At 44.1% G+C, this 62111-nt stretch overlaps 1 protein-coding gene across 1 annotated transcript; it reads right to left on the bottom strand.

The window, feature by feature from the left end:
- Window positions 1–1380: 1380 nt before the first annotated feature.
- JAK1 (Janus kinase 1) lies at window positions 1381–54852 on the bottom strand. Its single transcript, XM_088522421.1, has 25 exons — window positions 54735–54852; window positions 28862–28935; window positions 28095–28293; window positions 26241–26364; window positions 21722–21875; window positions 19942–20105; window positions 18842–19184; window positions 16706–16891; window positions 15760–15917; window positions 14944–15067; window positions 13267–13453; window positions 11188–11294; window positions 9911–10057; window positions 9545–9632; window positions 8857–8984; window positions 8176–8311; window positions 7743–7894; window positions 6429–6579; window positions 5597–5691; window positions 4980–5172; window positions 4331–4455; window positions 3386–3558; window positions 2809–2926; window positions 2304–2414; window positions 1381–1737 (listed from the first exon to the last, which is right to left on the bottom strand). Exons 2-25 carry the CDS (start codon window positions 28865–28867, stop codon window positions 1636–1638), a joined length of 3471 nt encoding a protein of 1156 aa, XP_088378547.1. The 5' UTR covers window positions 28868–28935; window positions 54735–54852; the 3' UTR covers window positions 1381–1635.
- Window positions 54853–62111: the final 7259 nt, after the last annotated feature.

The following is a 62111-nucleotide window of genomic DNA, read 5'->3' as shown; positions in this document are numbered from 1 at the left end:
CAGTTTTGTTGGACCTGTCTGTAGGTAACTTCCTCAAAGCGTTGCCCTTTTCAATAAAAATGAATTGCTGGTGTCTTTACAGTGGCTGTCTGAAATGGAACCATCTCAGGTAATAATTTCAGGTACGAAAGCTGGTTTTAAAGACATCATCTTCTGTTAACCAGTGCTAGAAAGTTACATTTCTAAAAAGAAAAACCTTCCTCTGTTTGATTTACAATTAAAACAGTTAGGCACATGGAGGAAAAAAAAAAAAAAAAAAAAAAAACTTTATTAGCTTTGTAGCCTTGTATAAAGAGTAACAAAGTGCGTAGAGCTTTAAATCAGAATCATAGCTGACATACAGAAAGACAGGTAATACTGTAAAAATAAATCTTACGTGGTTGCAGCTCATAATTACAGGGTTTATATATAATATATATAATATATGTATATCTTTAAAGACATCTTTCAGTTATTGCCAGAATTATTTCCTCAAAGCATTTTCGAAATTCAGGTTTGGTGGGGCTCGTGCCCGGGTGTCGGACGGGGTCGGCGGGGGGTTTCCAGTTTGGGCGCGGGCGGCTCCGCGGAGCGCCCGGGCCGTGCCGGAGCGCCGGCGGGACGAGGCCGCGTCCGCTCCTGACGGCAGCGCGTGGTCCCGGGCTGGCCCCGCTCTCCTTAGGCGAACGTTTACCCTCCTCGGGCGAATGCTTCACTGCGTGTTTTGAGTCCGTAAGTCAAATTGAAGTACGATGCTATTGTTGTGATTTAAAGTATAACTGTCCAGCATGAATGAACAGTCCTAACCTCGCTTCTGTCCCCAGGGCTTTGCAGAAAAACTGCTGAATCAGCTGTTGGCCAGAGAGCGCCGGGAGCAGCGCGGGCGGCATCGGGGCCCTCCTGGCTCCTCTCCCGGCAGCGTTAGCAGGTGGGTGGTGGAGGCAGGAGGGCTGAGCTGGTTAAAAGCCGGTGATCCCGGCCCGGCTGCTCTCCAGGGACTGCGCTAACACTAACACATCCTGACTGATGCTTTGCGGGAGGAACGTGACACACAGATTACGTTCTTAATGTGTGAACGCACTCGGACCTGCTGCCTTTCTGTGCCTTAATGGGTGTTTTTTTTTTGACTTTTTACTAAAATTTAAGTGCACGTGACAGCTGCTTGTCAGCCAGAATTTAAAACAACAACAACAAAAAAGCTTTTACAAGATCCCCTTAAAAACTGGTAAATTGTTATAGTAAGTTCTCTTGCGTCCGCTGGTTTTGGTATTCTAGGACTATATGTGAACAACAGATTTGCTTGTTGTAAAGGGTACATAAAGATTATTTATATGCACTGAAAACTACAGCATTTTTGAGACCATTCTTTCAGTTCGTATTCAGCCAGGATCCTTCAAATTCTAACTACCTTCATCAGAGAAAGATAAAACTCTCTTGCAATAACTGGAGCAAAAGAAGTTACCATTTAATTAATTTGATCCAACTGTTGACCAAATTAAAATATAAAAGGAAAACTGTTGGAAAAAGAATCCTTTAAGCACATTAGCACAGTCAGAATACAAATTACAGTAGTTAAAAAATAAACGGTCCAGGGCATTTATATTTTGACACACATTTGAAGTACTGACAGTATTAAAAAAAAAAAAAAAAAAGGAATTACATTTTATTCATAATTGTTTCAAATCCTTGTATGAGCTTGTGGAAAGTTGTCCGTTCATCGTGTTTGAATATCCAGCACTTCCGCATGAGCTGGTCAACCTAACAAAAAACAAGAAGAATTTTTTAACAGGGTTTTCATTTGTTCCTCCAATCAAAATCAAGGAGCAGATTCTCCGTGCCGGGAGCAGCGGAACGCCAGGGAAGCCGGGAGAACCGGGCCCGGGACCGTGCGGGGAGCGGGCAGGTACCTGCTGCCCCGTTGGGTTGGGTGCGTCAGGGGTGGCGCTGGCTGCTGCTGCTGGGAGCCGCAGAACAGGCCGGGGCTGCGGCCCCGCCGCGATTCCAGGGCACCTCTTTGGTCACAGCCAGGGGGGCCTCGTTTATCAACACCCCGTGGTGACCCGGCGGCTGGCGGGGCTGCTCCTTTCCCCCGTTTTGCCCTCGTGGGGCTCCGCAGAGGCCGCCCCACGTGTGCCGTCCCGCAGCCCGCGTGCAGCGCTGCCTGCGTGAAGCAGCCGGGCTGCAACCGCGCAGGCTGCCCCCGGCTCTCGCTGCCCATCCGGCCTCGGAGACAGGAGAAGGAGCCCGTTCCGGAGGGGTCGGGGCATGGACCCTATACCCGAGGGGTCAGGGCACATCCGTTACGGAGGGGTCGGGGCCGTTACCTCCTCGGGGCAGCTGGGCGGACGTGGCAACCGCTTCTCTTCCTGTAACACCCGAACGAGCCGCGCTACCGTCATCTGCCCCTGGGTGGGACCCGTCATTTTCAGGAACTCCTGTGTGAACAGCACGAGTCAGCGGTGCCTTCGCCTGCCCCGTAAACCCGTCCCCCTAAACTTGATGCTAAGGTGGTATTTGAATCTCTAAGTGAACAGTAGATATTTACAGAATTACATGCATCATACAAGCATGTGAGAAAACAGAATGGAAGCTGTAAAACTAGTTTCCTCACCAGGGCATGTAGTCACCACAACTTACCCTTGTGCAGGTGCTCGAGTGCAATACAACCATGAGGATTGTTTAGGTAACACAGAAAGTGATTCCATCTCTTTCTCCCTGTTGCAGATATCCCTGAACCAGGTCGCTACAGCCATTTGAACTGCAACATCTCCCCCCCAAAGATGAATAGCTAAAGCAGCTTTCCCAGCAGTTCCTTCAGCGAGCACTTACAGCCATGGGGCTGGACTCGGAGTCGCAGTAGGTGAGGAGCTCGTAGAGCGTCACGCCGAAGGACCACACGTCGGAGGCGATGTAGAACTTGCTCTGCAGCAGGCACTCCGGCGCGTACCTGCGGGCACCGCGCGGCTCCGTTAGTTGTTTTTCCACGTGCTCAGACCTACTCTCATGCACATCCCGCCTGCAGCATTGACATTAAGCTACAGAACGACATCTATGTTCGTGTAGCTGAACATATAAATTAACATCTTCCCCCGAGGGCCTGGGATGCTGCGTAAGGAGTGACCTAGCTACAACTGTTACAGAGCAAATTGCTCTGAAACTAACAGAGCCAAAATAACCAAAAAACAAAATAAAGGGAAAATGGACCATTAAGCTCAGGACAAAGTAAATGGTGTCCTTGCAGCTTAGCCTAGTCAGCCACATGCCTCTTCCTTGTGCTGATGGTGTATGTTTGTTTATTTTAATCATTATCAAACAAGGAAGGCTTCCCGGCTGCCAAAGTCCATGGGAGCAGCCAAGTTATTCTATTGCACAGGCTGGTCAATGACAGTAAGTTTTATGCTCTTACCAAAACACAGGGCTGTCGAGGTCGTCTTTGACGGTGTAATACTCCTTGTCGGTCTCGATGGCTTTGGTGAGCCCGAAGTCCCCAATCTTCACTCTGTTCTCGCTCTCAACGAGGACGTTTCTGGCTGCCAGGTCCCGGTGAACGTACTGCCGGGAGCCCAGGTAATCCATGCCCTAGGAGGGAAGAACACCTTTTACGCTGGTTTCTCCAACAGTGAAGTTGCTGTTTTTTCTCCCAACTTCCCTTTCAAACGCTTCCTTGCTCATGGAGCAACTTCTATCCAGATCTCCTCAGCAGCATCTCCTGGCACTTTTGAGGGTCCTTTTCTTACCCCTCCTCCCTCCAACGTCTGCCTTTGGGTTTCTCATCCTGTCAAGGCTGCTCTTGTTTCCGGATTGTTTTTTCCAGCTCTCAGCAGCCCCACTGCTCTCTTCAGTCCTGCTCTGCATGGCAACAGCTCCCTCATCCACAGCTAAAATGAGGTGTCTTGCAGGTGTTTTTTCCCTTACAACTGCCCTGTCCACCGCAACCACTGACCTCGAGCCTCCTGCAGGAAGCCTGTTGCTTCGCATGGTCTTACTCCCTGCATTGGTTCTTCACACTCTTCCTCCTGTTAAGGTCTGCACGTGGCTCTTCCTTGCCAACATTCCCTAAAAAAATGCTCTCCTCCCTCTCCTACTTTCAATTCTGCCATTGGAGCCACTTCTACTTCTTAAAGAGATCTTTTATGCAAAGGCAGCTCGTGGCTAGGCCACAGCAGCTGAAGCAGCCGGCAGGCTGCCTCAGGATCCGGATCCCTGGAGGCAAAGTGAGGAGAAGGGGTTTGCTCAGGCCCCAAGTTCCCCTCCCCCCCACACCTCCCATTTTGCCTATTAAACATTGTATTAAACTAATTAATCATAAGAGTTTAAAAAAAAAGAAAAAAGGCACTGCCGCCAGGCTCACCTTGCAGATCTGCACTGCGTATCTGAGCAGCTGTTTGAGGTTGATTTTGTTCTTGTTCCGTGGGAGATACTCCTTTAGGCTCCCAGAAGGAAGAAATTCCATGATGAGTTTAATCCCACTTCCTCCTAAAAACATAACAGATGAGTCCATTTGCAGGCAGGTCACCTTTCTCGTGTCAGCACCACCAATAATTTTTCATGCCCCTGCTCGGCTGTTTCTTTACAGCAGCCACTGCCCACAAGTCACCAACTCCCACGAGCCGTCGCTGCTGAGAGCCCTACAAATCCAGAGCAGGGCCATTCCACACAGCACCAGTAATACTCATAAATAAAGACTTTTAAGAATCACTATTAGAAATGAGAAATAAAAGGCAAAAAGACTCTTTTCTATGAAGACTATATGCCTTTAATAGTGCCCTGTGGGACTATGGGGTTGTAACTGGGCTGCAGTGGTAACTTGCTACTGGGACACAGAATCCAGTCTGCCCTTAGTAATAAATTGTCCCCTCCCTCATGGGAAAAGAAAAAAATCTAACTCACTCTTTAAGATAGGAAGCAAGGCTGTTTGCTTTTTTTTAAAAATGCTTATTTAAAAAAAAAATAATAAAATCTTAAGGCATGTATTTTTAGTATTCTGCATAAGGATTTACCATCTTCTGTGCAAATTCCCTTATACTTGACAATGTTTTCGTGATAAAGATTCCTCAAGATTTCGATTTCCTTCTTCAGGTCAGCAATGTGATTCCCGCCACTCTCTGGCTTTAGAGATTTAACTGCCACTTGCTCCCCTGTGTTGTCGCCCTCGGGGTCGTATCTGCAGAGTTCAACCTTGCCGAAGTGCCCCTAAGTGTAAGAGAAGGCAGGGGAGCATTACTGATGGCAACGCTCGCTCACCCGAGCGCCACGAGGCCCCACGTGGGGCCCTGCTGCCCCACGGCTCCTGCCGGGACGCAGGGAACGCGCACACTTGTACTGAAAATACAGAGATCAGAAACGCCACTTTTAGTAGCATCTTTGCAGGTTGGAGCATGGCACCCTGGCCTCCATGGACACTGCCCAGCTTTCCGTACAGGATACGCCTCCTTTCCACAGTGGGACTGAGCACCACGTGCACCTGGGCCATGTTTAGCTCCGAATAGACACGTCCTCCTCCCTTCCCATGCTGCCTGCTCTCACGCTCAGCCCTCGTTGGACACAAGGTTGAGCTGGCCCAGAAACGCTCCTTTCTGCTTCTCAGCGTAGAGCCCCGAGCTCACATGTCACCTACCTCCCCCAGGTCACGGATCCGCTTCAAGAATCGCTTTTCAAAGAGGGTGGGATCGACTTCTGTAACAGGCTTCTTCTCAGAGACAATATCAGGATCTGGAAGGGGAAAAAGAGCCACAGGTTGGACAGATCCCTGCAAGGACATCTTGGTCTTCACACTTTGCAACATCATCTCCAGCCCCGCCACTGCTAGTGTGTGTCCATCCTTCCTGTCACTAACTTTTCTTACTTAACTCCTGCCTACTTCTTAACAGAGAATTCCTTCTCTTTGCACATGACAGCCTTTCCCTTGCTGCTCTTCCTTTCTCACTTTATGGGCTCCTTGCTGGAGCTTCTTCCAGGGTCACCCAGCTCAGCTGTGCAAGGTGCTGGTTACACTTGGCCACTTGACACGTCCCATCCAGGTCTGTAGGAGTCATTCAGCTTTTATGATCATCCAGGCACGGGAAGTCAAGTGTTAACCCTATTAGACACCAATCTTTTAGTTGCTCTTTAGTGATGTTAATATGAGGTGAACCAGGAATCCGTTATCTAGGTTAATGCTGGCAGTCAACAGAGGCCTACGGAACTCTCAAGATCAAACTGTCTTCAAGCCAAGCTTGAAGCTGCTGTGTGACATATGGAATATCAAACGAAACCGCAGGACACAAAAGTGGCACATTCAGTCCAAATCAAACACTCCTTTATCTACAGGAAAGGCCGTTTCCATCAGCTATGGACACAGCCCTCCCTGCACACCCCATACAGAGCCCGGGTGCTGCCACCCCCCTGCAAGGCTCTGCTAGACCGCCCGGAGCCGCCGCTGCTCCGTGCCCAGCCGGATCCCGCCTTACTCTGCTCCTCCAGCTTGTTGATGTCCCTCATGATGGCTCTGAAGAAGGGCCGCTGGTTGGGGTCGTAGTTCATGCACTGCTTCATCAGGTCCGCCAGCTCCTTGCACGACGGGGTTGCCAACATGTAATGGCCCTCGTAGAACCGCTCTTTCTGCAAGGTGGAAATGGAAACTCCTGCACCTGTGTTGGCTTTTAGGTGCATAAACCCATGCTCCGCATCAGCAGAGGGGACCATAAAAAAACCATGAGCTTTTGCTTGACTTCAGCAAAGTTAAAAAAAAAAAAAAAAAAAAAAAAAAAACTCCTCCTGCAGCAGCAATGCTACATCGTGGACCAGCAGCTCTGACTTCTGCTGAGCCTGCTGGCCTTCAGAGCAACCCCTTAGACCACCTGATGCTTCTGGAAGAAGTGCTCCATATTCCACCCCTCAGCAGTGGCTTTTCTGCCAGACACCAGTGTCACCATCTCCCACACAGCTAGGGACACACGGGCAGCTGGACATGCTTGTGGAGGAGGAGGACAGGAGCGGCTGCTCGGGGACAGCTCTGGGGGGGGACGGGGCAGCCTCGTGCTCATTCCAGCGCTCTGCCCGGGCAGCAGGAGCCTCCTCCTCCCCGCGCGGAGCAGGCCGAGGGCTGCCCTGCGCGCTGCGAATGGCTCTTGCTGAGTGAAAATGAGAAGGGAGATGTCAACAGCATGAGTGGTCAGTGCTGCTTAGTGGTTCACAGCTGCAGTCATTCAGAAGCCAACCTGAATCTATCAAACTGAATCCAGCTGCACAAGCAATGACTAACCGCCTTGATAGTACGATTTGGGTCTGGGCAGTGTAGCAGAATGACACCTAAAAGAACCAGAAAATGAAAAGTAGCTTTTCTGTCTAGCACTGGCTGGGTTAATGGGTGCTCCAGCACCACAAAAATCCATGTCCTCTTCTCCCCTCCATGCCTGTGGCTAGTTCTGCTTGCCTTGCCAGAGGTGGCGGTGGGACAGGGGAAGCTGATGTGACTTCAAAATGCTTCAGGCTGGACACAGGGTTAAGAGAGAGCGGGTGTGACAGCAGCAGCGTGACATCTTTTTAGTGTAATAACAGTTAACAAGGCCAATGGGGCAGCAATAATTAGCAATCTCTATTGCAAGGACAAGAATTGCCACTGCCACCTGAGGTAATTAAAATGGCATCAGCCACTTATCCAGCTCAGCTGAGCTGACTTTTTATAAGGACTTGAAAGCAGCCTGACTTGAGCATGGAAAGTGAAGCATCAAGGAGACAGCATCTGAGATTTGAAGGTAAGATTTGTGTAACATGCTTTTTACCTCTGCTAATGTCTTGTCTTTCAGTGGTGTTTCTCCATTATAGCAGATTTCCCACAGTGTTGTGCCAAAACTCCACTTATCTGCTGCAATGCTTAAATTTTTGGAGTCTTCAACACATTCAGGTGCAATCCAGGGGATTCGCTCCACACATTCTTAGATAAAGCACAGCCAAAGGATTTCAGAGTTGATATCAACAGCTAAATATCCAGAAACTAAGATTTTTTTCTCTGCTATCTCACTAAATAGCTTTTTAAGATAAATTAATACAAGCACCCAATATCTGCAAGACTCGTTCACTTCTGTGTAACCTTCGTATCTCTAAAGATGTTTACTTTAATTTAGAGCTGGTTCTAAAATAACATTCTAAAATTGTATCTTTTCTCTTCTTCTACCTGACTCTGTTGAAGAGAAAAATCTGATTCCCATCCCATACCTTGTCTGGTCAGCACAGTTATTGGAATTCCTGGGTCACTCAGCTTTATGAACGGACCATATTCGGTGTCAATTCCTTCTCTTGCCAGCAGCATGTTTTTAGTACATACGTTTCCATGTACCAAATCCTTATCCTCCTGCAATAAGGGAGAAAAAGAATGTGATGAGTGCAATAATCCAGCAATGCTCTATCATCTCTAGCATGGGGGAGAAGGCTGTCAATGTAAGCTATTCACAGCTGAAACCCAAAAATGTAGCTTGGAAACAAATATCCTAGAGAGAAACAGCAGCAGAAGCAGCAGGGAGACAGACTGTTTGGGTATTAGCATATTTACTCAGGGACCTTGATGCATTTGGAGAAAAAAAGAGAACAAAATTATTCCTTCTTCACAAAGAATGTAACTGCAGAAGTGGTAGCTGGGAATTTTCCAGGTGCAGCCCATGAACTGGTGGTAAATGCAACACAGAGGCTGTATGTGCTGGTGCTGCCAGAAAGAGACCTAATCATTTTCTCTAAGAGCCTTTCTCTCTACTAAAAGCCACATAACAAATCCAAAAAAATCCTTATATTGCATAGTGCTACTGCCTGAGCAAGGAAATTCCTTTAATCACAAATGCAATGAAATCCATGATGTCCTAGACTGCATGGTAGAGGCAATGCTTTTCACAAGAGGTCTCTTACCAGGTAGCTCAGGGCGCTCGCAAGTTGCTTGGCGACTTTGAATTTCCAAGGAGTTGTCAGAACTTCACTTCTCCGATGCATAAATAGATCCAGAGGCCCAAATTCCACAAACTCTTCAACCATGATATCTATAAAGTCAGATGCTTTTATCAGTATTGCAACAACCACAGTGTCTGCAGTAATTTGAGACACTTGTTATCATCTTCCATTTTTCCCAGGGCAGCTGGATATTGTGTGCCTTTATTTCACCACCATTAAAATTTATTTCACTGCTCATTAATGGTCCCAATTAAAAGGTGAGAAGAGGCTTCACACAGCAAATGAACACTAAATGGGGAACAGAGCCTTCCAAAGGCCGGAAGGCAGAGCCTCCCCAGGGAAGTAACTTCTCTTGGCAGGTGGGTTTGTATTGTATCAATATAAAGCCAATATTTATATTGACTGCACTGCTATCACTTGGGCTGTCTGACTTCAAGGAACCAGCTTGTAAGGCCCTTGCTGAGCACTGGGAGGGAAATCTTGTTAGTGGCAGGGACTTTGCAGCTGCCTTGCTGCTCTGGTTCCTTTCCCTGCATTAAGAACACATGTGGGAGACCCAGCTGCTAATCACCCCTCCCTCAGCACCTTGCTGCCCTGTCCTTCCCAAGCCTGCTCCAAGAGCCCTCTCCAAGGTGCTCCCCGGACTCACTTTCCACGTCGCGGACGCAGACCCCGTGCAGGAGGACGATGTGCTTGTGAGAAACCTGCCTCATCATGCTGGCTGTTTCGAAGAAGGCCTGTTGGAAAGGGAAAGGCACCAGCCATGAAACTGCTGCTGAGCGCGGCAGCCGAGCACTTCACAGACCGCCAAGGAACAGAAACATTTGCAAAAGGTCACGGTGTTTTCTGGTAACGTGCAGGATAACAGGGTAGGGATGTGCTACACCTCCACACCTTCAGCAATTTCCCTTTTCCCTGCTGCACATTTAGACTTTGCCCAGTGTGGTGAGGGGAGATCATTTGCAGCATAATAGACCAAAAAACCCAAGGAACAAAACCAATAAACAGAACTTACCAAGGAAATGTCTCTGTGGCTGGGGTCCAGGACTTTGAGAAGGACTTTAATCTCTTTTTCATTTTGATACCCTTCACTCTCATCATCTTTGTAGTTGAGAATGCCTGAGTAAATCTGTGTTCTTGTCCCTCTTCCAAGGTGTTCACCCTAAAAGGTAATACACCATAAATTTTCAAACCAAAACACGACACAAACAAGCGTAGATTTACATGAATAGGTGAATCTGCTGTAATCTTTCTCAGAATTAGCCACCTAAAGCTATCACAAGGTTAGAAAGCAAACAATACTTGTTATTCTTTCCTTCAATATTCTGAATATATTCACCCCCAGGAAACCCCGTGATATTAATGCAATATTACATCTCCATTAGCACCAAACAGGTTCAGAGTGACTTACTATCACTAGACTAAGTGTCAGATAATATGCAAATAAAAACCTGGCCTCTTATTCACAATAATCAGCTATTGATGCAATATTTAATGACTTCCCCAAAGTTACATGGAGTCATATTTCAGTGGAACAATTTGTTCTCAATTTCTTCCTAAATAGTAGGGGATTCTTCTTTGAAATAACTTAGCAGGAAAAGTCTGTGTGCTGATTGTAAATATACCAAGCAAACCCACTCCATATAATCCTCCCAAGTCAGTGGCACAATTTCAGCTAACTGCATGGCTTAGGAGCCAAAAACTTCCAGACATGTTAAATTGGATTCATGCATTGAAGTCATTCCGTGCTTTCTGAAGTTTATTCTGGTCCCTAATTGTATATGACTGTCAGAAAATTTGGAAACTTGCATGTTAAATCAGTTTACAAATCAAGATTTTGACTTTCAAGACCCTTCAGAGCTTTAGAATATTTTAGTCTTATTTTTTTCTGTAGGATCTTAATTTAAAACTCATCTATTTCTGTAAAATATCAGGTCTCAAAAGATATAGGTGCAGTCAGTAATCAAACTGAGCAGGAAAAGCAGCTAAGACTTTTTTCATTGTTTTAAGAATGATCTTAGATGCAGCTGTTTCCAAGTATACTAGAAAATTGCTGGATTTACAATTTACTGTGTGACAAAGGACATTAGTTCTAAGTTTCTCTCCCTTTTCCCAAGCAAGAGCATATAAACATTTGTGTTCCTTTACTAGAAGGTTTTAATATAAGTTGAGGTTCAAAGGAAGTTTTGCTAAAAAGAAATGGGAGTGAAAGAATCCTCCAACCAGGCAGAATGTGGTGGTTTTATATTACCTTAGCAGGCACAGTGCACACACAGTGCAGCAGCTACCTACCTGTATGATTTCTTCCTTGAGGATTCGATGGAAACTTAGCTGCCCTAAATGATAAGTGGGCTGCCATTCCTGAGCCTTCTTGGTTGCCACCAGCAAGTTGGAGACCTCTGCAAGGCAAGGAGAAGAAATATTCTTTAAGACTCTTTAGAGATGGCTGCCTAGTTCATCTCTCTCAGCCAGTAACAAGACTGTATACACAAGGTAAACTCCCAAATGGATGAGCTCGAAGGAGAAAGGAAACTCTGAATTAACTCAACTTTGGTTCTATCATTCAACAGAATTCATGGAACTACAGCTGTGTTTTACATTATTTTTACAAGCTTAGTGTCAGCCATACCAGGGAGTATAGTGCAGAAGCAACTGTTGAGTGTTTACTGCACTGAGAAATAGCTGGGTCCCCGTTACCTAACTACTACAGACAGCAGTGTCTCCTTCCCAGTGTGCAGGTGGGTAAGAGACAGCAGGAGCCTTGTTTCTTCTCTCCATCCTCTCAAAAATGTCCTGTGCTCTGGGAAACACTAACAGTCTCTGTTTTGAGAGCGTAAAACCTGCACTGGAGAGAATAAACAAAGGCAAAGACACAAAAGCCCAGCACCACCTCCCCGCTGCTCCCAATCAGGGGAATGGCATGATTATATCCAAAAGGCTTGGATAGGAATTTTGTTTTCCTGTGTTCGATAGCAGAAGTTATTTATCATTATATGATGGTTCTGGATGTCTGTATAGATCTCACCCTCCCATTACTGGGAGCAGAACATGTATGTCAAGACAAAAGTATCACCTAGCACTCTTAAAACATTCAGCAGTGGGCCATAGATTGGAAAAAATATTTTTCTTAAGCACATTATTGCTTTGTGAATAGCTAATTAAATTGAAATTCAAAAAAAATAAGGAATTAAGGATTTTAATTAAAATTAAGGAATAAGACAAGGAATAGACAGAACTGGAAATTTTAAGGATAATGCACTGAAGTCCAGGGACATGACTGCCTTAAAAAAAGAAACAGAACTACTGCCAAGGAAAATCAGAGGTGGGTGGACAACAACTCATTGACCTGTTTTGTTTATTTTATTCCAAATACATCTACTAAAATGTAATCAAAATGCCTAAATGTTTAATGTCTCCGTGCCCCAGACATCTAGCACTGTTCTTAAGAAGTGTGGATAAACTCAAGTGCTTGGCTACAGAACATGCTCCTCTAAAACCTTCAAAACAAGAAGGTAATTTATGTAGCTCAGTTATTCCCCTTATTCTGACAGGAAATCACTATCTGATCAGCACAACCACACCACTGTGTATTTCCTCTTTCTTAATACAAAATTAAGCTGAGAGAAACTTGTAGTTTATAGCAAACAATTCTAGTAAGTGTTGGCACAGAGAGTTTAACAAAAGCGTGATTGTCCCAGGCCATCCAACATCTGGCCTCACAGACAGTTCTACTGGCATGAAGTGTGTTCTGCTTAATAGCAGCAGCTGGCCAATTCTTCTCCTCTGCTTCAGAAAAATTAATGAAGTAATCAACAAATCATAATGAGAGTAAGCAAACTCCAACCAAAGGTTGGAGAATTAGAACTCTAGGAAAAGCAGCGTGCTGCATGGCCACGCTCTGCCTGGCCTACGTGACTGTGGAGCAAAGGAAGACCCTTATATGGCCCCTGCTTCACCACAGCTTTTCAGCATGTGACTGTGAGTCAGCTGTGACATTTTCTTTTTAAACAAATGTGAAGTTCTGTGTCTGCTGTCGATACTGCAGGGCCAGATGTTTAGGTGCTAAAAGGCAAACTTGAACTTTTCTCACCATCATCTGAAAAGTTCATACAAAAAAAGGCTCGTGACAAGCAGCACTGAGCTACCACTACTGCTGCTACCACTGAAAGGAAAGCCCCAACACCTTGTTCACAGTGCTTACCTTTGCTCTTTGACAAGACTCCCCTTAAATAAACAAGCAAGAAACATTATTATATGTATAACTCTTTTAAGTGACAGTTTCATACAAGGTCCTACTAAGAATCCCTCTTTTTTCTAAAGTTTATCTTTTTTTGACAACCAAGTTTGTTTCTCTTAAGGAACAGACACTACCTCTTGGTTTTGGTTGGCAGCACCTCTTCAGTGTGAAGCTTATGTTGTCTGTCCGAAGTATCTGTCCTTTCAGGTGATCCATCAGCTCTTTTAAGGATGAAAAATTGTTGTTTGAACCATGTAGGAAATACTTGCCCTTTTCCACTTCAATCTGGAAGTTCTTATACTGGATCGAATTATTTAACATCTGATGATAGGGAAGGAGGGGAGAAAGAGGCAAAATATTAATCATGAAAGGGAAAGAATGTTCACAGAAGCTAATAAATCCACACAAGACAAGTTCTCACAAAAGTTCCCCAAAAGCCTTCAGAATCACACCTAGGGCCAGCTAAAGCCTAGCTCCTGAGCTGGGCTTCTCTAACCAAAGCTTTGGTCCCATGAAGAAAGGTCATAAAAACAGAGTGGAAGATGAGTAGTATAAAAATGCAAGCATCTAACAAGCCTGAATTACTGCTTATGTGTTTAAAGCCCTACAGCAGGGCGTGGGGGAAGCCCTTTTCAGTAGGAATTTTCTCTCCTCTCAGTTAAGAATCACACAATTCGGCCCCTGGTTTCAAAGCCTCTACATAAAGATAGCAAGACTCCCTTTCACAAGGCAGGCTGCTCAACAAGCTGAATCCACAAGATTTCAGGCTTTTCAAGTCTTCCAATTTCATTCAAAGGCACTGGAGAGCAATGAATGGATCCTCACACTTATCTATCTCAGGCCTGCGCCCCTTCAAGGCCTCTGCTTCCTCATCCCTCACGTCACGTAGTTTCATGCAAACCTCTCTTCCTTTTCCCCCTCTAAGCCTTGCAATAAGGCTGAACATTTTCCATGACAAAACTCATTTCCTGTTTCAATGCCTCTGTTGCCCTAAGACAGTGATTTTCTTCACTGTTTTAGGGGGGTTTTGTTGTTGCAAAGGACTACAGATGAAGAGTCCTATATCCATGCTAAGGAATGGCTACTATTCTCAACGGTGTCTTTTTTCCATCATTTTACATTCTTTGTCTCAGATTTCCTCTCTTGGCCTCATTCATTCTTGTAATCTTTTTCTCAAAAGGAAATTGTAAGTTTTTATGATAATATTATTGTTTCATAAAAAGTTTAGGTATCATGCAAAAACTAGGAAGTCAGCTGTGGGCTTCCAACTGGTGGCAATTTTTACATAATTTATATAATTATTACATTCTTATTTTCTATTTTTAATCATAACTATATGATTTTCTCACGCATTCCACCTCTTGAAGTTTTCCTTATTACTCTCATATTTTATAAAACATATTCCCTGAGCTAACTCTCTGCATGACTCTTTTTGCAGTGCTCTTCATGTAAAGCCAACTGTCCTTCCTCACTATCCTTTTCAGTGTCTCAGTAGAAACACATTCCTATATTTAAATTAATGCTCATGAAACATCAGGTAAATTGCAGTAACAAATTCTGCATGTAATTTTCACAGCATAAAGTAACGCAAAAAAAAGCCTAATTTGAATTGTATTCATGTATTGTATTCTATTGCTCTTTAATGAGTCCTATTTCAGAGCTGACACAAAAGTCTAGAGAAAATGAACCTGTGAGTACAAGAGTGTAACCTCTGCTGAAGTCAACGAGCTTTCAAGAAAGGGAAGAGCGACTCTCCTAAAGAACAGGACTCTATGACCAGGTGACTGCTGGTAATGCCACCCCTGACGTACCTCTGAGCCATCAAAACAAGTCACCGTCATGAGAATGTGGTTAAAGTTTGTGCAACTCCATCTCAGCACATACATTCCTGCTTCGTTGCCTTCTTGTCGCAGCTTGTTGATGGCGTACTCCGTACTGAAAGAATTAATGCATAAATGAGGAAAACTGACAAATGAGCACGTGCATTCTAAAACTAGTAATAAAATCCACAAAAGCAAGGTACTATGGCAACTCAGAAATACTTACACTATTATTTATACTGTTATACTATTACTAAAACATGATTTGTTTGAAATACACACACATGTCATACATGCCATTTGTAATGGCCGGCACAATTATGAAAACAAAATGACTGCAACCTGTTAGGAATGCAGCAGTACAACAAAGATGCTGCTAGTGAAAGTTGGGGGGTTTTTTATTTTTAATGCTCTAAGTTGTCTTGGTTTGGTCTATCTGGAGGCTGAGAGCTTTGTTGTCCTTCTGCTGCAGGCAACAGGAGTACAGTCAGTGCTGCTGAAAATGCAACTCTCCATTTCTCCATAGGTAAAGGAGCTTTTCCTTTTTCAGCAAACTTCGTCTAATTAAGTGTTCATATAAGCATGGGGGAAGGATTTAGCTTGGAATCATAAAAATGAAACCCACTATGGCCAGGTGCCTTGGTTGATGGTATTTATGTTGTCCTACAACCCCTTGGTAACTTATCCTGGGCAGTATGGAAGCCTCCTTGAACCAAAAATGTTAAAATTTCCTCAATGGATTCAACATGCAACAGAACTGTAAGGACAAATTGAGCGGGAAAACTAAAACCAAACCATTTTACTAACCAAATGGGCCCATGGCATCCGTTCTTTATGTTGTGCTCAATCAGGGGGGGAGCCACATCTGTGCACAGATAATGGTGGGCATCTGCTGTAAGTCTGAAATAGCCGTCTATCAAAGATGCAAACGACAGGGCCTCATCATGTGAGGACAGTTTTAATTCCTATAGAAAAAGATATTTTAGTTAAAAAACAAAAACACAAAACTTTGTTAAACATTACAAAACAACTTGTATGTTCTCATTTTTATCTTTTTTTTTTTTGCAGGGGATGGCTTAAAAAATTGTATACTCTGGGAATATACTGTGTATGTTTCTTCCCCTCCATCCCTTCCCTCTCCTCGCTGCTTTACTAGCTAGAAACTTTAATTACCAAACAGGATGTGAGGTCTGCTGTGATCCTACATGAGAGCTGGATCTCTCATGCTAGCCTTTGTAAAACAACACGAGCTGGATTTGAAGCCAAAGCAACTTTGGGGGCTCCTTTTTAAATTCTAACAGCTGCAGCCCCCAGCAAAAGGGAGCAGACAGGACATGAATAGTGGGTATTCATAAATCAACTTTCTGCTCAGATTCTCTCCACACTTGTGTTCTCTCCCTCTGTCATCCCTTCTGAATTTCTCCTTCCTGAAGCTGATTTTGGCCATCCAAGATGCACACAGGAAGGCCACTGGCTGGGAAACCTGGCAAGGAGCCTGCTTAAGTTTGGGGCTTCAGAGGGAGAAGAAGTTGATGAACACCAGCAGTGTGCAGTAAGAAGGGTGGAGGAAGTCCTGTGCTTGTTGAATGGTTTCTCTTCTAACTAGCTCTTTTGCATTGGTACACTGAGGTCAGCCCACTTATCTGTTATTAGCAAATGCTTCTCAAAGTGTTCGTCACACGTTGCCCAACAGCTCTGTCATCACTGCAGCTTCTTCCTGCAGGAGGGAAACCTACCCCTGCTTGGTTCTTACCATCCTTTTGTTATCCTGCTTGTTAATGCTAACGGTGGAGTCCTTGATGACAATGTGGGTGATTTCAGGAAAATAGGAAAAATTGTTCCACAAATCTTGAATTTTGTGTTTTTCTTCCTCTTTTTTACTTTTGCCATCTGATTTTCTCCTTTTCGTCTTGTGTTTCTCCCTCTCTGTCTGTGCAGGCTGAAAATATATTTGGGATGAAAGTATATTAACAAAAAACACATGCTTTTAGCACAGTATTTTTACTGTAAAACGATCTCAAGATAGAATAATCTTCCACAGGTGTCTAATTTCTACACCTTTTGCACTGAATTAAACACCTGCTTGCATCTTGGTGTGCCTATATTGCAGTTGTCTTGAGGCTGAAGGAGAGGTTTGAGAGCAAAGAAATCTCATAATTTACATAAAGTTTTGTCAGCAACCACTGTGCAATCTTTAGCTAGGCAGCTTACTTCTAACCCATATGATGGGAAATTTCAAACTAGCCCTTTCATTTTTTTTTCCTTTCGATAATAATATTCCTAAGTATGTGTCAGAGAACCTTTCAGGCCTCAGCTCAAGAGCAGGAGCCCCATCGTGCTGCAGCACGTGCAGCTCTGCAGCCCACAGCAAAGCTGGGCACCTCACACACAAAAAAACTTTGGGGCAACTACTACCAACCCATTAAATCACCTAAAGGATGTGAATTGCAGGCCTGAGCAAAGCCTCTTGCTATCCATGGAAAGATTCTCCCTGAGACAGAAGTGTTTGGTTAGGTTTAAACATGGTCTATAAATCAGTAGAGGAAGAATTTTATGAGGCTGCAAGAACCAGGCTGCATTTCTTAAAAGCTTTTTTCTCAAATATAAGTTCTTTCCCTTCTCCTCCATTAATATTATAATTTTAACTGGAAATTCTCCATCAGAGACAGAGGTCATTAATTGTGTCTAAACAGAGTGAAGCACAGCACTTTCTGTACAAAAGATCAGAATCAATAAGTTTTTCAGCCCTGCGGGAAGCCAAAAGAGGTCAATCTGTTCATGTATTACAAGTTGAGAAATCTGTGTGTTCTCTCCCACCCTAAAGCCTACTCAGTGGTCATGTACACACACTACTGAAGTGGTTAAGCAAAGTGACCTCAGGAGGGCTGAAATGGAGAACAGTGTATGAAACATTACTGATATAAGAAAGTTTCCTGTAGTGTCACTGTAATATAATTTAATTCATGAAATGTCTATCAGCATGAGCTAATGTGGAATATGGGGTTACCAAATACAAAAAAATAAAATTGCCTGATATCACAACAGAGCACCAAATCCTGAGGGTTTGCACAGAAGTTGATCTTTCAAGACTTGTATCTGGGTTGGCAAAGGCAGGACAGTCTTTGTCTTTCCTGGCCATTTTTTTTTTTTGTGCTCACAGAAGCAGGTGACAAGGGCTTTATCAGCCAAATAGATGGTTTTAAGAAGTTACCTTCTGAAGTACTGTCATCTTGCCCTTTGCCCAAAGCTATCAGCTGCTCAAACCACAGAGCGGCTGTCTGGCCCGCTCCTGTAAGTGTTGCTTAACACCAAGACTTGGAATGTTTACAGATGTAAAGGATAACTTAAGGTTACCAAGGTTAAACTGTCCCACTTCAATCACAAAGGATAACTGTTCAGCCTGGAGAAGAGATGGCTTCGGGAGAAACCTAATAGCAGCCACCAGTTCTGAAGGGGCTTTACTGAGGAGACAGAACCAGGCTCTTTCCAGCTGTGTATGGTAGGTGGATGAGAGAAAATGGGCATGAATTGAAAGAACAGAGGCTCAAAAGTGATTGAAGAAAGAACATTTTCCCCATGAGGACAACGAAGCAGCGGAACAGGCTGCCCACAGAGGTTTTGCCATTTCCATCCTTGGTGGTTTTTCAAGCCATGGCTGGATCAAGCCCTGAACCACCTGCTCTGACCCTACAGTTTGCCCAGCTGTGAGCAGGGTGTTGGACTACAGGCTCCAGAAGTTTCCTCCAACCTGAATGATCCTATAATCCCATGAAAGAAACCTTCTTACAGAAAAGCTAAGCCACAGCTTCTAAAGGTTATATACATTTTATAAGAGCTTTCAGATCCCCCAAAGTTATCCTTTAATTCCAAATTACACAGGAATACTTACATTTGGCTTGAGCCGCCACTGAATTCCATTGTTTCCTGTTATGATCACTTCATACTGCGGGAGGATCTCATTGTCTCCACAATTAAACTTATTTATTTCATTCTCGGATGAAATCAGCAAAGATGAAGTCTCAAAGATTTCCGCTCCATAATGTTTAGTCAAGGTCTCCATTGTTGACAAATATTTAACTTTCAGATCATGTGGAGACACATTAGTGTCACAAATGGTTTTATTGTTGAACTCCTTAAGGAAATCCTTGAAGACATTATTTATCCGAATTCTGGTCAAGAAATTCCTCTGTCTGATGGTCTTGTTCAAAGTTTCTGGAATATAGTGCTTGTAACTAGAAGGAAGAAGAGTGCTATGGGTAAATATTGTCATTTCCTAAACTTTTAACTCTCTAAAATGTAACTGCCTTACTTCAAAAGTAATTTACAGATGCAGTAAATTGTTGGACATTTAGGGCTACAGAATTGGTCTACAGTAACAGCAGGCAGTGGCAATTCAAACAATAACCTTATCTGAGAGTTTTGTTGTCAGGTGGACACAACCCATTCAAAACCAAATCTCAAAGATAACATTTGAAGCAGCAGGAATAACAGAGCTGTAATTATAATCCACTGTGTTTATTTGCATGCTCTCTGAAACTATAACTTCAAAGAAATACCTGTTGGAGCATCAAAATTTTATTTTGATGTGATATATGAAATTAAAGTGTTACTAAAATGAGTCACTAATAAGATGCTCTATTGACTTAGCATTTTCATCACTAGACTGCCACTTCATAATGTTCTAATTTTTGAACCTACTGACCCCAGCAGCCTGAATTTATAGCGTATCAATCAGTACATGGCACATCAGTGTGTTAGTGGCCCTAGCTGCATAAAATTTCATACAGTCTCCAGAAAATAAAACTTCAGATATTGCATTACATAGCCCTAATAATAGCATTAGGAAGACCCACTCAGCAATACTAATGTTGGAGCTTGTAACTCCAGTCAGACTGCAAAGAGTAAAACATTTCAATATACCTTCCAGAAGAGGAGGGCTAGTTTGCTTCTTGCAGGCCTAACAGTGTACAATAAGTTATCCTAACTTGCCTGATATCTTTGGGAAGCTCTGGAAGTTTCATATTTTTCTTGATGGCATGGTGAGAGATTGCAAGGACTGCCATCCCCAGGCATTCATTTTCAATTTCGTGAACTTCTTGATCATTTTTAGGATCACGAACTGGTGCCAGGCCTTTCACTAGATCATATTGTCCCTTTAAAAAAAAAAAAAAAAGGCATTAGAATTGGCATTTGGTCACAGGACCACAATCTCCTTGAACAGCAAAGGCTGAAACTCATGAAAAGAAGGGGTAGAGAAAGAAGGGAAGAGCTGTGCAATAGAATAAGTCTTCTCTTAGATCAGTAAAATCAACTTTTTTACTAGCTAAAGAAACCACACCCTTCTAGCATTTTTTTTGGTGTACCATCATATTTTTTGGTGCAGAATAGGCACTTAATCTCTGCTTCTCATCCACTGATCTCTTTAGTGACTTTGCTGCTCCATGGCAAAACTACAGCTCCAATCTCCCAGTAGCAGCCACCTTGCTCTGAAGCTGCTTGAGAAATACTTGACAGTCAAAGAGCAGAGATGCTTCTGTTGCATTATATTAGCACTAATGTTCTTCTTTTTGACTTCTCTTTCTAGATGGCGTGATTTAGCAGCAAATTTTTGCTAATGTAATATTGTCGGACAATATTAATTGAGGTTTTTACCCATTAAGCAATTGGAGAGGTATTTTGGCTCTTTTCACTGGCACTCAAAAAAATTAAAGAGGAAAGAAAGATGGACACAATCAGCTTTGCGGCATGCTTTCAAGCAGTAATTTTGCAAAGCTGCATAAATGAACATAGGTATATGTTCACATCCTGAATAAAATAAAGCATGAGCTGATTATGCAATAAAAAAACAACTTTCCTCCTTTCATTTCTTTGGAATGGAAGTGGCACCACCAAAATGCACACTTAGCTGTGGCTAACTTGGTATTTTATTTGATTGTGGTTTCACAACAGCAGTGTTCTTTTTTGTAGCCTCAAGCTAGCTCATTTCTAAAGGGCACAAACATATTTAAATCTGAAAATTCTGTAGTTACTTTAACTCCAAACTAACAGTAAACATGTTTTTCTCCAATATATTTACCTTGTTCATTTCACAAACCTCCATCAACTTCAATCTTTTGAAGAGATTACTTCCCTTTTCCTTGCTGAAAGCAGAAATTTTCTCGCTTGCAAAATTATCTGTGTGTGTGAGTTAACTTGTTTTGGTTAAGAGCATAAGCCTCTGAAAGAGGGGCCCTGCCTGCTTGCCAGGTAGAACACACTACATGTGCTACCAACAAGTGGAAAGTGCAAAGGAAAAAGCATGTAAGCAGGCTCTGGGACAGTGCATTACCAGGCAATGTTTTAACACCATGCAATAAAATTTATTGAAAGGACACTATATTATCATAGCTTTTGAAATTCCTGTAGAAGTTATAAACTACAGAAGCTGTATAAAAAATGTTGCACAAAAGGTGGTAGCATTTATATCCAAAAAGAGATAATGTTAAAGAAAGTATGCTGTAAAAATACAGCCCTATTTGGACTGCGTAAGAGAGTTTCTTCTAAGTTCTGTATATGGGCAAATGTAACAAATTCTCTTTGTTCTACTATGCAGAGGTATGATGAAAATGCTTATTTATATGAACAGATATAAGCTGTTGATATAGAGCTTTAGTGTTTGAAATGTAAAGAAAAGCTTTAGTGTTTGAAAATAGGTCTTTAAAGCAGACACAACTTCTGTATTAAATTGATCTTGTATTCCTAATACAGCTGACTGGCAAACAGCTCTTACCTGTGCAAAAATGTATTCTAAGGAGTGTGCATCAAGTATGGGGGTTCCTTCTGGAGCGAGCTTCTTCTCGTAGGAGTTCTTGGACTTCTTTGGGGAATGTCTCCACACTGAGGGTTCACTTTCGCTTGTCCCGTGCCAGTTTGTAAAGTAGTATCTTTCAAGAAAAAAGAGAATGAACTTAAAAACTTTTTGGGGAAGCCCCGTTTTACTCTAGATACATATTTTAAAATTCCAGAATTAAACAGTAAAGGTACAAGCCAAAAGCTTTAATTCTTCTACCCTGAGATTACAGCTCACAGTGGTCCATTGCCAAAAGTGCACTCCTAGTCTGAGGACCTGGGGAAAAGTGGTGCATTAGTCACAAGTCTCAAGCATTTCCATTGCACAGCATCTCAAACACTCTTAACTCGCAATGTCATGATGTACTACCTGGCTCCTGCTTGTGCAGGCCACCAAATAAGAACGTACTGATCAGCTGGCAGTGATGCTCTAATTATCTCACACTGCTTGAGCAGTGTAATGCCTTCCCTGAGTCTCAGCCAACAGATGACATTTCCATTCCAGGATGAAACGGCTCATCCAACGGGCCAACCTTCTCTATGGATAGCCATACACAGCACAAAACTGCCCGAGGACCGTCCCTGATGGCGTTACACCTCCAGCGACACCTTGGAACATCTACTGCCCTTTGGGTTAGGGGGGATTATTAAGTGGAGCTGGTATAAAAGATTTCTGCATATATTATAAAAAAGTTTTCTACTCATATCTGTACACCAGGCCCCTTAATCACAAATTAAGTAAAAGCCTACTGAAGCAGTTGGCATCTGATGAAAATTAATGATTTGTTGAGTCCAATTGTCTGTCAGCACCTTTTGAAAAATCTGTCCCCAAACCATTTCACTAATTTGTAATTATTTGGGTTCCAGTAACATCTTAAATTAAGTTTAATTAAATCTGGTTTGGATCAATGTTTCTTTTGCAAGAGTACATGCTTTGCAAATGACCCTGACATGATCAATTAAGAGGTCAGGGCAGAGCAAAACTATCTACTAAACAGGAAGGATTTCTATAAGAATACACAAACAGCAGCACTAGCAAGTGTGCAATGCAAAAATACTGACTAATACAACAGGAGGTGAGAAATTGGACATTTCTGATGGACAAGGGCTACAGTAAGTGTTAAACAATTTATTTTATAGGAACATGTGCAGCCTTGTCAGCTAAGGTTTTAATGTCTGTCTGAATGTGCGCTAAGTAAAATCAGCAAGAATCTCAGTGATCAAAATGAGAATAAATAGCTTAGTGCAGGAAAAAGTCAAATGAATTTGAATGGTAAAACACTGTACATAAAAGGAAAAAAAAAAAAGCTTATATGTAGAAAATGTTGATGCATGTGATGAGTATATTGTACTCCCGAACTGGAAATACATGTTTTCTGTATTTCTATATGCTGAAAATATAAACTGCTTTATAAACTATAAGGACACTTGCAGTATTATAAATAAGAGGCCTTCTGTTTATCATAGAATCATAGGATTGTTAAGGTTGGCAGGGACCTCTAGAGATCATCTAGTCCAAGCCCTGCTCCAGCAGGGACACCTAGAGCTCGTGGCACAGGGTGGCATCCAGGTGGGTTTGAAGATCTCCAGAGAAGGAGCCTCCACAGCCTCTCTGGGCAGCCTGAGCCAGGACTCTGTCACCCTCACAGCAAATAAATTTTTCCTTAAGTTCCTGGGGAACTTCTGGCACTTCCGTTTGTGGCCATTTCTTCCTAGTCCTGTCAGTGGCCACCAGTGAAAAGAGGCCAGCCCCATCCTCCTCACTGCCTCCCTTGAGGTACTTCTAGACACTGCTCAGGTCCCCTCTCAGCCTTCTCTTCTCCAGCTGAACAGGCCCAGCTCCCTCAGCCTCTCCTCATAGGGCAGATGTTCCAGGCCCCTGATCCTCCTCACAGCCTTGAGCTGAGACTATCTCCAGTAGTTCCATGTAATAAATAACAAATTCCACGTTTAAATAACAAATATGAACATTGCCCAAGTATTTTCTTTAGATAACAAACCAAAATGTTGCCCAATCAGTTTCATTTCACATCTAATGCAATAAAAATTGTTAAGAGATATCTTAGAGGAAAGGAAGACAGCAGTAAGTCCACTGGCAAATGTTTGTGAATGCTATTGAGGAAGAAAATATGCACATGAGTGTGTATTTTAAAATACATAATGACTTTGTGATTTTCCCCCATTCAAAAGGGGAATTTGTGGATTAATGCCCCTTTCTGCTGTGATGGAGGTGGGTGTGTAGCAGTTCCAGCACAGAGGCAAAACCTTAAGCCAATTACTTACAAAGCCAATTACTACTTTTTATCAGCTGAGCACTATGTGCTTTCATTACTTGTGTTGTCTTCACAGCATGCAGGCCATTCAAATGAAGAATTATGTATCAAACTATTCTTAAAGAAACAGGACTTTCTGTATTATTTCTATTTTTTTTCTATCTTTTTGATAAATTGCCAAAAGAAAAAAAAAGCATGAGTAACAACACCCACACTAGGGCGTTTGCCACTAGGGCAAAAACCCATGACAAGTACTTGGAGACACTATATAATTTCTTCAGTTCAAACACAAAAATCAAAGGAAAACAAATCCTTCTGCCTGCAGGAAATTACTTTGTTTCCTTATGCTCCCTTATAAAATGAATTGTAATTAACAACTACGATTCATTTGGTACCTTCCTGAAAATAATTATGGGCAAGTTATTGTGTGTTGTTTGTAATTGAGAGGATAATTTGTTCCTTTACCTATTAACTGACTTGCCTTGGCTCCCTTTGCTGTGCAAAGAAGTGTTGACAATCTCTGGCTTAAGCCTAACCCAACCACAGAATAGTTAAGCTCCTCCTCCATCAGCTTGTGTGCTAATTAGCCAGGATATTACAAAATACTGCGGTTTTTACTTTTCTTTCCTTTTTTTTTTTCTTTTTGTCTGGGGTAAGTTTCCAGTAAAAAGCAAAATCTTTTTAAATCTATTTCCGTGTATATATGGTAGGCCAAAACTATGCCAACTGGCACAGATCGGTCGGGGAGAGGAGATGAATGGGAAGCTCACACCATCAGAAAGAAAATTTTGAAGCTTTCAGCACTGGAGGGAAAATCTAAACAGCTAAAAGCATTTGAAACTATTTAGTCATATATCTTCATTTTTTATATATAATTTTGCTAGGATATTACTAAATCAAGCCCACATAAGTAATGAAATGTCAGAAATAAGGTTGTTCACACAAGACTGATTTTGTCTCTACACGACTAGATACTGCCTGATACATTTCAATATTAAATAAGGCCAGAATACTTTCCTTTTTTTTAAAAAAAAAAAAAAAAGGGGGGAATCCAGCCTCTTGCAGAGCTCAGAATAAAGAGCATTAATTTAGAGAACAGTCATTCTGAATCCTGCATCGCTCATAATTTTCAGTGCTCAGCCCTGCTGCAGTTGAGGTTCCCGAGCCAAGACTAGCAATGAATCAGAAATCCCACTTCACCAATACACTGCAGTATTCATAGGCAGACAGGAATCTTTACACTGTAGCATCTAAATTCATATAATCTCTCTTAAATTTATTTTGTATTATTTTTAACACATGTAATTGGCCCAAATTTTGCAATTTTTCATGCATGAAGTACATCGGACAAAAGAAGGACCTCTGCCTATCTCCAATCCCAGCTCCAAAGCTTAAAAAAATAAACGACTGTAACAAAGCTGGGCATTTTCCCTAGCTTTCTTTTATGGAATGTTAGAAGAGAAAAAATATGCAGAAAATAGATTTCAACATTTTAAAAAATCCTGTCTAAATACTTAAAATTTGACAGGGTTGTAAACAGCCGAAGATGATTTATAACAGGGAGCTGTCCAAGCAATTCTAAAGAATCTGGTTTTATCAGACACCAATGTAATATGCGGATGAAAACGGAGTGTACCCAGAGGGTGTTCTCACCACCCACCTAACGCAGTGGAAATGAAACGTGTTCCTGTAGGGAATTCTCACCATTCACCCACAGCAGAAATATGCGTACATAAAAAACACGGGAAATTATTTGTTAAGGATTGAATTAAAAACAGCATCATGCTTTGAAGAGAGAATCATATTCCCGCAACTACATTTTGAAAATGCTCTTTTTTTTTTAAGAGAAAAGCAGACCGTATCAAAGAATTCCAGTACCAGGATAAAATGCTCCAGATTCACACTGTAAAAAGAAAAAGAGTTTTATGGATTTGTTCCTTTATGGTTTTCAATTCCTGATTTTTTTTAAAGGTTATATAGAAAAGGCAAAACTTCTGGAGACATTTCAAGCTCTTCCTGTTAATCCCTTATCTATGGTGTGAAGAGCAAAATGTTTCTTTTGGTTTTGCTTTCTTACATCTTAAGAGAGCTCAGTAGTAAGCATTAAAGCACCTACATACCTTTGAAAAGACAATACTAACACCATGGTGTCCACAAAAATCACTTTGCAGATGTTTTTACACTTACCTCATTCTGTAATGGAGCCGGTAGGACGTTTTTTCATCTATCTTAAAGACCTGGTTGGGTGCATACCAGAGTCTCTTGTTCTCATCAAACAGTGCAAAGAGATTATGGCACAGTGGAGATATACCTGTTAGGAAAATAAATGCATTAATTCAGAAGGTTGCGATACATACACACATCCCAAAAATATAAACACATAAAGCAAACATCTGATCATGCAGTATCTAGAAACAAAACAGATAGTATAATTAGTGTTTTTTTTTAAAAAAAAGACACATAAAAATAGGGAATGTTTGTCAACTTCATTGATTTTATCACGTATAAACTGTCTGATATCTCAGATACTTCTGACGTCAAACACTTTGAAATCTTGATTTTGCCAAGAGCTTAAAAACCTTTACCTTTTCCAGACCACAAAAAAGTTTTGTTTTTCCTTTTTTTTTAATAAAATCACCCATAAATACTGCAATTTTGTACTCAGTATTACTTTATTGCTAAATTTTATTCACTTACTTAGTTGAAAAGGAAGGCTTTAGTGAAATGATGAAAACTCCCTCCCTATCAGCAAACTGGCAGAAAAACATAACATCATTTTTCCATTCCTTACTAGTCCAACAGAGAGCTTTCCAACAAACGGCAGGTTCTGACAGCAGTTTAGGCTGATCTGCATTAACCTTTACATCTTCTCATCAAAAAAATAAGCTCTAGCTTGTTCACAAGACTAATGTTATCTGAATTCTTTGCTTCAGTTTCCTCTTCAATAGGAGGCAGCACCTTTTTGCCAGGGGTGTATTTAAGGTCCCGGCCACGCAGGCATCTCCACTGCGGCATGAGCCTAAGTGCCTCTCTGAACTAGGGCCAGCTACTGAGCTCAATGTTCAGCTCCTGCAGAATTCACTCAAAATAATTCTATTTTGAGCTGGGGAGAGAGAGGAGAAGGGAAGAAGACAAGCCAAGGGAATAAAAGCTGAATATGCTCATTGCAAAGTTCACAGGACATGCAGTTGGGTAGCCACCACCTCCTGCAAGTAACCTGGCAGCACATAGGTGCCATTGGTAGTTTAGCTCTCAGTAATTCAGTAATTTCACAACAGAGGCTGCATCACAGGCTTGCTGAACCCATAAGCCTCTTGTACTTCCCTTAGCTAGGCTGTGGACTTAGCTAAGAACAGGAGAAAGTAGAAGGAAGTTCCCCTAAGGAACATTCCCTTAGAGGCAGGTTTTTTAATTCTTCCAATTTTCATTAACACCTATTCAAAAACAAATTGAGTACTTACTTGATGGGGCTTATCCCTCAAATTTCCATTATTCTGGCTCTTATAGGGAAGAAAACTAATTAGGTACGTGAATTGGAAGATAAACTTGATGTCTCAAGAACCAAGATGTCTCAGGAACAAAGATGACAAGGGAAAAGAAAATACTTGAAAGTTTCAGGGAAACATGATGATATTTTGTTCCAATTAGCCCTCTCCAAAAAGTGGGAGGGTTTTAACAGCACAGATCTTGTCAGCCTTACTGACTAGTATATGAGGTAAAAACAGGTTTTTCCAACTTAATTGTACATTCACATCTCCTCCTAAGGGCAGCCTAATCCTACCCTACTAAAATAAAAAAATCAGTATCTGTAACTGCCAGAAAGCAGGAGGCAAGGTCACCACGTACAAGAAGCTCTCCAGCAGTTTGCCCACTCCAAACAACTTAACTAGTGCCCAAGCAGACCCTTGCCAAGGTTTCCACCCAGGCTGTGTATCACTGTGTATTTCTCCCACAAGCACTGACATACACAGAGAGAGAAGCACCACTTTTCACGTTGTCAGGCCTTGTCACTGAAAATACATATAGGACCCGTATACTCACAGCATTTCTGAGCAGCTTCAATGCACAGTTCCTCCGAGGTAAACTCGCCACTGGTGTAAGAAATGGGAAGTTTATCCGGCAGGTAAAAGAGCAGCTCTAAACCCTGGTGCTGAGCTTCCAGGTTTACTTCACTCTTCTTTGTGCTCCTCATTTTTGCACAGAAAGCCATGGCTTTGCAATCTTCTTTTACGTTTAGATACTGGAAGTGGAGGACAAAATATTTAAAGAAAACATGATAAAAAAGAGTTTGATGGCAAAAACACCTGATACTGAGTAACATAAACCGTACAATTTAATAGTCTAAGTTATATTTGCTTAAAAAAAGTTTTATTATTACAATCTACATTAACAGTTACATATTTCTGACACTATTCTCCTCTCTCACCATTTGTTTAACTCCTTATATTTAATTTGCCATGGTAAAATATGCTTTATTTGAGAGTTCCTTTTTATTATTCTTTCTCTCCATAAGGAAAGAGTAGCACCAAGGAAGTTTCATGCAATGTCCCTAAGACTGCCAAGAACGTGGGCAATGCAGCTGGGACTCTAAAGGAAAGGCTTTATATCACAGTGCTTTATACCCTCTGCTTAACCAAAAGGGCAGTAATGGAGCTACGTAAGTCCAGGAACTACAGGGTCTCTGCTGCATGTTTTGCTAAACTTCATCTCTTTTAATAGCAAAAGCCCCAAACACCTAGTTTGCATTTACTTAAGTGCATTTACTTAAAACTTCCACCAAAATAAAGGGAAAAAAAAATCCAACATACCTGCATTTATGTGACTGTCTGGTCCACTCAGCAGCTGAAACAGGTTATCTTCACGCTTTCCAAGAGCAACTTGACTCTGGCTGAAAGTAAGAAAAAAAAAAGTGTCAGGAATTGCTTTGTACAGTTTTATGAAAGACAAAATATAAGCTGAGCCTGATGCAGAGGTATTTGCAATCAGGGGGAATCTTTCCATTAATATCACTGAAATTCAGATCAAGTCTCAAAGACAGAGCAGCATCTAGGAATACAGTCAGCACATTCTATGCAAAACTACTGTTTTCTTTCGAATCTCTGCACACGCTATTTGAGACACAAACAAAAAACAGGAGAGATTTAGATTTTCAGAGCATCAACAGTCTGTTTGGTTTCATGTTTATGGTATCCCTTCCTTCAGCTGTGACAGCAAAGGAGCATTTTCCTCATTGCTCCATCTCCTTCCTGGCTTTTGAAGTCACATATTCTCCCCATTTTTGTCTCTATTTTGTTTATTCCAGTTCTTCCCTAGTCTCTATTGTTTTCCCTCCTACCAAATTTTCATGTTTTGTTCTTTGTTTTTTTTATTCTCCTTTCCTCTGTGAAAGGTGCAGAATCTTGCATGGACTGCCAAGAAAAGGGGAAACTACTCAAAGGGGTGAATATCGCTGTGGGGGGTCACGTTTCTTTCTGAGGAACCTTGTTCACAGGGAATGGAGCCTGTGATTTCAGGGCCTTTAAGCAGCCCTTCCAAAACCCAACATTTTTTCTAAGCTTTATCTGTGCATCCCATTTGCTCAAAAAAAAAAAAATGAGGGAGAGGCTTTTTTGTCTTGTGTCGATTGCAAGAAATAACCTCAGTACAACAGCAAACTAGCATCCCTTTTAAATGTTAAGCGTGGCCTGATGCCAAGACTGTAAAGGGTTGTAGAACCAATGGAATTTAAGAAGCAAGAAAAGCAGGTGTCCGTAAAAAGCCAAGGGAGCCTCGGCTGCTCCTCCTCCCCTGGCATGGGAAAACGCCGGACCTGCCTCAGCTTTGGGAAAGGATTCTCAGCTTGCTGAAGGGAGTGGGGATGGGGGACCCTGTTGTGCCTCTGGAAACGCTCCTCCCTTTTGGCTTTGTATCCGAGTGCATCATCTGGAGAGTAGCAATGTCCCATGGAGGACCCTGTGCTTGGAGGAGCGTTGCTCCAAGGCTGGAAGACTCTTCCCTGAATATTCTCCATGCCTTCCTTCTCCTCTCCCATCTCTGACAAAATGTAGTCAAGCTAAATTAGCTTTATCTGTTTATTTTGTTTTTCTGTGATAACATTAGGCCTTAATTTGACGTTGCAGACTTCAGGAAATATTGCTCAAGAAGCCTTAGGGCATGGTTTGCAGAAAGCCTGACATTACAGCTTACGTATTCCAGCAGAGGTGATGCTATCACAGAAAAAATAACATTTAACAGCGCAGCGCCCATTTACAATTAAATTGCGTGTTCCCCCATCCATGCCACTTGAATGCTAAATGTGAGTTCCCAGACACTTTTCCTCAGCAAGAACAAGGTGAAGCAGCAACTGAGAGCATGATTACTGGAACATGCAGCCAAGCCAGGAATTATTTCTGTACGGCACAAGAAAACTTAAATGCAAAAGATAATGGATGTAGTTTTAATCTAACTGAAAACACTTCTGTTTAAACTAAATCTCTTGCAATTGGAAATCAATGCATTTTAATGTTTGTGTGGGTTTGGGCTTTAAAGGGAAACAAAACCAATGCACTTGTGCAAATTCATAAATCAAAACTTTTGCTTTTTAATACAGTGTTCTTTGGTTCTACTTCATAGCTCATACTCTTGTTTCTAACTATAGCAGCAATTCCCAGAATACTCAGGAGCCCTAAGCACTGCTTCATTTACAGTACACATCTTTCACCCGGGTGAACCAAATGTCTACTCCCCAACTCACTATTTACTGATGAGTCTTCCAGTATAAGGAAGCCTCCTTTTAAAAAACATACCTTAATGGCTTGAGGAGTCTTCCAAAACTCCTACATGACCAAGGAAGCACCTTCTCTCTCCTGGCAGCAATATTTAACACCAGTCCTACAGAATAGCACTGGGACATATGGGTCCCAGGAGAGCGCAGGCACACGGGGCCCGTAGTTATCCACATCCTGATGCTGATCCCTTAGCCACCTTCCAAAAGCTCCCACCTCCAGGGCTGGCTCTTCCCGGCCGGGGCACCCGCCAGCAGAGGGGGACAGAGGCTGGATGTTCTCCCGAGGGGACAAGGACTTTGGGTGCACCCACACGTGCCCAAACCTCCAGCCAACCTGGCTGCACTAGGTTAACGATGACCACCCCAAGCAAGTTCTTCTAAAACCCTCACAAAATCCTGGTAACACTGACAGGAAAAGCTCAAGAGGCAGAGGTAGGTTGCTAAATCACTTTGTTTCTGGTTTTGCTATTAGACTATAATACGATTAGAATTTGGAGAAAAGCATTTGTTTAAAACTTAATTTCCTCCTTAAGCTCCACTAAATAAAATACACCCATAAACTCAAAAACAGATTCCTGTGAGTAAGGCAATAAAGGATAACATTGTCGGTTGGGGAATAAGGATTTTGGTGCAGATATTTCAGCATGCCAACAGCCAACCAAACCTGGCTCCGAGTTTCCCAGGGTGTTTGTAAGAAAGCTCTTCCGATCCGGGCTCAAGCAGGACGCCAGAGTGTGCAGAGCCCCCGGCACAGGGCTGTCCCCAGCTCCGTTTGTCCCTTCCAGCAGGATGCACCTGAGTTTTCTCCCATCGGGGCTCGCGCGGGCCCAGCCCAGCAGCTGGGGCCACCCTGCACACCCTTCGCTCGGGCAGCCCCCAGATTGAGCCAGGCCAAGCGCTGGTTGGGCCAGGGAGCTCATCCAGCTGGGAATGAAGCGAGGAGAAGAACTGGTTTCTCTCACCCCGCTCAATTCCTGCTGGCGCCAGGCCCGGGCGCTGCGGTATGGCGGGAGCTGCCGCGAGCGCAGCCGCTGCATCCATCGCGCCCAGCGCACCCTTTCGCTTCAGCGCTCGAGCGCTTTAGGGCACCAGCTCTGGAAACCAAAACCTCACGGGGTTTCAGCACGCGACAAGGCGCTCTTGGCCCTGCAGCCCGGCAGGTCTGCGCTCCGGGCTCGCTCGACCCCATCCCAAGCCGCACGCACCGCGCGTTGCCGGCTGCTCCGAGTCCCCGCGCGGCTCCCGAGCTGCGGGCACCAGCGGATTCGCTCCGCTCCCCGTCCCCTTTGTGAAACCAGGTGGCCAGGGGGATAGAATCGCTCTGACTACAACAACATCAAAGCAAAATGAAAAACACAGAGGGTCTGTTTCATCGGCAAAAAGTCCCCGAAATGTGAGGAAAGGAAAATCCCAGGAAAAACCTGACCAAAATAAAACTCCACTTTAAGAACTATTTTCATGCTCTTCCTCTTTTTCCTCAGCGCATTCGCTTCTTGTTTCATGAAAGGCACACAGCTAGCGCATGTTTAGTCTTAGGTTAAAGAAGTAACATACAGTGTGCAGGGCGTGCTGGTTTTGCAATACTCATCGTCCATAGCCAGCGCGTTGTCATTTGCTTTTTCCCAGGGCAGGGAAGCGGCAGCGCGGGCTGCGAGCCCGGCCACACACGGGGCGATATCCAGGGCCGGCACTGGGGACGTTCCCGGCATCCACAGCAGCTAGTTGGGCAACTACACACTGGGCATTTAAATCGGGGCGATCTGTTAGCTGACTTGACACATTTCAGCACGAGTAAGTCACACAGAACGCGAACAGTGACGAGGAAGCGTGGTTAAAATCCCAAATGAGCCCCCGGGCCGTCAAGTCCCAGCCCAAGGCCTGCGAAGACACAACTGCTACTGCACAGGCCAGGCAGCCTCCACACAGCTCAGGTCACCGGGAAGCAATGGCAAAAGCTCTCAGCTACAGCCAAACCCCACAGCACGGAGCATAATCAGGTCTACAACTTTTTAAATGTTATTTTTGGAAATTCAAGAACCCAAATGCTCTGAGGCAGAAATAAGGTCCTCTTTTTAAAGGTCCTTTTATCCTATGTAGTTCCTTCTTGAGCGTATGTATTATTTAATCATCTTTATGTACACGATCACGTACTCTTTTTTTTCCCATGGGACCATTTCTCAGGATGGATCACATTCACTGAACACACAAGTCACCATCTTATTATATTCTATGCTAATTACCCAAGGAGCTACGAGCTTTTTACCTCTGCTCTATAACCAGAATTATTAATTTCTCTCCCCCTATTTTTCTATAGTACTCATTTTATGATATGACTGATCTATGTTGTCAAACTTGGTTTTAAAGACCAGGCTGAGCGGACACCCCACAGAAAATTTCAGCATAAACAGTAAACACGTAGCAAACTTTTTAAGACCCACAGAACAGAACGCACACGATGGGTGTCAGCCAGCCTTCCTCATTCGCACGCTCGCGTTCACCGCTGCTACGTATCTCCCCACTGCACTGTAGTGCTGCCTTCTTTGGGCCGTGCTGGATCCTGCCTGAGACCACACAACTCAGAATCACACTACGAGAGCCCAACGGTGCTCATTTCCTGCCCTTTTCCCATTCAATTTCAACAGCTTCTCTGAATGTGGTGACGTGGCCCCTGCGCGCTCGGCGCGCTGCGCGTTACCGCACCACGGCTGCGCCGGACGGGTGAGCGTGCACCAACGCACACCCACAAAACCTCTCCTTTCCCTCTGTCCTGACGGATCTTTCCGGCTAGAAGTCCACGTGGATCCTAACCGGGCTTCCCCGAGCCGGGCTGGTGGGAAAATCAGTGACCCACAACTATTAGCCTGTTCCTAAAACATAACTGCGTAAGAGAGAATCACCAAACCCTTTCTCATCCACAATTTTTGTATGATAATTAATTTAAATGACACAATTCTTGGAAAAGTGGTAAACAATCTACGACATCCTTTTGGAGCCAATGTGGAGCACTTTTCAGCTAAGGCAGTCTCATTTAACTTGGTTCAAATAGCCACGAGCCGTCTCGGTAACACCAACCGCAACAGAGTTCTGTGAAGTCATCATGCCCCCATTCCTCCAAAGGCTGTCACACACGAGCTAGGAAAAAGCTCGTTTATTTTCCTTCACAAGTCAACCAGCCAAAAAAGGGGTTTATGGCTAAGACTGATGCCAACAGGATGAAGGGGAATTCCAGCCTTGGAAGATTTTTATGGACAACCTGTCTATACTCCTGCCTGTAATGCAGCAACGGTGCCGTTCCTTCCGTGGGTTCTCTTCCACTCCCCTTCCCTACGCCCCTTCCCCGTTCCCGTGCTAACGCCGGGTGTTTTTCACCTTTCAGATGTTTTGGAACGTCACTGGCAACGGGCCATGTCACCTTCCCAGCAGCGAGCAGATCATCAGGAAACTCTACCTCTTCCTGGTGGCACTGCACTGATTTAAGGGGTTTCCTGACACTTATTTCACATGTGTAAACGCTTTTTGCCCAGCTTCTTCCATATGTATTCCCCAACGATACAAAAAGGCGAAGAAAAAGGAAAATCATTCAGCGTGGCAAAACCCTCCAAGCGCACGTTTTCTTGGAAGAGGAGAGATGCTGAACAGCACTAAGGGTGTGCAAAGCGTTTTCTTCACTGCTTAGCTGGCAGGGGACAACGTGTTCGGTCACGAGAACGCGTGTTGCAAGACCACACATCTGGTCGGAGCCTGCCCCAGTTAAAAGCTCTAACTTTGGTGAAATACATCTAAGTTAACGTATTGCACAGCGCAACTGGGGCGGACAAAGAGCAAACACGGGGTCCTGTACAGCAGCTTCACTAACGCCTGGCAACTTGTTAACCCGTTAGCCCAGGAAACATCTCTACCTTTTCCAACCGAGGAAAAGATGCTGTAAAAGCTGCACGGATCCATCAGATAGGCTGGAGAAGGAACAGTTAGGAACACAGTACAACACGTGTGGTATCTTTTTTTTGCTGACTGTAACACTGAAAAGAGGACAGTGTCTTCACACACTCACCGTGTTGCGTACGTCCATGTCAAGAGCAGTGACCTGCCTGGGACGATGCCAGGATTCGGGAGCACAAGGAGGGAATCGGTGTCCAGCAATGTGCAGGGACGACTGCAAAGTTTCCAGACCTCCCTTTCCTCCTCTACTAAACACTCCAGTAATTCAAGCTTCCTCTGCCCCCTGAAAAGTTAGGACTGATGTAGCAGCTGTCAGCAGTTTTCCTGAACAAGGACACAGGGAGATGAAGTAACTTCAGACATCCACTGCCTTCCAAGTGAAGGTCTGTAACTGCAGAATGGCTCCTCTCTAGCAGAACTGGATCGAGACCATTAAATCACCTCTAGCATCCTACAGACTTGGTAAATTCCTTCAGCAGAATCTCCACGACGCCCTGGTGCTCCCCAAGCAGGGAATCCCACGTTTCATTTGTTTTTAAAGAATAAGACGCTGTGATTTATTACGACAGCATGCAGACCCCGGTCATGTCTGAAATCTCCAGTGAAAAACAAACCAATGTCTAGTAAAGGCAAGCCTGTACAAGAGACACTATTATCATGCCTCTTCTAAGAATGAGTAACCAAAGAGAAATTAAATGACTCGCACGCTTACCCAGAAAATCAGTGCCAGCATTAGTAACTGAACGCAGGTCTCATGCGCCCCACACTGCAGCCTCTTAGCACGAGAAGCAGAATTAGCAGCCGTAGTTCCCCCAAATACCGGGGTCCTTCACACGCTGTTCAGCTTTAGCAGCGCGAAGTGGCTGGGGCTTCATGGTGACCACAGAGCCACCGCAAAGCTGCCTCGAGCGCTCGGAGACCACCCCGCCAGCAAGAGGCAGAGCTCCTGCTGCGCGCTAACCACACACGGTCACTCCGCTCGCGCGTTCCGCCCTGCAGCCACTTCCTTGACAGCAGCTATAGACATTCCTCATCTTTCTCATTTTTAAAGCACATCGCAAAACGGAGGCTCTTGTCCCAGTTCTGTCCCAGGCCTGGGCAGCACTAGCTGCGCACACGGCGCTGCGCCGCAGCAAACCCGTGTCCCTCCTCAGCCCAGCGCCGGGGCGAGAGAAAAGGTCTTGCTGAAGAAGGGGTTCCTTTCACCTAGTGCCATTCTGGAAGGCAGGTGGACTCACTAGAAATAGCTCTGGCAACCTCCTATGGAGCAGGGATTACTGAAGGGCAAACTTGATCACAGCAACCCTTAAAGGAATGAGTAGAAATACCAGCACATCTTTGCATTTTATCTGATCCAAACACAAGTACCACCAGTTTGCTGCCAGGCTTAAACAGCGTGACCAATTTTCTCAACTTCTATTTCGTATACAGCAGGAGATTTGAACCCCCCAAGATTTTTTATTTGTGAAGATTTCTCATAGTCACAGGCTTCCTGTGGTGGCTTTGCACTTTGGTAAGTGTTTTTTGATGGTTTGCCTTTTTTTTTTTTTTTAAAGTGTGGTGAGAAGATAATGTTTAAGCCTGTTCTTAATGGCTCACCATTGAAAACAGGTTATAAACAAAAGCAAACACAACTTCACCAGTTATCTTTGTCTCTCTGTGTGGAGCACAACCACCAACAAAGAGATCAACTAACCAACATTCCTCCTATAATATAGTGGTGAAATGATACAATGCCACTGATAGGAATAGAGATTTGATCTTAGAAGTGTCTTACCACTCTCCGTGCTCTCTGTCTTTAACAAGTTAAAATCATTCTGCTCTAACACTTGCAACTCCAATATTAAAAGCAGGTGCATGTACTTCTGGCTGGAGATGACATGGCCCGAAGTCACAAAAATAATCCCAGGGTCTAAGATAACGTCTCAGCTAAGACCCTTTTTCTTATGCACAATATATAGTTCCAATATAAAGAAATGAAATGCTGAGATTTTAAGTGCAGTTGGCGGGTATTAGAAAGCTTGCTGTTCTGGTAGCAGAGGAATTTGTAAATGGGTGGCCCCACAATACCCAATACAACATCATCTGTAGATGCTGCTTCTACTGACAGTGCTCCAGATTAATTCCATTTGGCAACAACTCCGAGATGTGCGTGGTCGGGTTCTCTACAGTTGGAGAAGATGATCTGCAGAGGTCCCTTCCAAGCTCAACCCACCCGTGATCCGTCACCAACCAAACAGTGAGGCCCTCTTGCGCACTCCCTCCTCCTGACTTCCCTAGTGCCTTTGGCAATGGTACCAGCCTCTCAGTTAGCTGAACCCAGCTGTAGAGATCAAAATGCAGCTATGCGGCAGGCAACATGCTGCTAAATGGAGAATCTCACGAGCACTGAGGATTTCTCAGGTGGGACCTCCGTGCCCCTCAGGAAGAAGCTCATTCTGGCAGGTGCTGGGGCTCCCAAGAGTCCTTCACTGACACTCCAGCCCACCTCCCTCTGCAGCGTGAAGTCCCACCACCCTTAGGACGAAAGCTCAACTACTAATTGTGCTTCTGGCTCTAACGCATGGGAAGCCCCAGTCGGGGAAGCACTGTTACCTCTTCTTCTGCCAGGTATATGATGATTCCTGCTACACCACGCTCACCCTGAGCTGCAGCTGGAAACAGACCTTCCCCTGGGTGGACGCCCTGGTGGGCAAAGCTACACGGGCTGCTCTTCCCCACCAGCACATGCCACCGTCACCGCGCAGGTCACCGGGGCATCCTGGACAGTGAACTGCCAGCACCTCGGTCCTACAGGAAACTGCTCCGTTGCATCAACCGGGCATTTTTCTGCTTGTTAGGTGAACTACACACACCATTTATTTTGCAATAGAGTTGATAAGCGTTGCCCCAGAAAGCCACTGAAAAGCTGCAGCCACCAAGAGACCCCTTGACAGAGGTTCTTTACAGAGAGCTCTGCAGCAGCAAGGCCAGTGTCACACTGAGGTTTGGAAACCAAACATGCAGCTCTTGAACTAAACTTTGCCAGGAAGCTAATGAAAGGGAGTTAGGTCCATATAACATTTCAACCTTTTCTTGTCATACCTATTTAGCACTGTATTTTGAACAAGTTTTTGTTTTCTCAGACACTAGGTTTCTTTCTCACTACAGTGCTAATATCCGGCAGCAAGATGTAGATTACTGTGCTCAATGGTACCAAAAAGTGCCTAATCCTATTGTAGAGCTTCCAACAAACCCAGAGTTGTTAAAGCAGTTTGAAAATGGAGGGTAAACATTTTAATGGTGGCAGATGTAGCAAAGGGAGAGCTATTACAGAAAAACAGAAAACAGTAATATTAATAAAGGCTGCACATAGAGGTGGGTGTGTGTACAGGCTCGAGGTCAGGAACCATCTCTGTGGCTGCTTTCCTCTCGTTTCAACTACTGGGTCCTACAGTTGTCTTCCAAACACTGTATTTTGTGACGAAACAACTAGACATATTTGGCTCAGGTGCAGACTTTTTAAAAAGAATTTAAATGAAATCCAATCAAACCTAAACCAATGGATGGCACCAGTGTAAGAGATGCAGGGGAGGACAGCTGGGCCCCCTGTGCTTCAGGGAACACTGCACTGAAGGCCAAACTGCTTGCTTTCTACACAGCTGCTTTCTTACACTGCAGAATCCTATTTATTTAAACAGATTTAAATAGTATAAGATCAGTCCTCAGAAAGAAAGCCTGGGGTTAGGCTACAACACTCCTTTTTGAAGTTCATTGTATTTTTTTTAAGCTTTTATCCTAAATTATTACTTCTGAATAGCACAGAATACACACTGACGTTCTCATAACTATACATGTTCTTCAAAACATGTGAGTATATATAGAGCTGAAAAAGATATATAGTGCAAATAAAACCCTTTTTAATGAGAGGGAATTGTTTTTAGTGCCTGGATGTTGGGATAAACATACATAGCAATTACCTTTTAGTATCGACCAATCAACACATTTAGAAGTGCAAAGGGGTGGTCTAAAGGGGGTGGCACCAGAGTCTCTCAGTAGATACATGAAAACTAGCCAGAAGTGACTGCAATGCATGGGAAACAGAAGTAAAAAATGACATTTCGAAAAAAAGCATCATGGAGATAAAGCTTGAAACAGGTTTATTTCTCAGTATCTATCAGAAAAGCTGTGAAGTAGAAACTCATTTTGCTCTCCAAAAAGGCAAGTGCGGTTCGACCTCTTCCCTCCATCGAGGGAGCTGCAGCAGTCCAGCCAAACACCACGAGTTCACACTGACCTTTAGGACCTTGTGTCTCAGGTAAATGACTCGTTGAGGAAGAAGCTCTGTGGTCAAAACAGGTTTCCCCATCAGCACAGAGGAGCTTGGCAATACTTGCACATTCCCCTCTCCTTCCACTGCATCGGACTAAAAGCTAACGCCTGCCTTTGAGCTAGACAGTGCAATGCTCCTGTTACTGGCAAGAAATTTAAGATGTCTTTTACCTTACACTAGAACAAAAATGTAGGATTGGTCAGATGAGGTCTCCTAGTCATTCTTTGACTAAAAAGAGATCTAAGGTACCCATAGCTTAGCTAGTCTCTTTAGATCGTAGACTCAAAACCTGGATGAGGCAACTTTCTCACTGCATATACTCCAATTTACTTGCAGTTGATTTTATATTTTCAGATTAGATTGTTTACCTTACTTTAAAAAGGGGGGATAAACTTCAAATATCAGTTGTAAGACAGGTAAAGGAGCTTGTGCTAAATCCCTTCTTTTTCTTTTCTTTTATTTTTTTTAAATCTCCTGAGATAACAGACATCACTAACAATTTAGTATTTAATCACTGGTAGAATTTAAGAAACTTGTTGGGCAGGAATATGTGAATGTCAAGAAACCCATAAATCACTCCTCTGCTGGCACTGACAAGAGACACAGGCATTCATCATGCAGTTACTTGAACTGATAATCTGAATAAAGCAGCATGGTGTTTCAAGGCACCATTCCAGAAGTTACCACAGAATTTTAACCAATCCAAGTTTTAACATGTATTTTCATCAAGTTCTCTGCCTTCTCTATTGATTTCTCTACTACCTGTATTAATTGTGGCTGCTAAAGGCTAGATATGGTGAGCTCGTCACTATCAAGAGAGTTGCTGGTGCAAATCATTTGTAAACTTTGAGCTATTCTCTAGTGATGCTCGACCAAGCAAGCTAAATATTTGCATTTGGTTCATTCAATATGTTGGCTAAACATACATGCTATTTTTAACTGACTGTAAATAGGGGTAAATCTTGCATGTTTACCTTAGAGCTGTGCAAATACTGGTTCAAAAGTGGTAACACACATCAGTGGCTGCAGTGTGCAATTGGGAGCTGTGGAACATTGTTTTTAATTTAAGGGCTTCAGTTTGGGCTTTGGATTTTAGAGCTTGTGTGGCAGATCTCATAATTTTGCTGTCACTGGTGGCTTGGGTAGGGAAGAATGTCTAAAGCTTGCCTTTACATTGATCCATCTGCGCATGGATATGGATGCTGATGAAGACGTGCAATGTACAGACTCTCTCTGTCCAGTCTCAGCCTGGTAGTCCAAATACTTTTCTGCTTGGAAAGTCAAACATCTCTTTCACGTTCCCACTGCAATTTAACCCTTCTTCAAAAATCTGGTAGGCCTGAATCATCTTGTGGGTATTTATGGGGCACGGCTTTCACTTTGCAGAGAGCATTTGCTTGTCCAGTTCCTGCTGCTGCTATGTGGTAACTTGGTCATGTTCCCTTTAACAATAAAAACATCCTCCTATGAGTCCTACTCAATATTTGAAAACTGAGGAAAAAAAAATCTTAGTTATAAATCTTAGTTATATATAATCCACTTCTCAATTTGTAGTTTTGGCCGATCGTCTCCATTTGTTTCTCAGACCAGGTAGAGTTTTATTTGAGACCTTAGAAGCACAGAGCTGCAGACCCTTAGCTGCAGCTACGCTTTCCCTCTCCCTCTCCCAATGCCTCTCTGGCAACAACAGCCTCAGACGTGGGGAAGTTACGCTGCTGGTGGGAGGCAACATCCCCACATCAGCAGTTCTCGCTTTGTGCGGATTGAGGCTTCCCTTTCTAGCTGGAGACGCTCTACGCTTCCTACCGCCGAGGAACCCCAGGATTATTAGGCTGTACATGCAACATGCAGCCAAAAGGTCAGCAACCAAAAGTTCTCTGGACTTCAACAGCTCCGGCAGGCACAGTTTAATAAAGTCAGCCAAGGAGCCTCCAGGACGAAGGGCTGTGACCTCAACTCCCCTCCCCAAGTGCCAAGACGTAGCTGTGCACTGGGAAGCGTTTTCGGATGCGAGGGAAGAACTCAGCTTCCCAGCAGCACGTTGCTCTGCAGAGAGCCCCTCGAGCTGGTGGTTGTGAACTTTCCGCGTAACACCTCGCGAGCGGCGGGGAGAGGCGGCTGCAGACCTGCGTATCAGCAAATCCACAAGCCACACTCTTAGCCTTGGCCCAGCCCCAAATCCTCACTCAGCAGCAGTAAACAGGAAGGCACCGCTGAACTCCATGACACGCACACGCGCCCTGAACGAGCTCCCGCACGGCTCCCCCTGCAAATGCAGCCCGTTTCATCTGCAGAGAAGGGAATAGCATCATCAGCACGCAAAGATGGGAGAACAGACTGCACTTTGCTGGTCAAATGAGGGAAACATGCTGCTGTTCTGCAAAATTACGTAGACTGCAAGCAGGGTTTTGAAACAGAAAAGATGTCACTTCTATATTTACCATAGCAGATTCTTTTGCAAACATTAATTCATATGCCTCATGAAATACACTTCCACCTCTAAATATTACCAAGCACAAACAGCTCCTGCCTCTAGCTACTCACTAGCACTCTGCCTTGCCTCTTCAGCAGGTCACTGCTAGCTGCTGTGGTTCTAGGGTCAATGCCAATTTATCCACATGGACCTGGGCATGAAGATGATGGGAATACTGCACCTCACTTCCTTGTAAAGCTACAGGAAGAACCAGCATCATGCTAAACCCTAAAATATTCAAAGCAGCAGGACCGAAGACTTCACGACACATCAATAACAAGCTGCTGCCATGAAAATGATCTTAAAGACCTTGCAGCATTTTACTTTCCTGTAAAGAGCCCAGTGCAGTAAATGTGAGTAAGCAAATATTAAAAATAGCCCTGCAAGAACACTCCTGTTCGATCACTTTTAGCAGTGACTCACGTATGACTCAGCCCGCGTGGCTCCTGCCATACCTGCTTTCCCAGTGCTCACTAACACCTCTGTCCACACACTTGACACTGCCGCTCCGGACCTCCAACAAAAACAGCCCCGGTCAGCGGTCTTACGTGCTGCAATGCCAATCTCTCTCAAAAAGGTTCTCTCAGACAGTTATCAAGCTTACGAAAGTATTTTCTTACCCTCTCTCCCTCCTCGTTGCAGCCACAGGGAGTTACTGAGTTGCTCTCTAATAAGGTCATTTTCCTTGAAATCTGTATGCTGTGCAGACAAGCTTTCCAAATGCAGTGGCTCTCCGCAGTTATTTACTCAAAGCACCTGATAAAATAGAGAAAATACCTTCCAGAGCAATTAGTCTAATTTGCTGGACTTTACAGAAACCAACAGTCACATACAGGGATTTTCCGAGTAGTTAAGGTCATAACTTCTGTACTTCAACTACACGGTTACGATCAAAACACCAGAGGAGAGTAAAAAAGGCATTATGAAACCTTCATAATAGATGTAAAATTTAACTAAGACTAATCGAGATAACCAAATACTAATTACAATCTGTTTAATACTTTGGATACTGTATAGGTAGCACTATTTGAATCCGCATGCTTTATATACATTAATTCCCCTCACGAACTACTTATATGCTTAAATACATAAGTATATAAACATATAATATTAAGAAAAGGAAAATGCATGAGGAGAACCACTGACTGAAAACTTTTTTAAAAGCTGCTTCGTAATTTAGAGAAATTACAAGTTGGGGAGTGCTGTTATTTGCACTATCGTCTTACAGACTTTATGCATGAGTCACAGTAATTTCTCACGCCGAATAAAGAGCAAATAGGTTAAGTGTTGTGCCCACTTACATTGCTATCAAATAGCATTCGCCTGCTTCCAAAATTAACAGTGATAAAGCCCCAGCTCAAACTGTCAAGTCAGAAAAACAGGAACTGCATGCTAGAATTAGGGCTTTCGTATTTCCCCTTCAGAACTTGATACCAGAAGTAACCATGTTTTGCCTCCAAGGGGTCAGGAGAGCCAAAATCCTCCAAAGGGAGGGATGGGTGAGAGGTGTCAGCTCAAAGTGACGCCTCTGCAGGCAAGATTTGCTGCTGATTTCAAATCAAGAGTGTAACTTCACACACCGCTTAACTCCTTCACACCCTCCTATGAGCAAGAAAACACAGGACAGTGAATGCAGCTCACATGGAAGGGCCACTGGAGAGGCCTTCAGTGAAACCCCACCACAAAACCAGACAAAGAAAGGCAAGTTTAAGGAAATCTGAAACATATAAACTATGGTGTAATTATGTGTTTTACAACTGCAATTCCAAAGCTTAGATTTCAAAACCAGGGCCTAGGGAGAAAAGGAGTTTTCTCAAGCAAACAGCTGGGCATTCCATACTTTGCTGCAGGTCTGTAACCAGACAATGTGCAAACACCACGGTGCAGCTCTTCTGGGGAAGAAAAAAATATATTTAACTGAACTGTATTGTACTTCCTACAAAATGATACTTTGGGGGGAAAATAGTTTTAGAAAGTAAATCCATCCATGAAGATGCGTGTATTTTGGTGAAAAATAAAGGAAAAAAGCACAGTAGATACTCAGTGCACAAGGTGATTCCTAAGTGCACAGCTCTAAGATGGCTACTTCAGCCTTAGCTCCAAATCCTATTAACCGTAACATTACTTCCTTTTTGTGTGCCTAGAAGCAACTCAGAAATTAAACTGTAAATTAATTTTTCAAAGTTTCTTTCAGATGTTATGTAATTGGCTTGTGCCAACATACAAATACTCTGAGTCTTAAACTGGAAACTGATATCTAGCATACCGAATATGCTCCAAAACACATTCCTTACCCTTTACAGGGCACTGTGGCACTTAGGCAAACCAGAATCTTCCCTTCAAACTACTAGCTTACATCATTTTAATTGCCAGAAACCTGATCTCCATGGGAAATAAAAACCAACTCAAAATATGTATTTTAGGTTACAAAGACATGGAAAAGATTCATAATGCTTGACTAGTGTAAGAGTTTAGCTAAAAGATCACCAGAAAATAAGACAACTTACATTTTGTCATCTGTCCTAAGTTTCAAGGGTTTTCCTTTAAAGGGAATGATTTTTTTTTAAATAAACCTATCTGTAACTCCTAGAGTAACTGGGATATCACTCTTCCCTAAGTTTTCTTAAGCAATCCAAGAACTGTCATAAGAGCTAATATCCTGCTTTTTAAACAACTATTTAAAATCTTTTGCGTTATCTTACGCCTAGGAATCTCCCTTCTCCCTTCCAAAATACGTCTTATGCCAACAGTCTGGGGGGAGTTGCAGGAGATCATTTTTGGAAACAGATTTAACAGTTTCTGTTCCAGCAGGATCTTCACCAACATGGAATCAAGACATTAACATGGTGCCAGTCCCACCTTTACATTGTTCCAGGCCTTTTATTGAGCTGACACGTCTTGAGCAGAAAACAGATTCTCAACGTTTGTCAAAGGCTCTCAGACTTTTTTTGTTTTTTGTTTTTTAAGTGAATGATGCCTACAGTTAGGAGATCCTTGAGCTTCTCATTTTCTGTTGTTACCAAGCTACTTGAAAGCTTGTAAACATCCAAGACACCTGACTTCATGGTGTTCAATGTACAATTAATCTCTTAACGTTAATGTCTTGAAATCAACAAAATCTAGTGAAACAACAAAGAAATATTGTTATGAACGAATTCACCTGGAATTATGAGAAGTGCAAAAAGCCCTGTCTACAAGATCACTATGAGCAGAATTCAATTCCTGCACTACGGAGAAGACAGACACGCGAATGTCACCGTTCTGCTACCAGTCGTAACGAGGAAAGCCAAGTAAACTCAGATTCAAGAGGATATTCTGAAAAAACAAACTGCTCTACACTTTTCAGGTTTAATGATAAGAGAAGGCTCAATTTGTAAAGTGTTGAACACATCACAAATACCAGACTGCTTTTTTTCTGCAGGAAATGGAGAACTAATCATTGGGTCCCAAAGTCTCTGAAACCAGGGCAAAGGAGAATGGAAAAGGAATTTCCTGGGTTTTTTTTTTTTTTTTTTTTTTTTAATGTTGCTTCTGCTAGCTGTAATCATATATTTAACCTAGACCCCTAAAGAATATTTGGATGGAAAATTCTTTTCAGACTTGCCTCATATACTTAGTTTTAACTGAAGTTTTAACCGAGAACTATGCAAATCCGAAACCTTTTAAAATCTGTTTTTTTCTTTCTGTTTTTTTTTTTTTAAACATGATAACAGGAGAGCAAACAGATGTGGTGAGGGGAACAGATAAGGATACCATTTGTCATTAACGGATATTCCAGTAACAAGCCATTCCTTACTAGTTACTATCATTTGTTTACTTGGTTTTTAGATGACTCAATATTTTTTAGTCTGGCAAAAATTCCAATTACAGAATTTTGTTCTGAAAGAAATTTGTTTTTATTCATAAATTAAAGACACAAAGTGACAGTTCCATTAAATCACAATTTCTGTGTCAGAACTATTTGACGTACAAGGTAAAATTATTATTTTCTTAAGCATAATGATCCACAGCATTATCAAAAAAGTTACAAAAACTACATTTTGTGGGTTTTGTTACGCAAGTCCAGTGCCTTTGACTCAGAATGACATCATAACTATAAAAGCATTAATACTCAAAATAAAAGGAGAATAGAGTAAAACTACTTAGAAATTAACTGTATTGAGCTTATCTTCCTCCCCTCCCCAAATTACTCTTACTCACACTTGAAAAAAAAAAAAAAAGTGGGTTTTCTCCTCAGGACACAGCTGCTGAAAATGAACAGGATCAAACACATATAAGACAACCAAGAGATACCTCAGCTATGGAACTCTAGATGCAAAATCAAGACCGAATGCCACAACAGCATTTCTAAACCGTCAGTTTGTTGTATTGAATAAAGAAAAGCCAACACAGTAGGTTTCTTCATAAAAAGCCATTACTCGACTTAACAGGTGGGATTTCCAATAAGGTATCTTCACGTCTCACCCCTTTAAAGGACATTTTCTAGCTCCTCCATAGTCTGGGCGAGACTAGGACAAGCAGGGAAGGGAACGTGCTCCACTCCAGCGAGCTCCTGCCGTTCCTGCAGGACGGTGCTTGCTCCTGCACAGACGTGTGCCGCTTTATCAAGCTGCTCTCAGGAAAAGTCTGGCCTTGACGCCCTGAAAAGCAGTCTCTATTAACACCAATCTTTGGCTTAAGCCTTTGTTTTGGGCTCAAGAAATTAAGCGCAAGTATCTGTGGGCTGCGCCTTCCGAGGTGCAAATACGCCCTGCGAGCTGCTCCACCAAAACCATGCAGCAGATTGCAGAACACCACTGTTTTGGGGGGTTGTTTGGTTTTTACAAGATCAGAAGTATAATGCACATCTTTGTGCCTGTTAGGCAAACTATTTTTTTTCTCTCTCTCTTTCTGCGACCAAGTCATGATGGGTTTTAAAAAAGACCCTTCAAATATTCCAGAAAAGCTGACCTCCACTTTTGCTACTGCTTTTAAGAAACTCCTAACTGACATCTAAGGAAAAAAAGACTTCTTTTTAAAGCAAAATTCATTTATTAAAGTGGTAAAATGACAAGTTTGCAATGCAAACTGTCTCAAATAGAAGAAACAGGCCACGGCCATGAGCAGATATGTTACACAGGCAGCAGAGCCCATTGAAGATGCCACTGGTTACTTACTGGTGGTTGGCAGCCTGCAGCTTGCTGGCATAAAAAAAAGGAAGCATTTATGGTTCAGCTGCAGAGAGGGCAGTAGCTTCCAGCAGGAGGGGAGCAGTGAACACCTGGGGGACGGTAACATCTGAAGCAGTTTCTAAAGCAATCATGTACGTATATGTATATGCAAATAGTCTGCAAATTGTGGAACTCGCAGTTTAAGCTGCTTTAAAGATGCAGGTTGAAATGCATGTTAAGTTTTTAGCTGGGGCTGTGCAGAAGAGTTTTAGTTCTAACAAAAAGTCCTTACGAGTTTGAGTGAAATTTTCAGAAGGAGATAGTGGCTCCAGCTCAGATGTATTTTAAAGGCTGTACTCACCACAAAGTCTGGTACCAGTGAATTTCTTAAGGTACTTAATTTTTCAGCCTTATTGATGTGCACTGATTTGTCTATGCTGAACTGACCTTGGAAATCTATCACTAAAATATCAATATTTGGAATTAACAGTATATATGCATATAAAGAGGCACAGCTAGTCAGCTAGTTAAAAAAGTAACTGCTAGTTAAATTTCATTAACCACATAAGTAACAAAGACATAGCGGACTAAGTCCTAAATAGCTTCATTAGAGAAAGCTCAAAAGAACCACAAAAAACAAAATGAGAGAGCCAACATAACATAGGCGAAGCTGAAGTGTTATCTGGATTTGCCTAAGAAGCCAGAGTCTAATCATAGACTTATGGGCTGGCAGGGCCTTCCCTTGTCATACAAAATTAATTCTCCCCATATACAGACCAAGAGGATGTCTCTATATAAGTGCTTCTCTGCACACTCAATGACGCATAAAACCCTAGTGTTAGTAAATACTGTGATGCAAGTGAATTTTAGACTGGATCATTTGACATATGCGAGGCAATAAGAAGTTGAACTCCTTCCACTTCAAAGCATACTAGTATTTCTTAAGCAGGTTTTTCACAACACCAAGCACTTGAGCTAGCATATCCCTGTGGAAAGCATGGGAGGGAGTTGAGGAGAAGGCTAAGCCGGAGCAGGTAACCATCAGGGTGCTCATTGCACAACTGCAGGAGGTGACAGGCTGCAACAAGAGCACGCAAAGCAACGCTGCTACGCGGTGCAGCACGACACCCCTGCAGCGCCGCGCTTCCCTGCTCCTGCCTAAGCCACACCAGGGGCCGGGGACACAGCTGGCTCTGCTGCCTCTTGATTCAACAGCTAACTTGCAGGAGCGCAGCACAGTAAAACCCTGGAGGCACCAAACACCTCGTTTTTACTGCAAGGTGAATTTTAAATGAACACTGCAGGACAAAGAGTTAATCTGTACAAAGCTAATGCAGCCGGCATCTTTTGCCAGGTTTTAGGTATTCTGAGCTGTGTTCATATTCACTGGATTTAAGAGGTGTGGTTTTTCTTTTTGTTTCTACAGTGAATTCAAATCCACTCTCTCCTGTATTACGTATGCCACACATGGCCATAAATTACTACCAAAATAAGTACTGATATATATGTGGTTGGTGGCAAGAGTCGTTTCAAATCCACTGATTGACACGCTTACACCAGTGACTGGCATGCTATGTACAGACTTACTTTGTGTCACCGAGGAAGAGAGCTTCCCTCACCTTCATGAAGGCAAATATACAATAGTACCAAAAAGACCAGAAATTCCTGTCAATAGACAGATATGACTTTACCAAAAACAGTATCAGGCAGACTCACTTTTCTCATCTACAAGCATTTCACAGAAACTTTGACTCTCCCCTGCCTTTCAGAGACCGAGTTATTAAGAGACTTTCTGAAAACCCATACATAGCAGTCAAATAAAATACAATTAAGCTATTCTCTGCGGGGGCCACTGCACATGTTTCCAAGAGAAAAACCCTTCGTTATGAAGCCATGATGTCACACCAGTATTTCAGAAGAATAGGGAGCCCAAAACAGCCTGCAGACCACTCTAATGGCCCTCAGTAAAAGAAGTGTTGGAAGAGAACAGGTTTGGGAATAGCAACTATTACTTTGCTAATAAGTTGAATGCATCTGTCTTGCTTCAGCTTAAATCCTTGAGGTAGGGAATGCCATGAACTGTGAGGGAAACAAAAGATTAGCTCTTGGATTAACAGGGTTACAGCTACTTGCAATCGCCACTAAAAAAAAACTACAGGAACAGAAAGGGAGAGGTCGAGAGGGCTTCATCCTCCAGGCGCTATCAAGTATCCATGTGTTGTTCTGGTGTGCGTACTCTAAAAGCATCCAAACACTGAAAGATCACAAAGTGGGGAGGAAAAAAAAAGAAAAAAGACTGCAGCAAGATGAGCTCATCCAAAAGCTTGATTTGTAACTTTAATGTAAGCACTTGATTTGTAACTTTAATGTAAGCACTTTCAGGGGAAAGAGGTTGCACATACTAAATGGATTTTTAGTGAAGAAATAAGAAATAGAGGGCAGAAGATGAAAGCATTCAAATAAAAATAAAGAGTTTAATAACAATGCAACACAAAACAATTTTAAAAAAAAGGAGAACAGCATTTGTCAACGTTTGTCCTTTGTTTTCAAGCAAGATCAGATAATTCTTTATATAAAAGAGTGCTTTATGGTACAGGTTACAGAGCTATAAAGAGGGACAGCTCAGTCATACAGGTCAGACTAGCTATTTTAACTGGCTGGTTCCTCTTGAACTTTTAAACTCTCTAAATACATAGGCTATGACAATTTTCAAAGTTAACAGTAGTGTCTTTTGCTGTACTTTGAGGAAAATCGAAATAAAGAAGCATGCAGGAAGTGAAAGGTTATTTCTTGGGCACTGTAAGTAAACACGAAAAAACTGGAGCTTACATGAAAACTGTAAAATGCTGGCCTCAAGTTGCTGCTGACAGAAATCTATGAACCAAGAGTGACCATCTATACCTCCCATGCATACTACCAAGTTATGATGTGACACAGAGTGATTGAAATACGCCAGGTTTCTTTACAAAGGCACCCACAGATGTGCTAAGGATGAACGGTGACCCATGCAAAACAGCAGATTAAAATATGAAAGGAGGAGCCTAACACAACACTTGTGCTAGGAGGTATCTCCTACCTTTAAACAACCCAACAAAAAACACTAACGTCCTACAGACTCATGCAACTTCATTAAAAAGCAAAAACCTGTTTTGAATTTGTCGTTAAACTCCAGTAAATTGCAGAGCAGTGCAAAGACAGAGAGGTCCTTGCGGATGGCAAGGAACAGGAAGTTATTTAGACTTCACAAGTGCCAAGATTTTAAAGTTTGTTTTGTTTAATGTATTGCTTTCTACAAATAGTGTCTCAAAATGAGTATAAAAGCTGGTGTGCCAAATTCATTTCCTGCAAAAATGCATCCAAATACAAACAATTTCTCATACCTGTTCCCTCTCATTCCTCCCCTTTCCAAGTCACTGATCCAGTACAATCTGTTTTATTTTCCTTATCTAGGGAAAAAAAAAATGACTTGCATTTTTTCCTCCCTTCTGAGCAGCTTTCAGATCTGGTTTACCCTGGCATTCCTGCTACCCCAAAGACAAACCACCAAGAAGGGGGGAGGAGGGAAGAGAGATGGCAAAGTTACACAGACTTCAAACAAATACTGTATCAAAAAGTGGTCACTTTGATTTACAAATTAACTCCAATCACAGAATAAAGAGCAACACTACCAATGATCCAAGTCTCTGCAGAAGCCCGTGAAGCCAATAGCTCTGGTATTTCAAAGGCTGAGGTTTTCAGACCATTTATCTTACTCTACAAGCACCAACATAAACAAAAAGCTTCCAAGAGGAGAGAGCTGCTGCCATCCCTTCATTCCACCAACTAGAAAAAGAGAAGTAGTGTGAGACTAGCAAAAGCAGAAGGTTCTCTCTCATTTGCAATCGTGACCACTGGCATAGAGATCCACAAGAAGTCAGCAAGCCGTTTCCACCGGTGGAAAACGCAGATGTCTGCAGCACCCGCTCTCTATTTACAACCAGAGAACATTCAGTATTTTCACCCGCGAGCAGCTGTGTTTGCCCTGCCACTTGGGAGTTATTCAGTGAAGGCAGTTACTGCCCAACAGCAACTTTTCCCTGTACACAACATCAAGAGTCAATATTACCTCAGTCTCAACTTCCAGCCAGCAAAAAGTGGTTTAAAGGATCTAATTGGAACTGGAAGATCAACAGGCTTGTTTTGAGAAAATATGAACCAGATTGAAGGGTAATTATTAAGACTACCGCCAATTAATTTAAATATTTCAATGCCCTGTTATGTTCCAAGGAGCCACCTGATGGGTGATCCAGACTGCTCCATCCTAGAATAGCTGGAAGTGACAGGAGACGAAGCTTGTAAGGAGCAGTTTAAACAGCTCGTACCCATCTCAGATCCATACTGTAAAGAAGGAGCTTGCACATTCCTCAATAGGAATTGCCTATTCCTGCCTTGGTAGGCAAACAGGTGCATAAAGAGCAGTTATCACTTGGATTTTGTGCTCAAAGGAAGTTAACTCATCTCAGGATTGGAGGGGGGAGTGGAATTATACATTTCTGGGAAGAAAATGCACAGTGCACATACAGGCAACTTAAGTCCTGACTCAAGGTGAACATCACAAGATTCAAAAGCACGGAAAGGCCTTTTTGGTGCAGCATTAAGCACTGGTTTTATTCAGTTTATCAGCAAACCCAACTTTAGTTAACAGATCAGGTGAAAGGAGCGAAACACCAGTACTTCACAGTGCAAAGCTACAAAATACAAGTGTTTACTATGGTGGGGTGTCCCTAAACCAGTCACTGTGCAGAGCTTCTTCCTTTCTAGCAAGCAATTTGGGCTACTTTGGAAGCCCAGAAACTAGATCAGAAATCAACCAGGTGTTTCAGGAACACTGAACCACTCTCTCTAGTGCCAAAAATTTGCCTATTCTTTGGTAGCTAATAGTGCACTTCCTTAGAACATGAACTCTAACTTTAGGTAGGTTCCTCCACTAACTTAAACTCCAGTTTGATTACTCAAACTTCTAGTTCTTTCCATTTTATCCTATTCTTAAACATTTTCATATTCTGCAAGAAAAAGAAAAAAGGCAGAGCAGTTTTAGGTGGCAGCTATTCTGAAGTACTAAGCACAAATGAACATGTTCACACAACAGGCAGAGAACCCTATGTCAGAGGGCAGTAAATAGGCAAGGTAAGAGACAGAGGCTACACTTTTCCAAGTAGGAGCTGTTCTTCCAGTTTCCTGCAGCTGTTTTTTCTGTCAGTTAGATATCTTAAATCACCTCAGGGGAAAATTTTAATTTTAGTATTAAGCCAACAGAACTGTTTGAAGTTTCGTATGTCTTTGAGCTATCCTGACCATCAACGGGAAAAATGTCATGACCTGTTCCTTAAAAATCCACCTGTTATGAAAAGGCCAGAACTTCAAAAACCACCAACTCACACTTCCTCACTTGCCCCTCTCCAATTTCAACCAAGAGAAGTTTCACTCAGGTTGCCCAAGAGAACCACCACCAACTTCATCCCCAATACCCTAGTACTTCTTTAGTACTATTTTTGTTCTTTGGACAGACCAGGTAAATGAGGAAAAATGCAGGACGCTGGGTGGCATGCCCAAAGTGTTGGCCAAAACCGAAAAGTAAGCGAGTGAAATAATCTTCCTCTACTCTCTCCCTTCATGTATGGCAGCAACATTTTAACATGAAATTAAAGTTACAATACAGCTGCCAGACACCCCAAATGTTCTTCTGATCCTGCACTTAACCTTCTTGGCGAGGCTCAAACACGTCTGTTTCATCCAACCAGTCCTTGAAAAAGCCTCTTTGAAAAAAGCAGGCTCTAAGTATGAACTGCCTGAGGCACGCACTCAATACTAAAAGCAAATTTCTATCGACTGGACGAGAGTTTGCTATTATCAATACCTGAAATCTAATTGCACCCTAAGTACTTTAGAGATTCGGAGCAATTGAGTGTGGTTACAGGAACATTGTCTCATCTTCAAGAAACTGCAAACAGTTGGACAGGCTACAAAATAAAGAGTTGAGCGCTGCCCATTTGTCATTTGGGAGAGTAACATTATTTTGTAATTTTAACTACTGGTGAACATGAGACAGGAAACAAGACCAAACTCAGTCTAAGGTTTGGTCTGGTTCAAGGGTTCTTTTAATGACCATCTACAGCTCTAAATACTAATCAGTCTTAAGGGTTTGTTACACGTAAGAGTTTTAAGTTTTCAGAATAATCCAAACACCTTCCTCTCTGTGTAAATACACCAAGCAGTTCTTTCTTGTGCAATCCAAGCCCAACACAGTGTTCAAATTCAGGAGTTCTCTATTTGGCTTTGAGCTGTATTTTGAACTTTTCTTGCTTGTAACAAATCAGGCAGCAGCAAGATGCCAAGAAACATGAAATCTGTTCTGATGGAGGGGAAAAATAAAGTGTTTCATCTCTTAAGTCAGGGAAGGATGGGGAAGTACGTGACGGGAAAGACGTGAGCAGGCATCACCGTCAGGATCCTGCCTAAGAAAAACGAGGATTTTCCCGTTGCGAGCAAGAGAGGGAAGTTTATTTCTGTGCGTTCAGGCTTTTATTTGCAAGACTAAGTATTCCAGAAGTACCAGTCTAAAGCTACCAAATGACTATCACAACCCTGACTTACTTCACCTCTGAAGACAAAAGAGTTAAAGTAATTTTAAATTGTGGACTCTACCTACAAAAAACTGAGTTACGAAGGTATGTTGATCTCCTTCCAGTGACCCAGTTAAGCTGTATTTTTGCGTTTAACTTGGTAATTTCCAAAGCTTTTTTTACTAGACATTCTCCACAGATTTTTCTTCCTGCTATTTTCTGATAACTCCCTGAGCAGATACATGAATTTGTGCATATAAAAGAATGCACAGTGAACTGTTCTGTATTTTCAGAATTTACTTCTCAGAAGAGGCTAGCTCAAAATTAAATCTGAAAGACTTCCAAAAGTTAACAGAGTTAATTTGTTCCTGTTCTGTGTTTATATGCTTCAGCAAATTTAAGACACATGCTCTGGCTACCCACAGATTCTACACCTCGCACTTCCCAAAGGGCAAACGCTTGCAGATTTGCTCTGTAAAGTACAGTAAATTCTCTGTTCCACGGCCCTCTGGGTCAATTTGCACTACAAACCGAGGTCTGTAAGGGCAACGGAATCGTTATTAATATATTTATAGAGGTGTTTCTAACATCTGGCCTGCGTAATTTTTCACGCTGCAAAAACACGAGGAGCCTGATCCGATCGGGCGCTCTCTAGGGCTCAGCGGCACCTTCGCGATCTGCTTTGCGTCTGCGGCACCTGCCACACGACGCCGCCCTGCTCGCGGCGAGTCCAAGGTGCAACTTCCTGGACGCTTTAAAAACAAGTCCCCGAAGGAAACGCCAACCACCCGCGTACAGGGGCAAGCAGAACCCAAAGCCGACATCTCCCCGCACGGCGAGGCCCACGTCCCCCGGACCCTCGCGGTGCCCCGGCTCCCCTGCCTTGGCCTACGCGCTCCACGGGCGGCCGGGCTGACGCGTTTCACCTCCTGGTTTCCCGGTTCTCCTCACACACCAGCCTCCTACGCGTATTTTGAAAGCCTTAACCCGTGAGGGTTGTCCAAGCAGTACGGCTCTGCTCGCTTCCCCCTAAAGAGTACGGTTTTTGTTTTGTTTTGTTTTAATATACCGCCTAAGGCGTTTAGAGAAGGCAGGAAAGCAGGCACGGCCCCGCCGCTTGTCTTTTGAGCCGATTTACACCACGGAAGAGGCAGCCGGCGCGACGGCCGTCAGGGCCGCTGGGGAGCGGGGCACCAACACGGGCTCCGGAATCAAAACCAAGCCCCCAAACGCGTCGCTGTCCCCGGCCGAGAGCAAACGGGAAGGCGGATCCCCTGCGCCCTTCCCGGGCGCGGGGAAGCTGCGGCCCGGCCGCCCCCATCCCCGGCGGGGAGAAGCCGGGCGCCATAGCCCGCCCCGCCGCGCGGCGCCGCGGGGGAAGCCCGCGCCGGCCATGTCGCAGGGATCCCCACCCCGTGCCGCCCCCGGCCCGGCTCCACTCACCGCTGCCGTGTGTCGAGGCGGGCTCAGCCGCTGCCCCGCATGGCCGCGGGGCGGGAGGGCGGCGGGATCGGCGGTGGCGGCGGCTGCAGCAACGCGGCGGCCCCGGCTCTGCGGCGGCGGCGCCCGGCAGCGGAGCATGCGCGGGGCGGCGCCTCGGTGCCGCCCGCCCTCCGCGGCGGGGCCGCCTCGCGGGGCCGGGGGGGAAGAAGCGGCGCCCGCGTGCGGTTTTGGGGGGGTGGGTTAATGGCGGCGGGGGCCAAGGGGGGAGCCGCCATTTCGTGTCTGTCGCGGGAAGGGCTTGCTCCTTCCCGCCCTGAGGAGAGGGCGGCTCAAGGGGGCAAATGGCGATGGGGGGACGAGGGGAGGGGGTCGCTCCTTTCCTCCCTGAGGGGAGGGCGCTGCGGGGGGTTCATGGCGGCAGGGGCCGCCCTGAGGGGACTAACGGCGGCGGGGGTAGGGGGAGCCGCCATTTTGTGCTTGTGGCAAGCGGCGGTCGCCCCTTCCTGCCCTGAGGGGAGGGCGCCCCGGGGGTTAATGGCGGCGGGGCCGGGGGAGTCACCCTCTGTCACCCCACAAAGGCGAGGAGCATTTTCAGAGCCGCCTCTTGGTCTTAGTGGCCTCCCGTGCTGAAGAGGCAGCTGTGGGCCTCACACAGGTGTTCTGCCTGGCTACACGGAGCCCTCATGCTGGCGGGTTCCTGGAAGCCGCCTTTGGTGAAACACAGTTAGAAAGGAGACAGATGCAGCCACGTTCTTGCAGCAGTTCCCAAATCCTGCGTGAGGGGCTGAGGGAGCAGGGCCTGTGCCACCTGGAGAAGAGATGGCTCCAGCAGGGCTGGCACGGAGGGAAATAGGCATGGGTGGAGACAGGATGTATCCCGGGAAATCCTGGATCAGAGGAGAGTCAAGCTGTTGCTGTCAGACCCAGCATAGGCCTGGCAAGGTGCAGGGAGCAAGTGGACAAGCCAGAGGTGGGCCCAGGACGCTTGTGCAGACGCTGTTACAGATTCTGTTAAACCATTTTTATCTGAAACTGTTAAACACCCTGGGCTTTTTTTTCCTTGTCAATCCCCACAGAAATCCATTCCAGAGCAGAGCTTGCTGGAGCATTTTTCTTCTGTGCCGCTTGTGGGAACTTGGCAGCTGAAAGCAGTTCAGCCTCCTACATAAAATGGAGAGCAAGGCGGGCGTTGCAATCCTGTGCAAGCTCTGCTTTTTCCAAGTTGAAAAAATCAGATGGGGTGGGTATATTTGCATCATCTTTAAAAAAGCACATGGCCCTAGCTCTAAACTCACGCAGACACGCAAGACGAACGAGCGTAAACAACTCGGTATTTACACTTAAAACAAGGGGAGACATACAGTTCTCCCTTCTGCCCAGAAAAGAAATCGGTTTCTTCATTGTGGTTTTGAACTCACAGGAAACAGTACGAGTGGAAGCAGTATCAGTAAGAAAATGATTCAGTTCAATAAAATTATTTCCCCTGCTTTGCACACACGCACACATATTTGGCATTTTCTTCTGAAAGAGGAGCCAATCTGCTGCTTGGCTTCGTGTGAATTGACCTAAAAGCAGAATATGGCATAAAAAAAAAAAAAGAAAAAGAAATGACCCAGTAAACATGACCCCGTCAACATAATGGCAGTTTCATGTCGTCTACTGCAGCTTAATCAGAGCACGGTGATAACATCTTTTGCGCAATGTCTTCTCATGCACTGACAGCACACGCACGTGCAAGTCCCCTCGCTGCTACTAAGTGTTTATAAATTAGAGCTAAGAAGCCCTTGTTTGTCTGTCTGCTGCCTTGGTGCTCTTGCCTTGGTTTTTTAACCCCTTTCTTGGGGCAGCTTTGCTGCCAGGGGCTGAGCAGGCTGCAGGGGCCAGGCCTTGCCTGGGTGGCTCATGTCAGGTGGCACCAGGAGGAGGCTTCACTAATGCTGGTGCTGCAGCTTTTATGCCTTTATCTTCGTCAAGGCCGCTCAGAACAACCGGCCCCTCTGGAGGGTCTCCAGGAGGAGGGAGACGTCTCCTCTCCGCCCAGACCCCATGTTCGGCCATGTGCTGCTGAGTGGGGCTCCTGTGTCAACCCCACTGTCCCCACGCGTCCCAAGCATAAGCCAATCTTCGTGTTTCTTTGAGATCTGTCTGTGCTGCCCCTTCGTGGCCAGCCCTGTGGTCGCCCACGGAGGCCCACGGCCGTGCTGAGCACAGTTGGGATAGCACAGCTTCCATAGGCAGCCTCTTAACGCTCTCTTGTTCCGTGTTCTCTCTCAGTTTGTTTGGAGCAGCTGCGTTTCCATTGATTATCTTTCATTCCAGCTAGTCCTCTGCCAGCATAGCAACAAGATTGGCTTTTCTTAGTGGGTCTCCATGCTCAGTAACGTTTCAGATCTTTATGCCTTCCAGTCAGGGCTCGTTTCCCAGCACAGCGCCCGATGCTGCAGATGTCCCCAAATCCCAACGCTCGGTGCTGCAGATGGGGAGCTGGCAGCAGTGCCGAGGCGGCTGCGTTGTGCAAAGGGCTCAGCCCCGCGCCATGTGCCACTGCGGCAGCTCCCACGAGGCCACGTCCTCCAGTGACACCGAAACGCTCTTGTAGAAATGGGGCTGGCCTCCTGCAGCACTTAGTTTTACAAAAATTGTGTTTTGTCTCCTGTCTCCCCTCCTTAATTTCTGGTGTTTGTTGATCCCTACTCTTGTTCTGTGTTGTTCCACGTCACTGGGCTGCAGTCCATGGGTGAAGAGGAATTGCCCCCCGAACGGGCATGTCAGCAAGCGGGAGCTGTGATGGGCAGCGTGGCGCCCATCTAGGCCTGGCTGCTCCTTCCAGCTACCGATTTCACAAAAATCTCTAGGAACTTCGTATTTCTAACACCTGTCCCTCTGCCAAAGGGACTGGAAGTGACCGACAGGTTCAAAAGCTGTCGGGGAGGACAGCCGGATGGACAGACAGGCTGCACGCTGTTGTAAAGCCTATTTCCTCAGGAAACAGCGCTGAGCGTTCAGGTGTTCTGCTCTGCTTTTACCACATCTTACCATCCTATGGCAAGGTTACGATTTTATATTCATCATGTAAAGCAATCTTCTCTAAGGGAATAACCACGCGCATTTGTAGCTGACCGTGTTTTCATGCTTATAGAGTAGCTGGGGAAAGGCCTTGGATGCAAAATTAGTTCTCCCTATTCCATCCCAGGCCACACGGATACTGACATCCTCCAAGAGGCCAAACTATAGATGACAACTTGGATGCTTTGGTATTTGTGGATTAACATCCAAGCCAAACAAATTATTTCTTGCAGCTTTCTTTAAAGAAGGAGGTAAAGAAGGGTATACACGTTTCCCCAAACTTGCGTGCTCTGAGATTGCTTTTCAAACTTGCAGAAGCCAGGCTGCACCTTTTATCTCTGTTAATCTTTGAAATGATGCCATTTTCACCCTATCTTAAGCACTATAACTATTTAAAACTTCTTTTGTGGCATTGCAAGGTGCAGTGAGTGGCCCTGCATGCAGTAAAGCAGTTTGCATCCTCCATGCATCAGCCTGGAACTGATGGGACGTGTGCGTAAACACAATCTAACACCAGCTATGGGGACAGTTTGTCATGGATTTGCTCCCAGCGGTATTTCTGGAGCCCGATTCTTCCCCCTTGGAGCTGGCTGTTGCAGGGGACAAAGTGGCTGCGCCTGCCCGTGCGGCATCACGGGGATCGCCAGGCGCACGGACACAGGGTGGGACCAGCCACGGGAGCAGCATAAACAGATACGCTCGCCCTGAAGCTCTTTCATCTGATCCGTTGCTGAATTTATCTCAAACTTCCTGTGCTCGCCGAGCAGGCGTGAAACTGCTTGTGATTCTGTTTGCACATTGCTTGTCTCTGCTTGGAAAGAAAAATTTAAAAGGAGAAAAAAATATTCTGAGGCATCTGGAATGTGTAAACTGTTTTCTCCTGATTAGCTGCTTCCAAATGTCGTACGCAGACTCTTCAGATTTTTAGCTAACCGAGGTTTCTAAAAATCCTGAATGGGGAAGACAATATATTCAGTTTGGTGGCCCAAATTTCCTTAGCAAAGCAGCTAATTTGTCCGTCCAGAGCAGACCTGGCTGCAGGGACACTCTGAGAGCTGCTAATGAGGCGAGTTGGGGGCGGCTTCCTGCGCGCGGGCGGCGCGTCCCCGCTCCTGCTGGGCCCCACTCGCCTCGCTTCGTTAAAGAGAGTTATCCTGCCACATCTAACACGTTCCTTATCCCCACAGGACTTTTTCCCAAGCTCTCCGAGGACGGTCAGTGTCACCGCTGCGCCACAGCCTTTGCTCTCCTGCTGCTGCCCCGCTTGGCCATGGACCATGTGGATTGAACGGCACCGTGTGTCTCTTCCACGCGCGTGTTCACAGCACTGAGGCCTCAGCTGATGCAAAGGTCAGAGGAATTTTTGTAGTGAAAATACAAAAGAAGGGTAACTAAAACTGGATCCCACAGTTACGCTTGTTGCAGCTGATTACGTGTGTAAGAAAACATGTTTTACAAAAGCAGACAAAATAATAATCAAATAATCGCAGAGACATTATGGTTGGAAAGGACCTTCAATATCATTAAGTCCAACCATCAATATCGTATCATCAATATCATCAATAATATTAGTGAAGACTTTGATTAGAAGTAGTTAAATACAAGATCTGCTTTTCAAGGAGATCTAGATTCACAGACCAAGCAGGCCAGTTCTTACATTGTTAAGTGTTCACTTGAGACTGTGTTTAAATGTCATAAGCTACATGAAGAAGATAATTCTTGCATTTTACTTGGATATGCTCAGGTATGGATTTTAAATGTGTCCATGGCATTCAGGTTACGATCCAAATTCCCGTGTAAATAGTTGATGATGCAGTTTCATTCCATGACACTTATGGACATGAAAACCAGTGTCAGATTATTCTCCCATTTTATGCAAAACTGTTATTTGACATTTTCCCTTAAGTGGAACACAGTGGTTTTCATACAGTCATTTTAAAAGGCTATGGTTGGTGTGTTTAATTTAGATTATCTCAAAGGGTGAAAAAAAAGTGATAAATTCTTAGTCTAAGAAGGAACTAAATAGATACTGTGTTCCTCTAATGTTTGGCAGATAAAACACCCACTAGTGTGAATTGTGATTAAAATGAGCTTTCCTTTAATGGAGATGCAAAGGCAACAGAGGCAGCATGTCAAATTTACATCCCAAATTAATTAGGCTTCATTAGCAGTAAGTCTCTGGAAGTTTTTATTTCCAGGGTGCTCTGGAGTATTGCATTTCAAGCCAAGTGCAGCAGGGCTTCAAGTGCTGGCGGGCCAGTGTCACATGGGGTCTTGGGAAGCTGTTGTTCCGCACGGGATGGAAATTTTTCTTAAAAAGCACGTGACTTTTTTGATCAGGCTGGGAACGCGAAGCCAAGGCATTTAAGGAAATTGTTTGTATATGAAACACATGGAATCTTCAGGCAATCCCATGCGCACATCCGAAATATCAGCGTGGAGCCTCTCACATCTGTGCCATGGAGATCGGTGCTGCCTTCGTCAACAGGCCGTCCCGGCACAGGTACCAGCACTTCCCTCTTCCCACTTCATGCACTTCCCTCTGCAAGAACTGCTGCTGCTCCAACACTCCGAAGTGCTGCCCCATTGTGTGCGCTAGCACTTTTGTTGGTATTTTTCTGGTAAATTCACACTTTCCCTATCCAATAGCCATGGGAAGCAGAGAAATCCCCGTAACTTCGGCGTACCAGAGGAAAACTGCTGCTGCTCAGACCTGCCCTCTGCCTCAGCGGCTCCATCCTCTGCGTCGACCTTTCCCAAGGGCTCTTTGCTAAAGCTCTTGGCTATAGCCACGCTGTAGCCACCCCGGCCAGGCTCTGCCGTCGTGCGGACCCCCTGGCTGCCGGCAGCTCCGTGGTCCCGGCACCAACGCGCCTCTGGATCCCCGAACGATCCCCTTCCCTCCGCCCGCGCGTGCACGAGGCAGGCGAGCTGGCAGGAATCGTCTGCTCTCTCGCACGCTTTATTTTTAAGCAGGAGAATCTGAAGCTCGTGATAATGTTTAAACACATGTCTGTCTGGAATTATTCAGCGCGTTCTGCCTGCTCCTGGAGTTAATTAAAACGGAGGGCAGTGGAAAGGAGGAAAGCTGTGGGGAGAGAGATATCGCTCACGACCACGGACCGTGGGGCTGAGACTGGGAGCAGAGCCTCACCCGTGTTGTGAATAAAAGCATGTCTGATCCAAAGCCCCTCAGAGACCCGGCGGTCTTTCCACAGGCTCCAGTAGCGTTTCGACCCGGAAAGCCTGCAGTGTTAGCACAGTGCTCGTGCATGATCCTGGGTAATGTATCCCCACAGACCTTCCTGGCCCTCTCCTGCTCCTGGGAAGCATTACGGAGCAAGACGCACACTAAGTTGCGGACTGTTGACTTTATCATCTGCCTGAGTACAGAAATGATAACAGTAACGTTGATGCTATACCACATTGAAACACTGAGTTCCTGTGCAGTATTTTTGTCCCCAGTCGGATTTTATGTTACAGTTTCCCTTTCTGAAGCTACTGAGCAAACCCCAGGGCTTGCATGTCACTCCAGCCAGGAGGAACAGCCCGTGACGGGCTCAAATACATTTAGCTGTGTCTGGATTTTGCCCATGGGGAGCCCATGGAGAGCTGATCCCTGCGATGCCGGGCCCATGCCCAGCAAACCACCTCACCTCAGAAACGTCCAGCAATCCCCACAGGCCACGGACCGGTTTGTTCTGTGCTGAAGTCCTCCCCACACACATGCGTTATTTCAGCACACGTATCCAGCCCCAGACCCAAAACTGTGGCGTTTTCCTGCATGAAGACGGTGTCTCCGGGTGACCTTAGGAGAAGAGCTCATGCATCTGCTGTGCTCACCTGGCCGTGCTCACCGGCCTGGCTGTTGTGCAACAGCTCATGCTGGGTTACCAGAAATCTCTGAAATGTGAGAAACTGTCAAAAAAATATCATGCAGAAAGTAAGGAAAAACGATCTCTTCTAAGAGTGTCATTCTTTGTCAACATGGTGTGCCTGGGGCCTACTCTTCTCAATAACGGGCACATGTAATTGCCATTAATGCTGCTGCACAGCGTTTGCATTGGGTGGAAAAGGACCCTCTCACCTGGAAACAGGCACAAGAAGGTGATCACAGCACTCCTGGGAACGCTGGGACTGCGGCTCTGACGCAGCAATCCAATTTAAAGCTAGGAAAGAAAAAACAACATATTGCCACAGCTCGAGCATGGTTGTAACGAAAGAATGGTGCTGAATTCCCTTTACGTTCATGAAATCCTGCAAGCAGGGTTTGAAGATTTCTAGCTGCTTTGCTCACAACTACCTGT

This window comes from Tinamus guttatus, unplaced genomic scaffold (assembly GCF_059628265.1).
Source record: "Tinamus guttatus ecotype Peru unplaced genomic scaffold, ASM5962826v1 Tinamus_guttatus_pri_ptg000153l, whole genome shotgun sequence".
NCBI classification, from domain to species: Eukaryota; Metazoa; Chordata; class Aves; order Tinamiformes; family Tinamidae; genus Tinamus; species Tinamus guttatus.
Note: the sequence above shows the minus strand (reverse complement) of the source record. Positions and strands in the feature narration are given on the sequence as shown.

Bases quoted from the DNA above. Each gene is read 5' to 3' on its own strand.
- JAK1 (XM_088522421.1), bottom strand. The intron at 19,185-19,941 runs GCAAGTTAGGAT...TCTTCCTTCTAG, and splicing joins GAGCTTCCCAAAGATATCAG to TTACAAGCACTATATTCCAG. The intron at 5,173-5,596 runs GTAGGTGACATG...TCTTACACTTAG, and splicing joins GGATCCGTGACCTGGGGGAG to GGGCACTTCGGCAAGGTTGA.